Genomic DNA, 72,089 nt, shown 5'->3' with positions numbered 1-72,089 from the left:
CTTTGTAACCTGTTTTAAATAAGGATATTTTGCTCTCTGGAGTCTTATATCCTGGATATTTCCTTTTGTCTGTGATATGGTTGATAAAGATCTTTTCCCAATTTGTTGGTTTTACATATAGTCTCAGTGACAAGGTCCTTTGCTTTATAGTATCTTTCTATTGCATGAGGTGTCATGTGTCAATTCTTGATCTAAAAGAATAAATCTTTGGTGTTCTTTTTAGGAAAATTCCCCCTGTGACCATTAGCTCCAGACTTTTTTCTAGTTTCTTTTCTATTAGTTTAGATATGTCTGGTTTTAAGAGTATGTCCATGATCCACATGAACATGAGTTCAGTAAAAGAAGATAATGGATCTATTCACATTCTTCTGCATACTGACCTCCACTAGAACCAGCAGGGTTTGTTGAAAAGGCTATCTTTTATTCACTGCATGGATTTTGCTTTTGTTAAATATAAAGTTACCATAGGTGTATGGGTTCATTGCTTGGTCATCAGTTCTGTTTCATTGATCTACCTACATGTCACTGTACTATTATGATTCAGCATTCAACACTATCACTTTTTAATATCACCTGAGATCCAGGATACTGATTTCCCTGGAAATACTTTTACTGATGAAAATAGTTTGACCTCTACTGGAATTTTTGCTATTCCAGTAGAATTTAAGAATTGCTTTTCTTACTTTGGCAGAATTTGGATATGATTTAATTGGGATTGCCTTAAATCTGTAGATTGCTTTTGGCAATATGGCCATTTTTAGTATATCAATCCTGCCAATCCAAGAGCATAGGAGATTTTTCCATATTCTGAGTTTTCGTCAATTTCTTTATTCAGCAACCTAAGGTAACTGTCATACAGATCATTCACTGTTTTGTTTAGAATCAAACCAAAATACATTATATTATTTGTGGCTTTCACAAAAGGTGTCATTTCCCTAATTTTTCTTGTAGCCTCTTTTTCCTTTGTGTATAGGAAGACTACTGATTTGCTTGAGTTATTTTTATATCCAGCCACTTTTCTAAAGTTGTTTATCAGTTGTTGGTGTTTTCTGGTGCAGTTTTATGTGTCCATTATGTATACTCTCCAACATCATCTAATAATAATGATAATTTCAATGCATGATTTATTCCATAGTAATCTGATAGGAGGCCTGAAATAATTTCTATCATCTTATATGATTTGAGGTCTGTTATGTGAGCAATTATATGCTCTATTTTTGAAAAGGCATCATGATGCACTGAGGAGAAGGTATATCCTTTTGATTTAGGATAAAATGTTCTATAAATATCTATTAACTCCATTTGGAATAAAAAGTCAGTTAATTTTACTGTGTTTCTGAAAAATTTGTTTCTCTGATCTGTCCATTGAGGAGCGACAGGTGTTTAAGTCATCCACAATTACTGTATGAAGTTCAATGAATGTTTTGAGTTCTAGTAAAGTTTCTGTCGTAGATGTGGGTGCCCTTACTTTAAAAGCATATAAATTCGTAATAGAAAGTACTTCATGGTAGATTTTTCCTTTGATGGGTATAAAGTGTCCTTTTGTATATTTTTTTGATGACTTTTGGATGACAGTCTGTTTTACTGGATATTTGAATGCCTAATCCATCTTGTTTCCAGGAAACACTTGTGTGGAAAATTGTTTTCCAAATTTTTACTCTGTGGTAGAGATTGTTTTTTACGCTGAGATTCATTTCCTCTTTGGAGGAGAATGTTGGGTCCTGTTTATATATCCAGTCTGTTAGTCTATATCTTTTATTGGGACATCGAGTTCATGGATGTTATAAAATGTTAAGGACTAGGGGTTGTTGCTTACTGTTATGTTTCCTGGAATTTTTATATTTGTGAATTTTATATTCTTCTCTTGGGTTTATTATTAGAGGATCAATATCTTGATTTTTCTAGAATGTGGTTTCCATCATTTTGTTGTTGTTTTCCATTGATTATGATTCAAAATCCCAGATTAGTGGAAACATGTTTAGTAATTTCTTATTTTTATAAAATGCTTCCCTGATCTATTCACATCAGTCTACGTCAGCAGAATCAAGAAACAATTAAGAATTAGCAGTTTTACCATACAAAGCCGAAATGTCCAGGATGCAGCCAACATGCAAGTTAGCAGGTGGAATTTGGATGAATAGCAGGACAAGATTTCACATGTGCCTCTCTCTGCAAAGAGAAGAACAGTGAAGATATGATCCAAAGAATCTTTGCAAAGCTACCTCTATAAGGAACTCTAAGCCTGAGTGAGTATGAATTGAAAATATAATCTCTTTCAAGATAACACTGGTTTTGCCTTATCACATGTCTTACCTCACCTTGTGATCCTGATTGAGATGTGATTGTTGAAACCATCCCACTATATGCTAAAGAAGAAAGATCTGGGGCATACACCCAGAGAATATTTTTGTTCATTTCTCATTATTTTATTCTTCCAAATGAATGTAAACCATTCAATGCTAGAGGGACCAATACAAGAATGTCATTAGCAAGAAATCCTCCCCCTGCTTTAATTAACCTATATAATTATTTCTCATTTGTTCCTTCATTTGTTTGCCCCAGCAAAACTCTTTCCATAATAACTTATTTTCTTGAGAAATTTTAAATTTCTACTTTAGAAAATCAAATATAAAAATGCTCAAAAGTACAAATTTTAGCAATCCTTTTTCTTCATTGTCTTTGTCTTCTTCACAGATTTGTAATTTAAAGATTTGTAATGGTAAAAAAAAAATAGATCTGGACACCTTTTCAGGTGTGCAAATCACTTACATTTATTCAAAGCACCAATGATATTATTTTTATTAATTTCTCAAATAACTGCAATTAAAATATTTTAACAAAGTTTTTATATAATTAAGAAAAACTGAAGAGTACACTCCTTTGTTTTTTGGACAAATTAATTATGCTGTACCTGAAATATTCCAAAAGAATTAATATTTTGGCAGACTTCTGAGAACATTTAATTTTTAATTAAAATGAATTATTATTGGTAGTAAAAAATAAATATCATAAAATTAATAATTGCATTCCCTTAGTCCCAAGTAAATGCAATTTATTAAATAGTACAAATATAGTGTAACAATTAATGAATTCTCAATTTGAGTGACCATTAATCATTGGGAGTGTACAATTCTCATCCTGTTTGTTTGTTTCAAGTATCTCCAGAAAATATTAGTCATAAAATATATTTTACTTTCTATTCATTATACGATACCTGTAGTCTATGTTGTAAAGTATGTTAAAATTGGTGACAATATTTACATATATAAAATTATAATAGATCAGCATATTTAGCTTTTCTGTATGTCTTTTATTATGCAATGAAATAAAATGTGTTCGAGCCATTTTCACTGACTCTGTTCTTAATGTGTGCATATATTTATCATTTTGAAATTCAAAATCATCAAAGTACAATTGCTTAATATAAAGATTAATTTCATACAAAATAACCATTGCACCAATTTATTTAATTCACATTATTTAATCGTGATTTGCAACATCTGCCATTCTGAAAACATTCCTAGATTTTGCTCCAAATCATAATTTTTAGCTAGGTTGTTATCACTAATTCACATTTTCTTAAGTGCAGATGGAAAGAATTGTGGTCAGATCCTTGAATTTTATAAATCTCCCTTTGAGCTGTTTTGCTTGCTATAATTCTCTGAAAACACTCTATGAATTAAAAACATTTCATCTAGGCAAGGGAAGTAATGATAGTAAATACCCTGTTTGTACTAAAGCCATTTAATAAATCGAGAGGTGGAATACATAAAAGAAATCGAAACTACTAATTCAATTGAGTTTAATAAAAAAAATTTGTGTGAAATAAATGCTTTATTTACAAAAGTTAATTTTTCAATATTATTTCTCCATACTTGTTTTTATTACAACCACATATTAATGTACTCTTCAACATCTATGGTCTCACTAAATTATCTTCATTTTTTAACATGTCTTCTGAGACAACCCCCCCCCCCAAAAGAAAAAAAAAAGCCGGAGAGATTCAAAGAAGAATGAATATGGCCAACAAGGTAAGAGAGCACACCAATGTTCTTTTCCTGTCGAACATAATAGTTATACCGTGAGATTCTATTTAGAAAACACATTTCATAAAGTGAAAGATACAAAAACGGTTGATAGACCATCTTAAAGAATGTTTTACACAGGAAATTGAGTCTACCTGTGTGACCAAATTTCTACACCGTACTTTTTTTAAGCCCATTATTTTTTGCCATGAAAGGCATACTAATAAAGCAGAACAAAAAGAGCCTGCCCCTTCTGGGGATTCTTCACATATACAGTCCTCCAAACCAGCCACTATTGTGAATGTCAACAAGCACTTGTTAACATGAGTATGATAGAACTGTGTATTGCCACCACAAATACAGAGGTAGGCGCACACTACCACCTATTGAACTGAGTACAAGTTCCCCAATGCTGGAGCTAGAGAAAGGATCCCAGGAGATTAAGTAGCTTATACCCCATAGGATGAACAAGAAGTGAAACTATCAGGTAACCCCAGGTCTTTCAGGGACTAAGCCAATTACCCTTGAGTACACGAGGATGGTTCCTTGGTTCCAGCTGCAAATATAGTAGAGGATGGATTTCTTGGACAACAAAGGAAAGAAGGAACATTGGTCCTATGAAGGCTCAGTGACCACTTACAGGGGAATGTTGGAATAGGAAAAAATAGGATTTGTTCCTTTGGTGACCATTTGGGAAATAGTGAAGGTATCAGGTGTTATCAGATGGATAACCAGGAAATGGGATAATATTTGAAATGTAAATTAAGACTATATCTAATTATAAATAAAAGATTAGCAATAGTCTCAAAATTATATATGCATAAGGAGACCCATATTGTATCTCTTTTATCATTTGCATAAGACATTGACTTGTCTCAAAATCAGATTGAATCCATTCATTTTCTTGTCTAAAAAATATTTTATGTTACCACCAAGAAGAAGAGAAAATATTATTTGCTGCACGGATTGAATTCACAAAGATTGTATGTAAAAAGTGCCTCACATTTTTGATTTAAACTGAGTTTTTTCTGATTTCTAAACTAATGGAAAAATATTAATTATCTATGTGTTCAAAAGGGAAAATTGAAATATAATATTGCAGCAGAAGTATATAAGAATAAGAGAATTTTATAATTGCTGATAATTGACTTTATACACCTGAGGACTGATATAAATTCTCCTCCTGCTCTTCTTTTATTTTAGTTTTGTTTGAATAGCAATGCAATCATAACCTTTCTTCCATTTAACACTATCACACACACTCTCTCATTAAACGAAACAATCAAAATAAGTATGCATAAGTGATCTTGAGATGAAAAAATTGTGAGAAGGGACAGAAGACAGTGTTTCATATCCCTAAATCTATAAAATATTTGCTTGGAGGTCTTTAAATAAAAGGAAGTCATAAAGAATGTCTCTTAATGTGACAGTTTAAAAGCAAGGTAATTAAATTCTAAAATGTATCTTAAATAGGATTGAAATTTGGACAAGGTACACAAAAAATAAAAGACATTACAAACATAAAATTAGTTATTAGATCTGTAAAGTGTTAGGGATTTCATGTATGTATTCATTCACCTTTACATTCAAATTGTTAAAAGAATAGATTTTATTGGAAAAATACATTTTATTTTTGATTAAACTACCCAGCTAAATTTTGATCCTTACTATTTCCCATCAACCAACTCAACCATCATTATTTTTCTAATTAAATGTACACATTTCTTCATCCAACAGGAAATAACTAAGAAAGCCTGAAGAATGTTCTTTGAATCAGAAAATTCAGCTGGGTTTCTTTAATTACACTTAGTTCTTCTGCATGGTGCCTTTAAAATAAGCAAAGTTCCATATGCTAAGCAGTTTAAAAGTCACTTTAAGATTATTTTCAAATTAATAATTAGCATTTTTTAATTTAATGATATTAAAAGTTAAGTAGCTTCATAATTTTATGTTTTCCCTGACTCTGTATTTTCTAATATTCCTCTGTACAACATTCACTATTTATTATTATTTTCCTTTTTTTGTTTATAAAACATAATAATGCATATCATAATTAATTCTGAATTCAAGGAAACAGATTTTTATAATGTATTATTTCCTAACTCTTTATTTTTTCTTGTATCACACAAAACTGGATTTGACCATATTCCATGTTCTCCATTTATGTTGAGAATGATATATAATAAATTTTCCTTATTTTTGTTGTAGACAAGGCTGTAGGAAAAATGTAGCCATGAATATCCATATCACGAATGTTTTTGGGATCAACTATGATGTGAAATAACTTAAAGTATTGAGAGTTGATATTTATTATTAAATTTTTTGAGCCTTCGCTGAAGTGTACAAAAATATTAAATGATGGTGTGAATGTTTATTAAATATATATTTATATCAAAAATGATTTTCTCAATTCCCAGTATTTCTTTTTTTTTCTTTTTTTTTCTTTCTTATTTTTCTTTTTTGTTTTTTTTTTGTTTGTTTGTTTTTTCCCAGTATTTCTTATCACCTCCCTTCTTCATTGTCTTGTGAGAGGCTAATCCCAAGCAAATCTAGCTTGCATCCCTGTTCCCTAAATCATAGAGTTTCTACTAGATTGACTCTACAACTGAAGGAGTCCAAGGCAGTGCACTTCACCCTACTTTCCCTGGGGTGTTAGATCGGCAACAGTTAGAATGTTTCAGGTTTAGACTTTGTGAAATCCCAGGGATCAAGGATACTTGAAGCTTAACCTCTTTCCCTCACTCTTACATAATATTTCATGACCTCAGTTCGATGTCTCGTTATAAATATGTACATTTGTCTCTGTTTTCCACTGGTACAGCCATTCAGAAGAAAGTCCTCTTAGTCTCCAAACTACAAGCACAACATAGTAATAATAATAGTGCCTGGGTTCACTTCCTCCACATGGGATGGAAACCATGTTAGGTCAGATCTTATTTTGCTTTTCCTTAAATCTCAGATTAATTTTTTCTCCTGCAATACTTTAAGAGATGTGGAAACCTGGGTCAAAAATATTGAATCCAGGAATATTATCCCATCCATCTACTGGGGTTTTGAGATTTAAAAATATACTTGAGGAGTAATCTCAGGGTTCCATCTCACCATGGATGATATTTAAATGTAGAATTTTTGTGTGTTGTTTTGAATAAAATATCATAAAATTATTTTCAAAATAAGCATGCTAATAATCATAAACATGTCACATAAATAACCCAGATTCACATATAAGGATAAAAGAAAATTCACACCTATTGGGTCATAGAAATATCTTCCATCTCACAGCTCTATGTATTTCTGAAAGCCTCCCAGCCAATACAACTTCACTGAAGTTTAAATTATTCAAGGGCACATTCCATTCATTTTCCAAAACCCCTGATCTTCTATTTTCTAACATCCCTAATCTAGCACCCGCCATTTCACCTAACTCTACAGCATCCTACAAAGGTTTCCCCATTTCTCTCCCTCATGTGATTGTTGGGTTCCTGCTTTAAAGTGTGAATAAAGCCTCCTCATTTGTACCATACTTCCTGATACACTAATTATGGTCTTTAGGTTGTCACTACTAATCTGTAGATTTTATATCCATTTATTAGTTAACACTTGTCCTGCCAATCTTTTTGGGGTCTGGGTTTGTTCCCTCAGTATGATATTTTCTAGTTTGACAGATATAATGCATGATGTCAGCAACTTGTTTTTTTATAGCTGAATAGAATTCTATATTTTACATGAACCACAATTTCTGTATTCATTTTTCAGCTAATAGAAAACTGGTAGTCTCCAAACTCTGGCTATTACAATAATGACTTGTAAAACATGAGTGGAGCATATGTTATTGTTGCATTGTAAAGCATCTTTTGGGTATAGTTTAAGGTCCAAAATAGTTGTGTCTTCACTTAGCACTTATTCCAGGTATTTGATGTAATATTACATAGAGGTCTGGAAAGGTTGTTCCAGTTTTTTCAATTTAAATAAGATTGTTTCTTTATCTCAATATTCTCTCCAGTATATTTAATATAAGCTATTGTGACAGATGTTAGTTGGAATCTCAGGGTGATTCCTCTTTTAATTTCTCTAAGGAATAATGATGGTGTAAAATTTTGTACATTTTCCTGGCCATTTGATGTTTCATATTTCTTATACATTTTCCTGGACACTCGATATTTTATATTTATGCACATGTTACCTGGCTATTTCATAATCCTCTACGGTGAATTCTCTTTACATTTTTTATCCAAGTTTTTATTTGGATAAATTTGTTTCTGATAGTTTTATTCCTTCCAATTTGTAAAGATTTTTGATATTAGCCCACTATTAGATGTAGGTTTGGTGAACATATTTTCAAAATCTTTATATGGTTTCTGTGTACTATGGACATGATAACTAGCCTTATAAAAGCATTTCAGATTCTTTTAGTCCCATTTATATGATGCTCATCCTACCTGAGACAAAACTGTTCTATTAAACATAGTTTCCCCTTTGGCTATGCGTTTTAGACTTCTCCATTTTATGTTTTATTCAACTTGAGGTATCATGTTTTCATCATATATAATCTCATTTCATTTTGTTGTAGAGAATGTAAAATTTCTCGCCTTAATTCAAGAGTGGTGTATTTGTCAGTTTCTTGTTTTAAAAAGTTTTACAAGAAACTTTACTCATCATACATATCACATTCCAATTTTTCATTTATGATACTTATATATTAACTAATTATAAATCCTTTTAATTTCTTATGTACCAATGGCAAGCGTGCAATAATTATGATGAGTACTCACTGCAAAAGTTTTAAAGGCAGTCCTTAGCCATGTGCTGTGTAAGGATATTCTTTTGTTATTATTATTTATATAACTATCAATAAGCTCTTTCATTTATTTTTCTTTACATTTTTAATCCTCTTAACAATGTTCACAAAAAATAATAAATATTTAGGACAGACTTGCATCAATATTTGTTTTGTTTTATTATATTATAGAAATAAGCACGTTTTATTTTCTGAAAAGAAAAAAATTTCTCTGTTGTCACTTTGATGTTTCAGTTTTGTTTGTTGGTTTGTATGTCATTTTAACTATCTTCCCCTAAAATCATAGAGAAATCTTTAGGACAGACTTCCCTCAATATTTGTTTTGTTTTATTATATCCAATATTGAGCAAGTTCTTTCTGGAAGGACAAAATTATTCTGGTGCAATTTTGGTGTTTGATTTTTTTATGTTTGTGTCTTTGTATGTTATTTCAAGAATCTTCACCTAAAATCATAAAGAAATATTTAGGACAGACTTCCCTAAATATTTGCTTTGTTTTATTATATCCAATATATAAGCAAGTTCCTTCTGGAAAGACAAAATTTGTCGTGGCTTCTATTATCTGTTTTCTCGCTCTTTTTATTTTTGTTTGGTTTTTTTGTTTTCTTGTCAGTTTGTGTGTTTGTTTGTGTTTGGGATACAGGTTTTCTCTGTTGAGCTCTTGTTGTCCTGGAACACATAGTGTAGACCAGACTTGCCTTGAACTCAGAAATCCTCCTTCCTCCACCTCCCAATTGCTGGGAAAAAAAAAGGCATATTCCACAACAACTCAGCCTTTCTTTTGTAATAAATCTAGTATTGTGTATGGTAAAATGGTACTGATTTACCTACTTTTACCATATATAACTAAAATTTAAAAAAATTATTTTTTCTACATGAGTATTATAAATTGCTATTTTATTAAAATTGGAATGTTTATTCTGAACATTTGTTTTCAAAAGCCATGATATATGCTATATGACATGACTTTAATCTCAGAATTGGACTGATATGGTATTAATTTTTATAATCATTTACATTCCTTACTGTGACAATTTATAAATCTTGGAAAATGAGAACAAGACACTCAATTCAAATAATCATTCAGTTTTGATTTATGTATTTTATATCACAGTGTATTAAAAGAGGCCAACCTCTTTTTTATCTGTTGTAATAAAGCTATAATTTAACATTTTTTGAAATTACAATTCAAATTCAACACAGATATATTCATGATTTAGCCAGTAATCCTTTATTATCAGGTTTTACTATAACAGTAGATTCACCATTATGATTTCAATAGATATGTTTATATCATTGAGTAGTTTAAGTGTTATATGCACACATACAAGTGCAGTCGTGACAAACAGGAAATAAATTCCAAATCATACATCTGTGTTCAGGGATATAAGGGGCTTCCAAAAATAGATAAATATTACTGCTCGAGTCTATATAAACAATAAAAGCATATTGCATAGGGACCAAATCCAGAGAAAGGAGAAAAGACTTATGTAATTTTATTCCATTTTAAAATTTAAAATAAGAGTATTTTTTCATACGTATTGCTATAAGGATATTTTACCTTCCAATATCATTCATAAATACTATTCACAACACTTTTTTCTCTTCATAATAGACAACAGGCAATTGAAGTAAAATGCTAAAAGAAAATTAAAAACACACAAAATAAAAACACTTAAACACAGAACTTCCATAAAATATTGGGAACCATTATATTGAAAATACAATAGGAGCAATAACATCAATGGCAAAAATAGAGAAAGGACCTTTTACATGGACAGAATTAAATGACCAACAGAAGTATAATTTTAATGTCATCTTGAAACATTCCCTTTGATTTGTTATACCAAATGAAATTTTTGTTTGTGACAGGTTTGTACACTAAAATATCAGTATTATTTTTTATCTTATATTAAGGAGTTGTTTCCTGAAATTCGAAAGTAAAAGGACACAATCTCTCATCCTCCATATAAATAAAAATACAAGTGTGTATCACATCTATCCCTTACACAGCATGAAATATGCTGTGTGATTCATAAAGAGGCATTTTGAAACACTACAAAAGTTTTTCTTTTTCTATTTTAAAAGTCACAAATCCTTCCTATGCTGACCTACTTTCTAAATTAAAAAAGATACTTGTACATCTAGGAAAAATAGTTAAACTAAGTAAAAGGAAATTTTCATGGTTATATATTCTGTATCATTTCATGTTCCTAATGAAATAGAAAAAAGTAGCATACTTGCGTTCCATTCTCATATCTCTTCTATATATATTTCTGAATTTTGTAATAGAAGATAGCAATCACAAAACATATTAGCATGTTTCTGCTTCTATTAGAAATTGGCAAAAACTGGAAAGAACCCAAATGTCCCTAAGAAGAATGTATAAAGAAAATGTGGTATATTTACTCAATGGAGTACTTCTCAGCAATTAAAAAATGAATTCATGAATTTATTTTAGCACATGTTTGGAACTGGAAATATCATTCTAATTGAGTAACCCAATCACAAAAGAATGCACATGGAATGTTATCACTTATAAGTGGCTATTAATCCAGAAGTTCTAGATACTAAAGATACAATTAACATATCAAATGATTCCCAAAAAGAAGGAAAGAGAAGGTACAGGTCCTGGAAATGTTTGATGCAGCATTGTAGGGGAATGCCAGGAGACAGGACAGAAAAATGGGAGTAGGTGATTGAGGAATGGGTCGAGGGAATGGGAATTATGGGACTTATTAGGAGGAGGGAACTGGTAAAGGGGAAATCATTTGAAATGTAAACTAAGAATAAAGAAAATTTTAAAAAAGGAAAATGGATATAATAATTAGTTTAAAATGCTGTATTATAATATATTTAAATTGGTACATTATGTCATCAGTTTCATCATATTAATCCTCATTTGCTACAGGTATGTTTTATCATAATGTACAAGTTGGCAAACAAATTACATCATTGACTTCGTGAAAGATTAAATGCAAACAATCAAACATTTTGGATGGCAAATCATCACTGTCAATGATTAATGGTTAAATAAACAGAATTCCTAAAAATTGTCCTAATTGCAGAGTCTATACATCCATAAAGTTATCCATGACAAGAATGGAATGGAAAGGAACAAAGCAACTCTCTTACCAGCTATAGCCTATTTAGCTTCTGCTTCTCGAAAGCACTTTGAGACACCACCAATATGCTACCACAGTTTAGGTTGTAGCGCTATGGATATTGGACAGGTTTGTTTATGATTTACTTATAAGTACATGTAAATGTATGAGAACCTTGAATGAATTTTTCAGCAGTTTCACAATGTTCGGTTTTTTACACATTCCTAATATTTATTAAATTACATTTTCATTGCGATATGGGAATCAAATGTTAATTTTATCAAATTAATTTTTACTCACTAGCATTGTTAATTTCATTTAAATAATTTAACATGCAGAAAACAATTCAGTGTTTTGGAAGATTCAGGTGCAATTTTGCTGAGGTACAAAATATCAATGGATTGTACACTTCAATTTTTCTTACTTCTATAAAAAAAATTTGGATAAAATACATTAAATACAAAAAATTTGAAAAAATTAGTTATATAATCTCATTGGATGTTTTCAATATAGGTGATAATTTTGTAGATCTGATCACGTGACCAGTCCTAGTGTGTAGTTTGATGCTAGTCTTATCTTTCAGTTAGAAATCTTTGAAGAAGGAAAATAGGATGATTAATAGGAACACACAAACGGGTACTATAGAGTATCCATATTTTTAAATTTGCAGTTGTATATTAAAGGTTCTTTAGAAAATCAGTTGGACTAGAAGGTGTTTTGCTGGAACAAACACATGAAGATACAGAAAAGTGATGTTAGCACATGATGATAGAGAGGTGAAATGATATTAGGTTAAAGGACGAAGGTAAGGGAGGATTCTTGGCTTATAATTTTTCCACTTTACATTGAACAGTTGACATGCATTTGTAGGGATACCATAACCAGGAATACATTAAGAATATTTCTGGAGAAGTGTCAAATTGTTTCTGTTTCAGCATATGATGGGGGCTTGGCAGCTATGACATATTGGTCATGTTCACATGCTGAGGTAAGGACCTGTGTTGATGAAAACCTGTGGAGTACACTTGATATTTGGAGGGAGAATCAAAACACTTCAAAGTTTACTCACTAAACCTTAGACAGCATTGCTTATAGAGAAAGCTGTGCAAACATTACAAGTCTCATATCTTCACTAATTTTCACTTTGCAGAGAGAAGCTCAGCTGAGATTATCTGTAGGTACTCTTGCTAATTCCTCATGCTAACCTGTACTGAGGCTGAGTTCTGGCAGTGTCTTCTACATTGTCCTAGCACAGATGATTCTTGTTTATTATTCTGACTCTACTAATTTACACTGCTGATATGTGAGTGATGTGTTTGTGAGTGAAGCAGTGAACCATAATACATATATATATATATATATACATATACACAAATATATATATAAACATTTTTAAACAAGTCCACTTTCTTTAACATTATTACTAGATTTTGGGAGAATTGAAAGCTGTGTAACACATTAAAAACCATAATTAATCTAGGTTTCAAAAAGTTTATGTTATAAAATTGAATATTGTTCAACCTAAAATAATTATGTTATTCTACTTTTTTAAATATTTTGAAAATATCTTCTATGATTTTAATGTTTATAGATTAGAAATGGGTTTTCTTTTTTTGTGTGTGTGTGTTGGTCATTATGCAGTCTTTTTTTTTTTATTCGATATAATTTATTTACATTTCAAATGATTTCCCCTTTTCTAGCCCCCCCACTCCCCGAAAGTCCCGTAAGCCCCCTTCTCTTCCCCTGTCCTCCCACCCACCCCTTCCCACTTCCCCGTTCTGGTTTTGCTGAATACTGTTTCACTGAGTCTTTCCAGAACCAGGGACCACTCCTCCTTTCTTCTTGTACCTCATTTGATGTGTGGATTATGCTTTGGGTATTCCAGTTTTCTAGGTTAATATCCACTTATTAGTGAGTGCATACCATGATTCACCTTTTGAGTCTGGGTTACCTCACTTAGTATGATGTTCTCTAGCTCCATCCATTTGCCTAAGAATTTCATGAATTCATTGTTTCTAATGGCTGAATAGTACTCCATTGTGTAGATATACCACAATTTTTGCATCCACTCTTCTGTTGAGGGATACCTGGGTTCTTTCCAGCATCTGGCAATTACAAATAGGGCTGCTATGAACATAGTAGAGCATGTATCCTTATTACATGATGGGGAGTCTTCTGGGTATATGCCCAGGAGTGGTATAGCAGGATCTTCTGGAAGTGAGGTGCCCAGTTTTCAGAGGAACCGCCAGACTGATTTCCAGAGTGGTTGTACCAATTTGCAACCCCACCAGCAGTGGAGGAGTGTTCCTCTTTCTCCACACCCTCTCCAACACCTGCTGTCTCCTGAATTTTTAATCTTAGCCATTCTGACTGATGTAAGATGAAATCTTAGGTTGTTTTGATTTGCATTTCCCTAATGACTAATGAAGTTGAGCATTTTTTAAGATGCTACTCCGCCATCCAAAGTTCTTCAGGTGAGAATTCTTTGATTAACTCTGTACCCCATTCTTTAATAGGGTTGTTTGGTTTTCTGGAGTCTAATGTCTTGAGTTCTTTATATATATTGGATATTAGCCCTCTATCTGATGTAGGATTGGTGAAGATCTTTTCCCAATTTGTTGGTTACCGATTTGTGCTCTTGATGGTATCCTTTGCCTTACAGAAACTTTTCCTTATAACATCATTTAATATTTTATAAATATTTATTTAATTTTTCTTATATTTAAATATATTTAATTTATAGTTATATATTTAAATGTATGTTTACATTTATATATTATATATTTATATACATTAAATGTAAATATAATTTATTTATATACATATATGTATATAATGTATATTATATATTCATATATATAAATTTATGCTCAAATGTGTTAAATAGTTTCAGTGTAGTTTTAGATGACATTTTCTGTGGAATAATGTGTACTGAAAACTGATTTTTGTGGTCAATATGGCATGCTCACTGAAATATTGACACATTCCCATGTCCACAATGTGATTATGGTTGAGAGCTCATCTTTTGAATGATTGTCACTGTTTAGAAATTGTAATATACCAATGATTATAATGGTAACAATGCATCTCACTGTCAGTGGTCAATGGCAATTGACCATTTAATAGACAGTGCATAATAATCAATTATTGATAGTCACCCTGTGAAAGCTGAGGTGTGTCCGACTGTTTTATTTCTATGGAGTGTTTCAACACGGGGTTGTATATGTTTATAGAGGTCACATTGGGATAACTAATGACTCCTAATTCTTGGCCACTGTTGCGATGTCCAAAATATGTTGGTAAATTTGTAATGATCTGAATTAGGTGGTTATGCGAATTAAGAGATCTTTTATGTTGGTTTGCAGTAATTAGATCTCTATTGTGTTATTCCTCTCTTTATAAAAATTAATGTGTGATCACTCAAATTTGGTGACATTTATATATAGCTCATTCTGGGCTCTATAAAATGTATACCACAGAGCCCAGATTCAATACAAGAGAGGCCATATCACAGTGGCTATCAATTGCTGACCATACAATGAAGCTTGTACAGACGTTATCAAGACAAAATATTCTTTGGAGACAGGTACAAGAGGGAGGGCAATGTCTAGAATGTAAATAAATAAAATGATTTTTTAAAAATCTAAAAACTGTCAGAATGCCTAATATCAAAATTGCACCTAATAGCACTTGCTGCCAATTATGTAGAGAAAGAGGAACACTCGCCCATTGGTGATAGGATTGCAACCTGAGATAACCACACCGGAAATCAATCTGGAGATTCCTCATTAAACTGGATAGGGTTCTACCAGAAGACAAATGTATACCATTCTTGGGCATGTGTGACAAAGTTGGCCCACCATAAAACAGGAAAACAAGTAGATTAATGGTCATAATAATCTCATTTGTGATTGTAGAACCTGGAAACAAGCCAGATGTTCCACAATGGAAAAATGGATACAGAAAATGTTCATTACAACATGGAATATCTGTAAGGAATAAAGATTGAGGATATCATGAGTGTTGCAGGCACGTGGAGGTAACTAGGAAAAAAATATCCTCAAGGGAGTTACTCCAACCCAAAAGACATGCATGTAATGTACTCAATAATATGTACTATTACTTGAAAGAGTACTGAAAACCTACACAACCCACAAGATTCAAGAAGTTTAACAAGCCAAATATCCAAATGACAATGACTAAATCAACCTGGGACTGAAAGAAAGACCCATGTGTGTGAAGTGGAATATGTGGTAGGGAAGGTATATAGTGAAAGAGGAGACACAGAGAGGAATGGGAAAACATGATGAGATAATGGAAAGGGAAGTGGACTGATGTCCTGAGCAGCAATAGCAGACAAAATGGACACAGGCAACACTGGAAGTTAAAGTGAGGAGCCTTCAGAATGCCCAAGAGATCTCAGATGTGAGAGATTCTCTGGATTCACACAAAGGGACATTGCTTGAAATGCTCATAATGGGGACAGTGAACATGTAGCGTAAACCACCTGCAGAAATAAAGGAGAACACGTGTCAATTTCCATGAAATTTCAACACATTTTTTGTTGATAATATTGAAGTTTTATTTTCGAAAAACCTCAGATAAATTATTGTGGCACTTAGATTTTACAAAGCTTTTAGCTGATAAGTTGACTGAAAATTCTACGTAAAGTATGCATAAGATTCTCATGTGAGGAATTGATTTTTATCAGTGAGTGTTGTTACATAAAGAACAAAAATTAGTATATCCAAGTTATATGTGCAATTTTAGCACTGAGGAGATCACCATGAACTGTAGGCCAATATTGTCAATGCTGGACTCACCAGTGTAAGCTGCCTCTTTCCAGGTGGCCTCTGGTGCACAGCTGACATCCTGAACTGCCCAGAGACAGGGTGCTGTGGCCCAGCCTGTTCAGATCCCAAAGCAGACACCTGAAGACTCCTGCAGGGGCCTGATGGACTCACCAGAGCACATCGACTCCTCCCAGCTGGCCTTCCAGGTACCATTTGGCTTCTTGCAGGACCTAGAGATGTGGCTTTGCAGCCCAGACTGTTCTTGCTCCAGAAGTGGAGATCTGAGGACTCCTGCCAGAGGCCTCAGGTCATTTAATTCTGTCTATGAAAAAGGTCTTTCTCTATTTTTCTCTTATTAAATTAATGCCATTGATCTTATTTCTCCAATTGTATTTTCAATATAATGGTTCCCTATATTTTATGGAAGTTTTGTGTTTAAGTGTTTTTATTATTTTTTGTTTTTAATTTTCTTTTAGCAATTTATAAGACTCATGTAGAAAAATAATTTTATTTTTTGCTTTTCTGTTACATATGATAAAAGCATGTAAATCAGTACCATTTTACCATGCACAATACTAGATTTAATACAAATGACACGCAGGGTAGTTGTTGCACACGCATTTTTTTCAGCATTTTTGAGGCAGAGGCAGGAGGAGTTCTGAGTTCAAGGTAAGTCTTGTCTACACAGTGTGTTCCAGGAAAACAAGGGCTACCCAAAGAAGGCCTCTCTCCCAAACACAAACAAACACACAAACTGACAAGAACACAAACAAAAAAAATTAGAGAAAACAGAAAATTGACAGCATGTTAAATTTTGTCTTTCCAGAAAAACCTTCTCATACATTGGATATAATAAAACAAAGCAAATATTGAGGGAAGACTGTCCTAAATATTTCTTTATGACTTTAGGTGAAGATTGTTGAAATGACATTCAAAGAAACAAACATACAAAAACACAAAAACCAAAATTGCAGCAGAGAAATTTGGTCTTTCCAGAAAGAACTTGCTTATATATTGGATATAATAAAACAAAACAAATATTGAGGGAAGTCTGTCCTAAATATTTCTCTATGATTTTAGAGGAAGAGAGATAAAATGACATACAAACAAAGAAACAAAAACTCAAACATCAAAGTGACACCAGAGAAATTTTGTCTTTCCAGAAAAAACTTGCTTATTCTTATAATACAATAAAACAAAACAAATATTGATGGAAGTATGTCCGAAATTTTTCTCTATAATTTTTTGTGAAGATTTTAAAATGAATTAAAAATGTAAAGAAAATGAATGGAAGAGCTTATTGATAGTTAAATAAATAATGGTTTGATCTGGAAAATATCATCCTAAGTGAGGTAACCCAACCACAAAAGAATACACATGGAATGCAATCTCTGATAAGTGGATATTAATTAAGCCCTGAATACCCAAGGCACAAATAGCATAACAAATGACTTCCATGAAGAAGTATGGAGAGGGTCCTGATCCTGGAAAGGATCGATCTAGCTTTGGAAGTGAATATAATGACAGAGAAAATGGAGGGAGTTGATTGGAGAAGGGAGGGAGAGAAGAAGGTTTTGGGACATATGGGGACGGGAGTATCTTGGAAAGGGGAAATCATTTGGAATGTAAACAAAGAATATAGAAAATAAAAATATTAAAATAATACATACATACATACATACATACATACATACATACATACATGCATACATAATAACGAGAGAATATCCTTACACAGCACATGGCTAATAAGTGTCTTTAAAACTTTTGCAGTGAGAACCCATCATAATTATTGCATGATTGCCTTTGGTTCAAAAGAAATTAGAAAGATTTTTATTTAGTTAATATTTAAGTATCATAGATGGAAAATTGGAATGTGATATGTATGAGGAGGCAAGTTCATTGTAAAAGTTTTTAAAACAAGAAACTGAGAAATACACCATTGTTCAGTTAAGGCGAGAAATTTTACATTCTCTACAACAAAATGAAATGAGATTATATATGATGAAAACATGATATCTCAAATTGAATAAAAAAGAAAATGGAGAAGTCTTAAACGAATAGGCAAAGGGGAAACTTTCTTTAATGGAACAGTTTTGTCTCAGGTAGGATGAGCATCATATAAATGGGAGTAAAAGAACTTGAAATGCTTTTATAAGGCTACTTATCATGTCCATAGTACACAGACCATATATAGCTTTTGAAAATATGTTCACTAAACCTACATCTAATAGTGGGTTAATATCAAAAATCTTTACAAATTGGAAGGAATTAAACTCTCAGAAACAAATTTATCCAAATAAAAACTTGGATAAAAAATGTAAAGAGAATTCTCAATAGAGGGCTATGAAATGGCCAGGAAACATGTACATAAATTTACAACATCAAATGGCCAGGGAAATATATAAGAAATATATCACATCGAATGGCCAGGAAAATGTACAAAAAATTACATCATCAATATTCCTTAGAGAAATTAAAAGAGGAATCACCCTGAGATTCCACCTAACATCTGTCACAATGGCTTATATTAAATATAGTGGAGAAAATATTGAGATAAAGAAACTATCTTCTTTAAATAAAAAAAAAAAAAACTGGTACAAACTTTCTAGACCTTTATGTAATGTTACATCAAATAATTGTAATTAGTGATAAGTGAAGACACAACTATATTGATCCTCAAACTATACCCAAAAGATGGTTATAATGCATCAATATCATATGCTCCACTCATGTTTTAGAAGTCTTATTTGTAATAGCCAGAATTTGGAGGCAACCAAGTTGTCTATTAGCTGAAAAATGAATTCTGAAATTGTGGTTCATGTAAAATATAGAATTCTATTCAGCTATAAAAAACAAGTTGCTGACATCATGCATTTTATATGCAAATGTGTCAAACAAGAAAATATCATACTGAGGGAACAAACCCAGACCCCAAAATGATTGGCAGGGCATGTGTTAACTAATAAATGGATATAAAAAGTACAGATTAGTAGTAACAACCTAAAGACCATAATTATTGTATCAAGAAGTATGGTACAAAAGAGGAGGCATTAGTCGCACTTTAAAACAGGAACACAACAATCTCATGAGGGAGAGAAAATGGGAAACTTTGTAGGATGCTGTAGAGTTAGGCGAAATGGCAGGTGGTAGATTAGGGATGTTTAAAATTGAAGATCAGGGCTTCTGCAAAATGAATGGAAATGTGCCACTGAATAATTTAAGCTTCAATGAAGTTATAATGGCTGAGAGGCTTCCAGAAATACATAGAGCTGTGAGATGTAAGATATTTCTATGACCCAATAGGTGTGAATTTTCTTTTTTTCTTATATGTAAATTTGGTTTATTTATGTGACATGCTTATGATTATTAGCATGCTTATTTTGAGAAGAATTTCATGATATTTTATGCAAATAACATACAAAAAGGCTACATTTAAATATCATCCATGATGAGATGGAACCTGGAGATTACACTCACGTATATTTTAAATTACCCAGACACAGTAGATGGATGGGATAATATTCCCGGCTTCATTATTTTTGACGCAGATTTCCTCATCTCTTAAAGTATTGCAGGAGAAAAAATTAATCTGAGATTTAGGGAAAAGCAAAATAACATCTGACATAACTTGGGTTCTATCCCATATGGAGGAATTGAACCCTGGCACTATTATTATTACTATGTTGTGCTTGCAGTTTGGAGATTAAGAGGACTTGCTTCTAAATGGCTGTACAAGTAGAAAACAGAAACAAATGTGCTTATTTATTACCAGACATCGGGCTGAGGTCATGAAATAATATGTATGAGTGAGGGAAAGAGGTTAAGCTTCAAATATCCTTTATCCTTGGGATTTCACAAAGTCTAAACCAGAAATATTCTTACAGATGCCTATCTAACACCCCAAGGAAACTAGGGTCAAGTGCACTGCCTTGGTCTCCTTCAGTTGTAGAGTCAATCTAGTTGGAACTCTATGCTTTAGGGAGCAGGGATGCTAGGTGGGTTTGCTTGGGATCAGCCTCTCACAGGACAATGAAGAAGGGAGGTGGTAAGAAATACTGGGAATGGAGGAAAACATTTTTATACAAATATATATTTAATAAACATTCACACCATAATTTAATATTTTTGTATACTTCCTAGAAGGCTCAAATAATTTAATAAAAATGTCAACTCTCAATACTTTAAGTTATTTCACATCATAGTATACCCGAGAAACATTCATGATATGGATATTCATGGCTACATTTATATTACAGCCTAGTCTTCAACAAAAATAAGTAAATTTACTTATATATCATTCTCAACTTAAATGGAGATCATGGAATATGGCCAAATCCACTTTTGTGTGATCCAAGAAAAAAATAAGAGTTAGCAAATAATACATTATAAAAATCTGTTATATTGAATTCTGAATTAATTATAATATCCATTATTGTGTTATAAACAAAAAAGGAAAATAATGTTAATATAGTGAATGTTGTACAGAAGGAATATCAGAAAATACAGAGTCGGGGAAGAGGTAAAATTATGAAGCTATATAACTTTTAATATTATTGAAATTAAAAAAATGCTAATTATTAATTTGAAAATAATCTTAAAGTGACTTTTACATTGCTAAGCACATGGATCTTTGTTAATTTTGAAGGCACAACACAGAAGAACTAAGGGTAATTAAAGAAACCCAGCTGAATTTTTCTGATTCATGGAACATTCTTTAGGTTTCTTGGTTACTTCCGGGTTTATAAGGAAATAATTAGAAAAAATTAATTAGAAAAATTAATTAGAAAAATTAATTAGAAAAAGAATGACTGTTAAGTTGGTTGATGGGAAATGGTAAGGATCAAAGTTTAGCTGGGTAGTTTAAGCAAAAATAAAATGTATTTTTTCCAATAAATCTATTCTCTTAACAATTTGAATATAAAAATGAATAAATACATACATGAAATCCCTAAAATTTTACAGATCATTAGATTTTGCATTTGCAATACTAATTTTATGTTTGTAATGTCTATTATTAGTTGTATACGCTGTCCAAATTTCAATCCTATTTAAGATACATTTTAGAATGTATTTACCTTGCTTTTAAACTGTGAGATTAATAGACTTTCTTTATGAATTACTTTTGTTTAAAGACCTCCAAGCAAATATTTTACAGATTTAGGGATATGAAACAATGTCTTGTGTTCCTTCTCACAAATTTTTTATCTCAAAATCATATATGAAAACTTACATTTTGATTATTTTGTTTAGTGAGAGAGTGTGTGTGATAGGGATAAATGGAAGAAAGGGTAATGATTGCAATGCAATTCAAACAAAACTAAAGTAAAGAACAATGGTAGGAGAATTTATATCAGTCCTCAGGTGTATAAAGTCAATTATAAGCCATTATAAAATTCTCTTATTCTTATATACTTCTGCTGCAATATTCTATTTCAATTTTCCCTTTTGAATAAATTGATAATTAATATTTTACCACTAGTTTAGAAATCAGAATAAAAATCAGTTTAAAACAAAAATGTGAGGCACTTTTTATATACAATATTTGTGAATTCAATCCATGCAACAAATAACATTTTTCGCATCTTCTTGGTGGTAACATAAAAAATTTTTCTAGACAACAAGATGAATAGATTCAATCTGATTTTGAGACAAGTCAATATCTTATGCAAATGAGAAAATAGAAACAATATGGGTTTCGTTATGCATATGTAATTTTGAGATTATTGCTAACCTTATATTTATAATTAGATATAGTCTTTATTTACATTTCAAATATTATCCCATTTCCAGGTTATCCATCTGATGACAGCTGATCTCTTCACTGCCTCCCAAATGGTAACCAAAGGAACAAAGCCTACTTACCTATCCCAACATTCCCCTATAAGTGGTATTGTGCCTTCACAGGACCAATGTTCTTTTTTTTCTCTTGTTGTCCAAGAAATCCATCCTCTACTATATATGCAGCTGGAACCAATGAAACATCCTTGTGTACTCAAAATTAATTTGCTTAGTATTTGAAAGACCTGGGTTTACCTGATAGTTTCACTTCTTGTTCATCCTATGTGGTACAAACTACTTAATCTCCTTGGGTCCTTTCTCTAACTCCACTATTGGGGAACTTGTACTCAGTTCAATAGGTGGTAGAGAGAGCCCACTTCTGTATTTATGGTGGCAATACACATTTCTTTCATACAAATGTTAACAAGTGCTTGTTGACATTCGCAATAGTGGCTGGTTTGGGGGATTGTATATGTGAAGGATCCCCAGAAGAGGCAGGCTCTTTTTGTTCTGTCTTTATTAGTATGCCTTTTATGGCAAAAAATGATGGGCTTAAAAAAAGTAAGGTGTAGAAATTTGGTCAAACACCTATCCCCAATTTCCTGTGAAAAACATTCTTTAAGATGGTCTATCAAAATTTTTGTATCTTTGACCTTATGAAATTTGATTTCTAAATGGAATATCAGGGTGTAACTATTATGTTCGACAGGAAAAGAACATTGGTGTGCTCTCTTACCTTGTTGGTCATATTCATTCTTCTTTGAATCTTTCCGGCTTTTTTTTTTTTCTTTTGGTGGGGGTTGTCTCAGAAAGACATGTTAAAAAATGAAGATAATTTAGTGAGACCATAGATGTTGAAGAGTACGTTAATATGTGGATGTAATAAGACAAGTATGGAGAAATAATATTGAAAAATTAGCCTTTTGAAAATAAAGCATTTATTTCAGACAAATGTTTTTTAATAAACTCAATTGAATTAGTAATTTCTATTTCTCTTCATGTATTCCACCTCTCGATTTATTACATGGCTTTAGTACAAACAGGGTATTTACTATCATCACTTACCTTGCCTACATGAAATGTTTTTATTCATAGAGTGTTTTCAGAGTATTTTAGCAAGCAAAACTGCACAAAGGGAGATTTATAAAATTCAAGGATCTGACCACAATTCTTTCCATCTGCACTTAAGAAAATGTGAATTAGTGATAACAACTTAGCTTAAAATTCTGATTTGAAGCAAAATCTAAGAATGTTTTCAGGATGGCAGTTGTTGTAAATCACGATTAAATAATGCGAATTTAATAGATTGGTGCAATGACTATGTTGTGTGAAAATAATCTTTATATTAAGCAATTTTCTTTGATGATTTTGAATTTCAAATTGATAAATATACGCACAAGAACAGAGTCAGTGAAAATGGCTCGAACGCATTTTCTTCCATTGCATAACAAAGGACATATAGATAAGCCAAATATGCTGAGCTAATATATTTTTATGTTTGTAAATAATGTCACCAATTTTAACATACTTTTCAACATAGACTACAGGTATCTTATAATGAATAGGAAGTAAAATATATTTTATGACTAATATTTTTTGGAGGTACTTGAAACAAACAAACATGATGAAAATTGTAAACTCTTAATCATTGATGATACTCAAAATGAGAATTCTTTAATTGTATTTTCATTTTTGAATCGATACAACTACAAAGTAATCCTTGCGTAGAATGGGGATTTAAATGTTGAAAGCTACTCAAAAAGCAGACAGAGCCTATTTACATTTTTCAATTAAAAGTCAGTTTCTGATTGATTTATTAGTAAATGTGAATATGTGAGAACCTTAACAGTTTTTTTCCCAGTAATTTAACAAAATCCTGGTTTGTATATTTATTTTATAAAACAAATACTATATTTGTACTATTTAATAAATTGCATTTATTTGCGAGTAAGGAAATGCAATTTTTATGATATTTATTTTTTACTATCAAGAATAATTCAATTAAAAATTAAATGTTCTCATATGTCTGCAAAAATATTAATTCTTTTGGAATATTTCAGGTACAGCATAATTAAATTGTCCAAAAAGAACAAGAAGTGTACTCTTCAGTTTTTCTTAATTATATAAAAAGTTTGATAAAATATTTTAATACAGTTCTTTGACAAATTAATAAAAATAATATCATTGGTGATTTTAATAAATATAAGTGATTTGCACACCTGAAGAGGTGTCCAGTCCTATGCTGTTTTTTTTTTTACAATTACAAATCTTTCAATTATAAAGCTATGAAGAAGACAAAGATAATGAAGAAAAAGGATTACTAAAATTTGTACTATTGAGAATTTTTATTTTTGATAATCTAAAGTGGAAATTTAAAATTTCTCAAGAAAATGAGTTATTATGGAAAGAGTTTTCCTGGGGGAAACAAATGAAGGAACAAATGAGAAATAATTGTATAGGCTAAATAAAGAAAGATTCCTTGCTAATGACATTCTTTTATTGGTCTGTCCTGACCACCCTCGCTGGCAAGGAATGATGCAACACAGGAAGATCTTCTTCAAGCAGTTTACTCAGGATTGCTATACAAGCTTCTTCTGAGCCCGGAGAGAATAAGCCAAGCCCTTAAATACTAATAGCTAGCCAATCAGGCTTAGCCACGTGGGCATTGCTGTCAGGCTGTATCCATGGGGAAGGCACAAGAGTCAACTGGGTCCACCCAATTAAGGAGTTGTTTAGAACTGGGAGCCCGCCGGCAGGAAGGCAGAAAGTGGAAACCTGCACCATTTTAAGGGTGCGGTAGCAAGCAGCTCCCTACAGCTCCTACTTTTTCTTTATAAACACGTATTCAGGCGAGAGTAGAAGTTTGACCTCTGATATATCATTTGCCCATCGGGTGGACTCATGGACCTTGTTTCAACGACCTTCTGAGCCATCAGCCCAGTGGATTTTGTCAAACCCGTCTGGTACCTTTGGCTCAGAGATGGGTTCTGGGGTACCAATCCCTGTGTAGTCAGACAAGCTCCCCTCAAGGTCTCTCCAATTATGGGCCCCTGAGTGCAGTGCTTAGCCTCAGATCCTGAGCGTGGAAAGCATCTTATTAAGGCTTTCATGGCTGCCAGCCAGGCCTGGGAGGACTGTCCAGCTTCAATGGCTGTTAATGCCTGTACCTTCATTGCAACCTGTCTTTGTTGGATAAACCTCATTCTGCAGATGCACCACAGACAAACAATTGAAAGTACTATCAAAAGGTTGGCAAGGGCATCCTTTTCATTTACACTTCCCTCCTCTTTATCTAAAGGTGAATAAGGTATATCAAGAGACTTGTTAGAACTAAAAGAATAAGGAAACAGCTTAGCATCATGGCGTATCGGCATGGGTCTCAGGAACACCGACAAGACTGCCAATCTTGGCTCCATCTACACAAGCATCAATATCTCACCGAGAATCAGTAACAGCAGGAGGATCTTCATTTTTTTTGCAGCGTCTGGTCAGCCACTCAGGCACCCACAGTGGATCTTGTTGAGTCTGAGGAAACACACAAAAAGAACCTCTCGCCCACGCCAACACTGGATGAGGGCCATGCCATAATCCAGTAAGCATATCATTCCATTTAACATAACCCTTGAAGGTATTATTAGTGCATTGCTGCCGATCAGCTTCAGCCAAACCATCATTATCCAGATTCAAAAAATGTAAGTAAATAATGCCAACGAGAGTCGTTCTTTGGGTGTTCTACCATACCCAATTCCCTCTTTTTGTTTTGTTAAACATCTCTTAAGGGTACAATGAGCATGTTCAACAATGCCTTGGCCCTGAGGATTATAGGGTTGACCATGATTCAAGATTATATTCATTTGCTTACAAAAGGATTGAAAAGACTGAGCTTTATAGGCAGGGCCATTGTATGTATTAAGCTGTTGAGGTTGCCCCCAAGCCATCCATGCTTCAACGCAATGTGTAATAATGTTACGTGTCTTCTCTCCACTGAAGGCTGTAGCATGAATGATTCCAGAACAAGGATCCACAGAAACATGTACATATTTAAAGTTATAAATTCAGAAATATGAGTAACATCCATCTGCCAAATTTTTAAAAGTATAAACCTCTTGAATTAATTCCTAAACTAGAGGGATGATTATAAACAGCACATTGTTGACATTCGAGCACAATTTGTTTGGCATCTTCTCAGGATAATCCAAACCTTCGTTGCAAGGTCTTTGAAGGAACATGAAATTGCTTAAGAAAAATTCAGGCATTTTCCAAAACAGAACTCAGAAAGGCATATTGCATTCTAGTGCAACGATCAACCAGATAATTTCCTTCACTTAATGGGCCAGGCAAGCCTGTATGATCTCGAATATGTTGTATAAAATGTTTTGGCTCTCTCAGCCAAATGAACTTTTGTAACTCTCTCAGTAATTGATAAACAGTACTGCTTTGTTATATAGGTCCGGCCACCTCTAGCATTTTTACAGCATTTACCACATATGCCGAAACGGAAAGCAAATTGAAGGGAAAAAGGCATTTTTTAAAAACTTCCAAGACAATTTGCAGCTCAACCTCTTGTGGAGAATTGGGCTGGAATTGATACAGGACTGGTTTCTGATGTTCTGCCATATACCGCGCACATCCACGTTTTGATGCATCTGTAAATATATTGAGAGCATCTGCCATTGAACCTTATCAGGGGCAACAAACAATTGCTTTCTTCTCAATAATCTTATTAGCTCTTCATAAGCCTGATACAAAACCTTCTCATCTTTATTACTCAGAAGCATATCATCCATGTAGTATATTCATCTTACTCTGGAATATTGCTCTCTTAGAGGAGCGATACAGCACTCACAAACACTTTACACATAATGGGACTATTAGCCATGCCCTGGGGTAACATTTTCCATTCATACCTCTTATCAGGTTCCTCTTGATTACAGGAAGGGATGGTAAATGCAAACCGCTCCCTGTCTTTAATGCAGAGAGGAATTGAAAAGAAACAGTCTTTTATATCTATTACTATGACTGGCCAATGTCTAGGTAAGGCAGACAACAAGGGAAGGCCTTGCTGCACTGGGCCCATCACTTGCATTTGTTGATTAATAGTGTGGAGGTCATAAAGCAGCCTCCATTTTCCTGTTTTCTTTTTTATAACGAAAATGTGAGTTCAAAGGAGATACTGAGGTTTGAGTGTGCCCAAGGGAGAGCGGTTCACTTAATAAAGAATGAGCTGCTGCAAGCTTTTCAGAGGAAAGGGGCCATTGAGGAACCCACACAGGTTCCTCTGTCTATCATATGATGGGAATACCCTCCTCAATGGCCCCTAAGAAAAACCCAGACCTTGCCAATCGGGTCTTTGTTGAGCAACAACTGGGCTAGTCTTTACTTATATAAATTTCTTAATTCCCCTTCCGGGTTAATGCCCCATCTGCTTCATGAGTTGTTGCGAGACTTCCGAATATTCATTGGTTAATTTGTAGCTCATATTCTTCAGCAAATCCCTCCCCCATATGGTGATTGGCAAATCTAGGACATAGGGCTGTATTACACCAGTGTCCTTCCTGACCTTGCCACTTGAGCTGTTTTACACTGATACCCGGGGCCTTTGCATAACCCAAGCCCTGTAACGTTTGAGAGGAGATCTGGATTGGCCAGCTTGTTGGCTAATCCTTTTTAGCTATTATGCTTTTGTCAGCTCCAGTGTCCAGTAGTCCCTGAATCTGTCTATTTTCAATTTGCAACTCTACAATGGGGCACTGGTCTAAATCCAGTGCCAAAAATGTAAGGTGATTTCCAAGGATCTGAACACTTTTTTTCCCCTATTTATTTTCTGAGCTGGAAACTTTGCATGCAAACCAGGGAGCACAATGAGCTGAGCTATTCTATCTCCTGAGGAAAGAACTATAATTCCTTTTGGGGACTCTACTATTATCTTGACTATTCCTTTAAAATCTGGATCATTAATGCCCAGGTGCACTATAAAGCCTCTCAAAGCAGTGGATGACCTACCAATGAGTAGGCCCACGGTATCAGGGTCAAGGGTTTTTTTAAAATCAGTATCAATTATTTGGACTCCCATTTGAGGAGTTAATAAGAGCCTGGAGGTAGAGCAGAGGTCCAATCCTGCAGAACGTGCAGTGGCTCTCCGCGGTCCCTTGGATGGCGAAGGGACGCCCATCTCTCCAATGTGGGACTCATGGTTTGTTCCTCTATGGCCCCCTATATTTGTGGGCCCTGGGGACGAGGGCCCTGATGGCCGATTTTTGGCCGAGCGCCTCCATAGCCAGACAGAAGTGGATGTCCATGTATGTCCTTAATGGACCTACACTCATTACCCAATGATTTCCCTATTTGCACTTGGGACAAAACCCAGGTTGTCTAGGGCGTGGAATTCCACCCGTGCCTGTGCTTGCTGTTTCGGACATTGTTTTTTAAGATGGCTGAGCTTTCCACACCTGAAGCAAGCTCATGACTGTGACTTCCTGTTCTGTGTTAATTGTACCACAGCCGTAGCAAGACCTTCATTAGTCAGTGGCCCTCCTAACTCTCTGCACACTTTCATCCATTCCTCTATCCCCTTGTTTTTGAACAGGGTTATAGCCGCACAGCACTCCTTTGTGCATTGGTCAAAAGCAAGCTGCTTTATTAGGGGCCCTGCCAAATCCACATTGCCAAAAATTCTGGTGGCAGTCTTGAGGAGTCGAGCAACAAAATCAGAGAAAGGCTCCATAGGCCCTTGAATAACCTTAGTAAGATTTCCTGTTACCTCCCCATTATTGGGGAGGGACTTCCAAGCTTTTATGGAAATATCATTGTCTTGATTGTATACTTGCACCGGATAACCAGTCTGTTGATTGTCGTACATTCCTTGACCCAGGATCATATCCCTATCCCATCGTGGATTGCCCACTGCTATGTTAGCGGCTTCCTGCTCAGTTGCAAATTCTATAAGGAATGCTCTCCAATCAAGGTATTGTCCTGGGCTTAGGCAGGCACGGACCAATGAATTCCAATTCCCAGGAGTCATACAGTGCCTAGCGAGAGCCTCAACTTGAGCCACCTTGAAGGCAGCAGATGTTCCATAATTTCAAACTGATTCGGCCAGAGATTTGATAACTTTAAAGTCTAAAGGCTCATGACTCCTTTGCCCTTGTGGATCCTGAAACACTGGATAAGCTAAAGAGAGCTCGGTGCGAACCTGTGACCAAACTTGTGGACAAAAGGAACTCCCTGTATACTGGGTAGTCTCTAGATAAGGTGGAGGAGTGGAAGGTGTTGGCAGGGTGCGGACGGCCACACCATTAATGGCGCCACCACCCCTGACTTATCTCTAAGGTTCTTTCTCTGTTTTAGGCTCGCTCCCTCCAACTGTTCAACCAGAGCATGTATCTCCTCCTCTTCGAGATCAGAATCTTCGGAACTGAAATCTCCTAGTCCTTCTGAGGCAGGGTAGAGAGACTTTGCCCCTTTTTCTTTAACACTCTCTGCCTTTTTTGATCTTTCCTCTTGTAAGATTTCTAAAGTAGTTTGTCCATCCTCTACGGCCCTACAGCATTTTTCATCTTCTAAACAGCCCCTAACAAGTTTCCAAATAGGTCTTATTCCTCCTTTGAGTGTGCCCTGATACCAGGCAAAGTCCAGATCCTTCCCTAACCTATCCCAGCAGGCAACCATTAGGCTGCCATAAACAGCGAAACAGGGTGCCACGGTATCACATTCATTAAGAAATCTCTCTAAGGTTAATTTCTTGATCTTTAAATTCTTTGATAAAAGCAGCTCCTGAAGAGAGAAAAATTGGATGAGACTGTTAGGTCCCCATTTTAAAAATTAAGGCTCAGCAGCAGCAGCAGCAGCAGCAGCAGCAGCAGCAGCAGCAGCAGCAGCGGCTGGTCCAGAGGAAGGGCCATCAGCAGTAGAACCAAGCGGACAAAGTCCAGGCAGACCCGGCGCCCACGACCACTGGCCATCGCTGGCCAGCCAGGCTGCAAGCAGCGGCGGAATTACGGTGCCTTTCACCACACAGAAGCCACATCAGAACTCTGCCTCCCGCCAGTCAGGTACCAGGGCTCCATATTGGTTCTCGGTCGCCAGAGAAATCAGACTGAGGTACGCAAATATAACCCAAGACCAACATCGCGGGGGTCTAAGCCCGACGGGCATTGGCCTGCACCCAGGCCCTGGGCTGATCGGAGGTCCACCGGGGTGCAAACCCGGCCAGGAGGTTTTTTTCCTCCTGGGCCAGTGCGCGCACCACCGCCATTTTGCCTAAGGGAAGCCAGGGAGACCTAGCAGGCAAAACCAAACCAGCTAACAGGCATAGCCCAAGGCGGACATAGCAGGGGTCTCAGACGGTCAGGCCCCGGACTGCCCCCAGGCCCAGGACTGCTCGGTGAGCCATCTGTGTGCCGACCCAGCCAGGAGGTTGTTTATCGGGGCCGTTTGCGTACCACTGCCATTTTGCCTACGGGAAGCCAGAGATACCTAGCAGGCAAAACCAAACCAGCTAACAGGCATAGCCCGAGGCTGACATAGCAGGGGTCTCAGACGGTCAGGCCCCGGACTGCCCCCAGGTCCTGGGCTGCTCGGCGGGCCATCTGTGTGCCGACCCAGCCAGGAGCTTGTTTGCCTGGGCCAGCGCGCACCGCTGCCATTTTGCCTACGGGAAGCCAGAGAGACCTAGCAGGCAAAACCAAACCAGCTAACAGGCATAGCCCAAGGCGGACATAGCAGGGGTCTCAGACGGTCAGGCCCTGGACTGCCCCCAGGCCCAGGACTGCTCGGTGGGCCATCTGTGTGCCGACCCAGCCAGGAGGTTGTTTATCAGGGCCGTTTGCGTACCACCGCCATTTTGCCTACGTGAAGCCAGAGAGACCTAGCAGGCAAAACCAAACCAGCTAACAGGCATAGCCCGAGGCGGATATAGCAGGGTTCTCAGACGGTCAGGCCCTGGACTGCCCCCAGGTCCTGGGCTGCTCGGTGGGCCATCTGTGTGCCGACCCAGCCAGGAGCTTGTTTGCCCGGGCCGGCACGCACCGCAGCCATTTTGCCTACGGGAAGCCAGAGAGACTAGCAGACAAAACCAAACCAGCTAACAGGCATAGCCCAAGGAGGACATAACAGGGGTCTCAGACGGTCAGGCCCTGGACTACCCCCAGGCCCTGGGCTGCTCGTTGGGCCATCTGTGTGCTGACCCAGCCAGGAGGTTGTTAGCCCAGCAGACTCTCCCAGCACTCTCAGGGAACTCGCGCATGCCACCTTCCTAGCCACCTGACACACCCAATTAACACCCACAGCTGAGGGGAGCTTTGCACCAACGTTGGCCTGCCAGGCTTTTGCCTAGACTCAGGGCCTGAGCAGCTAGGCTAGCCTTGTGTGCACCAACCCGGTTGGGAGTTCTGCTGCCCAGATCTGCCTGGGCAGCAGCACCACATCTCTAAGTCCTGCAAGTAGCTAGCGGGGTTTCCGGGCGGCCAGCTGGGAGAAGTCAGTGTGCTCCAGTGAATCCATCGGGCCCCAGCGGGAGCCTTCGGGTGCCTGCTTTGGGATCTGAACAGCCTGGGCAGCAGCACCCTGCCTACAAGCAGCGCAGGAGGAAAGCTGTGCACCAGAGGCCAACTGGGAAGGGGCAGCTTGCACTGGTGAGTCCAGCACTGACAAGAAAAACTAACACCAGTGAGAACTAGATGGCAAAAGGCAAACGCAGGAACGTCACTAACAGAAATCAAGGCAATATGGCAACATCTGAACCCAATTCTCCTCTACCAACATGTCCTGGATACCCCATCACACCAATAAAACAAGATTTGGATTTAAAATCACTGGTCATGATGCTGGTACAAGAACACATGAAGGACACACTTAAAGAAATTCAGGAGAAAATGGATCAAAAGTTAGAAGCCCTTGCAAGGGAAACACAAAAATCATTGAAAGAAATCCAGGAGAATACAAAAGCCAACAAGGAGGAAATGCAAAAAACACTTAAAGAAATACAGGAGAACTTTGCTCAACAGGCTGAGGTCATGAAAGACGAAACACAAAAATCTCTTAAAGAAATACAGGAGAACTTTGGTCAACAGGCTGAGCTCATGAAAGAGGAAACACAAAAATCTCTTAAAGAATTACAGGAAAACACAAACATGCAAGTGAAGGAGCTAAACAAAACCATCCAGGATCTAAAATCAGAAGTAGAAACAACTAAGAAAACTCAAAGGGAGACAACTTTGGAGATAGAAAGCCTTGGGAAGAAATCAGGGGACAGAGATAGAAATATCAACAACAGAATACAAGAGATAGAAGAAAGAATCTCAGATGCTGAAGATTCCATAGAAACCATGGACTCAACAGTTAAAGAAAATGCAAAATGCAAAAAGCTTGTAACCCAAAATATCCAAGAAATCCAGGACACAATGAGAAGACCAAACCTAAGGATTATAGGCATAGATGAGAGTGAAGATTTACAACTTAAAGGGCCAGCAAATATCTTCAATAAAATTATGGAAGATAATTTCCCTAACCTAAAGAGAGAGATGCCCATGAATATACAAGAAGCCGACAGAACTCCAAACAGACTGGACCAGAACAGAAATACTTCCCGTCACATAATAATCAAAACACCAAATGTTCTAAACAAAGAAAGAATACTAAAGGCAGTAAGAGAAAAAGGCCAAGTAACATATAAAGGAAGACCTATCAGAATCACAGCAGACTTTTCACCTGAGACTATGAAGGCTAGAAGGTCCTGGGCAGATCTCCTGCAGACTCTAAGAGAACACAAATGCCAACCAAAACTACTATATCCAGCAAAACTCTCAATCACCATAGATGGAGAAACTAAGATATTTCATGACAAAACCAAGTTTACCCAATATCTATCCACCAACCCGGCCCTAAAAAGGATAATAGGAGGACAACACCAATACAAGGAGGGAAACTTCACCCTGGAAAAAGCAAGATAGTAACCTTTCATCAAACCCAAAAGAAGTTAAGCATTCAAATTTAAAAAATAACGTCAAAAATGATAGGAAGTAACAATCACTATTCCTTAATATCTCTTAACATCAATGGACTTAATGCCCCAATAAAAAGACACAGACTAACTGAATGGATACGTAAACAGGACCCTACATTTTGCTGCTTACAGGAAACACACCCCAGGGTCAAAGACAAACACTACCTTAGAGTAAAAGGCTGGAAGACAATTTTACAAGCAAATGGTCTCAGGAAACAAGCTGGGGTAGCCATTTTAATATCAGAGAAAATTGACTTTCAACCCAAAGTCATCAAAAGAGACCCTGAGGGACACTTCTTGCTGGTCAAAGGAAAAATACAAAAAGAAGAACTGTCAATCCTGAACATCTATGCCCCAAATGCAAGGGCACCCTCTTTCGTAAAAGAAACTTTATTAAAACTAAAAGCACACATTGCACCTAACACATTAATTGTGGGTGACTTCAACACTGCACTTTCCTCAATGGACCGATCAGGAAAACAGAAACTAAACAGGGACACAATGAAACTTATTGAAGCTTTGGACCAATTAGATTTAACAGATATATACAGAACATTCTATCCTAAAACAAAAGAATATACCTTTTTCTCAGCACCTCATGGTACCGTCTCCAAAATCGACCATATAATTGGTCACAAGACAGACCTCAACAAATATAAGAAGATAGAACTAATCCCATGCCTCCTATCTGATCACTATGGAGTAAAAGTGGTCTTCAATAACAACAGAAACAACAGAAAACCCACATACACGTGGAAACTTAACAATACTCTACTCATTGATACCTTGGTCAAGGAAGAAATAAAGAAAGAAATTAAAGACTTTTTAGAACACAATGAAAATGAAAACACAACATACCCAAATCTATGGGACACAATGAAAGCAGTGCTAAGAGGAAAACTCATAGCCCTGAGTGCCTCCAAAAAGAAAATGGAGAGAGCATACATTACCAGGTTAATGACACACCTGAAAGCCCTAGAACAAAAAGAATCTACTTCGCTCAGGAGGAGTAGAAGGCAGGAAATCATCAAACTCAGGGCCGAAAGCAATCAAGTAGAAACAAAGAGAACCATACAAAAAATCAACAAAACCAGGAGCTGGTTCTTTGAGAAAATCAACAAGATAGATAAACCCTTAGCCAGACTGACCAAAGGGCACAGAGAAAGTATCCAAATTAACAAACTTAGAAATGAAAAGGGAGATATAACAACGGAAACTGAGGAAATCCAAAAAATCATCAGATCCTACTACAAGAGCCTGTACTCAACACAACTGGAGAATCTGGAGGAAATGGACAATTTCATTGACAGATACCAGATACCAAAATTAAATCAGGACCAACTAGACCATCTAAACAGTCCCATAATGCCTAAAGAAATAGAAGGAGTCATAGAAAGTCTTCCAACCAAAAAAAAGCACAGGACCAGATGGCTTCAGTGCAGAATTCTAGCAGACCTTCAAAGAAGAGTTAACACCAATACTCTTCTAACTATTCCACAAAATAGAAACAGAAGGAACACTACCCAATTCCTTCTATGAAGCCACAATTACGCTGATACCAAAGCCACAAAAAGATACAACAAAGAAAGAGAACTTCAGACCAATTTCCCTTATGAACATCGATGCAAAAATACTCAATAAAATTCTTGCCCACCGAATCCAAGAACACATCAAAACGATCATCCACCATGATCAAGTAGGCTTTATCCCGGGAATGCAGGGTTGGTTCAATATACGGAAATCCATCAATACAATCCACTACATAAACAAACTCAAAGAACAAAACCACATGGTCATTTCATTGGATGCTGAAAAAGCATTTGACAAAATTCAGCATCCCTTCATGCTTAAAGTCTTGGAGAGAACAGGATTTCAAGGCCCATACCTAAACTTAGTAAAAGCAATATACAGCAAACCGGTAGCCAGCATCAAACTAAATGGAGAGAAACTTGAAGCAATCCCACTGAAATCAGGGACCAGACAAGGCTGCCCCCTTTCTCCTTATCTTTTCAATATTGTACTTCAGGTACTAGCTCGGGCAATTCGACAACATAAGGAGGTCAAAGGGATACAAATTGGAAAGGAAGAAGTCAAACTATCATTATTTGCAGACGACATGATCGACTACCTAAGTGACCCAAAGAACTCCACTAGAGAGCTCCTACAGCTGATAAACAACTTCAGAAAAGAGGCAGGTTATAAAATAAACTCAAGCAAATCAGTGGCCTTCCTATACTCAAAGGATAAGCAGGCTGAGAAAGAAATTAGGGAAATGACCCCCTTCACAATAGCCTCAAACAGTATAAAGTATCTTGGAGTGACTCTTACCAAACATGTGAAAGATCTGTATGACAAGAACTTCAAGACTCTGAAGAAGGAAATGGAAGAAGACCTCAAAAAATGGGAAAACCCCCCATGCTCATGGATCGGTAGAATCAATATAGTTAAAATGGCCATTTTGCCTAAAGCACTATACAGATTCAATGCAATACCCATCAAAATCCCAACTCAATTCTTCACAGAGTTAGAAAGAGCAATTATCAAATTCATCTGGAACAACAAAAAACCCAGGATAGCTAAAACTATTCTCAGCAACAAAAGAAAATCTGGGGGAATCAGTATCCCTGACCTCAAGCAATACTACAGAGCAATAGTGTTAAAAACTGCATGGTATTGGTACAGTGACAGACAGGAGGATCAATGGAACAGGATTGAAGATCCAGAAATGAACCCACACACCTATGGCCACTTGATCCTCGACAAAGAGGCTGAAAACATCCAATGGAAAAAAGATTGCCTTTTCAACAAATGGTGCTGGTTCAACTGGAGGTCAGCATGCAGAAGAATGCGAATTGATCCATCCTTGTCTCCTTGTACTAAGCTCAAATCCAAATGGATCAAGGACCTCCACATAAAGCCAGACACTCTGAAGCTAATAGAAAAGAAACTGGGGAAGACCCTTGAGGACATCGGTACAGGGAGAAAGTTTCTGAACAGAACACCAATAGCGTATGCGCTAAGAGCAAGAATTGACAAATGGGACCTCATAAAATTACAAAGTTTCTGTAAGGTAAAGGATACCATCAAGAGCACAAATCGGCAACCAACAAATTGGGAAAAGATCTTCACCAATCCTACTTCAGATAGAGGGCTAATATCCAATATATATAAAGAACTCAAGAAGTTAGACTCCAGAAAACCAAACAACCCTATTAAAAAATGGGGTACAGAGTTAAACAAAGAATTCTCACCTGAAGAACTTCGGATGGCGGAGAAGCATCTTAAAAAATGCTCAACTTCATTAGTCATTAGGGAAATGCAAATCAAAACAACCCTAAGATTTCATCTTACACCAGTCAGAATGGCTAAGATTAAAAATTCAGGAGACAGCAGGTGTTGGAGAGGGTGTGGAGAAAGAGGAACACTCCTCCACTGCTGGTGGGGTTGCAAATTGGTACAACCACTCTGGAAAGCAGTCTGGCGGTTCCTCCTAAAACTGGGCACCTCACTTCCAGAAGATCCTGCTATACCACTCCTGGGCATATACCCAGAAGACTCCCCACCATGTAATAAGGATACATGTTCTACTATGTTCATAGCAGCCCTATTTATAATTGCCAGATGCTGGAAAGAACCCAGGTATCCCTCAACAGAAGAGTGGATGCAAAAAATTTGGTATATCTACACAATGGAGTACTATTCAGCCATTAGAAACAACGAATTCATGAAATTCTTAGGCAAATGGATGGAGCTAGAGAATATCATACTCAGTGAGGTAACCCAGACTCAAAAGGTGAATCATGGTATGCAGTCACTAATAAGTGAATATTAACCTAGAAAACTGGAATACACAAAACATAATCCACACATCAAATGAGGTACAAGAAGAAAGGAGGAGTGGCCCCTGGTTCTGGAAAGACTCAGTGAAACAGTATTCAGCAAAGCCAGAACGGGGAAGTGGGAAGGGGTGGGTGGGAGGACAGGGGAAGAGAAGGGGGATTACGGGACTTTCAGGGAGTGGGGGGCTAGAAAAGGGGAAATCATTTGAAATGTAAATAAATTATATCGAATAAAAAAATTAAAAAAAAAATAATGCTCTAAGTCCTTTTACTTGCGATCACTGGGGGTGCAATTTGGTGAGCAAAACTAGAACACGACTCCCCCAAAAAGAACACAGGCAAAAATGTAGGACACTGCTATCAGAGCAGGGTCCAAAAATGTTACCCTTTAATTTTCACTAGATCTCTAATCTGCGAACTTAAACCTCTGTCCGCAAGACCGCGGACTTTACTTTCGGTTTGCTTTCCACCAACTTTTCACTCCCTCTTTGTCTACAGAGAGGAGCAGGCTACCCGCGTTTCGTGGTCCCTTATGTCCCAACTTACCATGGGAACTTACCAGTGCACTACCCTGACTGCAAGAAATTCTGATCTTCGAACCCCCCGAACAGGGAGATTTCCCGGGTTTCAGCACCAGTTGTTTTGACCACCCTCACCAGCAAGGAATGACGGGACAAAGGAAGATCTTCTCCAAGCAGTTTTCTCAGGATCCCTGTACAAGCTTCTTCTGACCCTGGAGAGAACAAGCCAAGCCCTAAAATACTAATAGCTAGGCAATTAGGCTTAGCCAAGTGGGCATTGCTGATAGGCTGTATCCACCGGGGAAGGCACAAGACTAAACAGGCTCCACCCAAATAAGGAGTTGTTTATGACGGGTGCCCATCAGTGGGAAGGCTGAAAGCGGAAACCCACACCATTTTAATAACAAAGTAGCAAGCAGCTCCTTACATTGGTCCATCTAACATTGAATAGTTTACCTACATTTGGAGGAATAAAATAATGAGAAATGAACTAAAACATTATCTGGGTCCCAGTTCTTTCTGCTGTAGCATAAAGTGGAGGAGTTTCAACAATCTCACCTAAATCAGGATCACAAGGTGAGGTAAGATATGTGATAAGGCAAAACCAGTGTTATTTTGAAAGAGATTATATTTTCAATTCATACTCACTAAGGCTTAGATAGAGTTCCTTATACAGCTAGCTTTGAAATGATTCTTTGGATCATATCTTCACTGATCCTTCTTTACAGAGAGAGGCAAAGGTGAAATCTTGTCCTGCTATTCATCCAAATTGCTACTGCTAACTTGTATGTTGGCTGCATCCTGGACATCTATGCTTGGTAGAGTAAAAACTGTTAATTCTTAATTGTTTCCTGATTCTACTGATTTAGACTGATGTGAATAGATCAGGGAAGCATTCAATAAAAATAAGAAATTACTAAACATGTTTCCAATAATCCAGCAATTCAAAGCATAATCATTAGAAAACAACAACAACAACAAAAAAAGATGGAAACCGCATCCAATAAAAAGCAAGGTAGTGATCCTCTAATAATAAACCACAACGAAGATTATAAAATTCACAAATATAAAAATTACAGGATGGTGTCCTTTGCCTTACAGAAACTTTGTAATTTTATGAGGTCCTATTTGTCAATTCTTGATCTTAGAGCATAAGCTATTGGTGTTCTGTTCAGAAACTTTCTCCCTGTACGGATGTCCTCAAGGGTCTTCCCCAGTTTCTTTTCTATTAGCTTCAGAGTATCTGGCTTTATGTGGAGGTCCTTGATCCATTTGGATTTGAGCTTAGTACAAGGAGACAAGGATGGGTCAATTCGCATTCTCCTGCATGCTAACCTCCAGTTGAACCAGCACCATTTGTTGAAAAGGCTATCTTTTTTCCATTGGATGTTTTCAGCCTTTCTGTCGAGGAGCAAGTGGCCATAGGTGTGTGGGTTCATTTCTGGATGTTCAATCCTGTTCTATTGATCTGCCTGCCGGTCACTGTACCAATACAATGCAGTTTTTAACACTATTGCTCTGTAGTATTGCTTAAGGTCAGGGATACTGATTTCCCCAGAATTTCTTTTGTTGCTGAGAATAGTTTTAGCTCTCCTGGGTTTTTTTGTTATTCCAGATGAATTTGATAATTGCCCTTTCTAACTCTGTGAAGTATTGAGTTGGGATTTTGATGGGTATTGCATTGAATCTGTATATTGCTTTTTGCAAAATGGCCATTTTAGCTACATTGATCCTGCCAATCCATGAGCATGGGAGGTCTTCCCATTTTTGGAGGTCTTCTTCCATTTCCTTCTTCAGAGTTTTGAAGTTCTTGTCATACAGATCTTTCACATGTTTGGTAAAAGTCACCCCAAGATACTTTATACTGTTTGTGAAGGGGGTCATTTCCCTAATTTCTTTCTCAGCCTGCTTATCCTTTGAGTATAGGAAGGCCACTGAATTGCTTGAGTTAATTTTATAACCTGCCACTTTGCTGTAGTTGTTTATCAGCTGTAGGAGCTCTCTAGTGGAGTTTTTTGGGTCACTTAGGTAGACTATCAAGTCATCTGCAAATAATGATAGTGTGACTTCTTCCTTTCCAATTTGTATCCCTTTGATCTCCGTATGTTGTCGAATTGCCCGAGCTAGTACCTCAAGTACAATATTGAAAAGATAAGAAGAAAGGGGGCAGCCTTGTCTAGTACCGGATTTTAGAGGGATTGCTTCAAGTTTCTCTCCATTTAGTTTGATGCTGGCTACTGGTTTGCTGTATATTGCTTTAACGATGTTTAGGTATGGGCCTTGAATTCCTGTTATTTCCAAGACTTTAAGCATGGAAGGATGCTGAATTTTGTCAAATGCTTTTTCAGCATCCAATGAAATGGCCATGCGGTTTTTTTTCTTTCAGTTTGTTTATGTAGTGGATTGCATTGATGGATTTCTGTATATTGAACCAACACTGCATCCCTGGGATAAAGCCTACTTGATCATGGTGGATAATCATTTTGATGTGTTCTTGGATTCGGTTGGCAAGAATTTTATTGAGTATTTTTGCATCGATGTTCATAAGGGAGATTGGTCTGAAGTTTTCTTTCTTTGTTGGATCTCTGTGTGGTTTTGGTATCAGTGTAATTGTGGCTTCGTAGAAGTAATTGGGTAGGGTTCCTTCTGTTTCTATTTTGTGGAATAGTTTGAAGAGTATTGGTGTTAGGCCTTCTTTGAAGGTCTGATAGAATTCTGGACTGAAACCATCTGGTCCTCTGCTTTTTTTGGTCGGAAGACTTTCTATGACCCCTTCTATTTCTTTAAGGGTTATGGGACTGTTTAGATGATCTATTTGGTCCTGATTTAATTTTGGTATTTGGTATCTGTCTAGGAAATTTTCCATTTCCTCCAGATTCTCCAGTTGTGTTGAGTATAGGCTTTTGTAGTAGGGTCTGATGATTTTTTGGATTTCCTCAGTTTCGCTTGTAATATCTCCCTTTTAATTTATAATTTTGTTGATTTGGAATCTTTCTCTGTGCCCTTTGGTCAGTCTGGGTAAGGGTTTATCTATCTTGTTGATTTTCTCAAAGAACCAGCTCGTGGACTCGTTTATTCTTTGTATGGTTCTCTTTGTTTTCACTTAATTGATTTCAGCCCCGAGTTTTATTATTTCCTGTCTTCTATTCCTCCTGGGTGAAATAGCTTCTTTTTGTTCCAGGGCTTTCAGGTGTGTCACTAAGCTGCTAGTATATGCTCTCTCCATTTTCTTTTTGGAGGCACTCATGGCTATGAGTTTTCCTCTTAGCACTGCTTTCATTGTGTCCCAAAGATTTGGGTATGTTGTGCCTTCATTTTCATTAAATTCTAAAAAGTCTCTGATTTCTTTCTTTATTTCTTCTTTGGCCAAGGTGTCATTGAGTAGAGTATTATTCAGCCTCCATGTGTATGTGGGCTTTCTGTTGTTTTTGTTGCTATTGAAAACCACCATCAAAAGGACAGTTCGGCAACCAACAAACTGGGAAAAGTTCTTCACCAATCCTACATCAGATAGACGGCTAATATCCAATATATATAAAGAACTCAAGAAGTTAGACTCCAGAAAACCGAACAACCCTATTAAGAAATGGGGTACAGAGTTAAACAAAGAATTCTCACCTGAAGAACTTCGGATGGCAGAGAAGCATCTTAAAAAATGCTCAACTTCATTAGTCATTAGGGAAATGCAAATCAAAACAACCCTGAGATTTCACCTTACACCAGTCAGAATGGCTAAGATTAAAAATTCAGGAGATAGCAGGTGTTGGAGAGGGTGTGGAGAAAGAGGAACACTCCTCCACTGCTGGCGGGGTTGCAAATTGGTACAACCACTCTGGAAATCAGTCTAGTGGTTCCGCCAAAAACTGGGCACTTCACTTCCAGAAGATCCTGCTATACCAATCCTGGGCATATACCCAAATGATTCGCCAGAATGTAATAAGGATGCATGTTCTACAATGTTCATAGCAGCCCTATTTATAATTGCCAGAAGTTGGAAAGAACCCAGGTATCCCTCAACAGAAGAATGGATGCAAAAAATGTGGTATATATACACAATGGAGTACTATTCAGCCATTTGAAACAATGAATTCATGAAATTCTTAGGCGAATGCATGGAGCTGGAGAACATACTAAGTGAGGTAACCCAGACTCAAAAGATGAATCATGGTATGCACTCAATAATAAGTGGATATTAACCTAGAAAACTGGAATACCCAAAACATAATCCACACATCAAATGAGGTACAAGAAGAACGGAGGAGTGGCCCCTTGTTCTGGAAAGACTCAGTGAAGCAGTACAGGACAAAACCAGAACAGGGAAGTGGGAAGGGTTGGGTGGGAAAACAGGGGGAGGGAAGGGGACTGATGGGACTTTCGGGGAGTGTGGCTACAGAAAAGGGGAAATCATTTGAAATGTAAATAAATATATCAATAAATTCAAAAAAAATCCAGGAAAAATAACAGGAAGCAACAATCCCTAGTCTTAAACATTTTATAACATCAATGCACTCGATGTCCAAATAAAAGATATAGACTAACAGACGGGATATATAAACAGGACCCAACATTTTCCTCCATAGTGGAAATGGATCTCAGTGTCAAAGACAACCTCTACCACAGAGTAAAAATTTAGAAAACAATTTTCCAAACAAGTGTTTCCTGGAAACAATATGGATTAGACATTCCTATATCCATAAAAATAGACTGTCATCCAAAAGTCATCAAAAAAGATACGAAATAATACTTTATACGCATCAAATGGAAAATCTACAATGAAGTACTTTCAATTATGTACTTATATGCTTTTAAAGCAAGGGCATCCACATCTATGAAAGAAACTTTACTAGAACTCAAAGCACGCATTGAACCTCACACAGTAATTGTGGATGGCTTCAACACCTGTCGCTCCTCAATTGACAGATCAGAAAAACAAATTTTTCAGAAACACAGTAAAATTAGCTGACGTTTTGTTCCAAACGGAGTTAATAGATATTTATAGAACATTTTATCCCAAATCAAAACAATATACCTTCTCCTCAGCCCATCATGATACCTTCTAAAAATAGAGCACATAACTGCTCACAAAACAGACCTCAAATTATATAAGATGATAGAAATTATTCGAGACCTCCTATCAGATTACTATGGAATGAAGCATGAATTGAAATTATCATTATTTGCAGATGATGAGAGAGTATATGTAATGGACCCATAAAATTTCAGCAAAAAACACCTACAACTGATAAACAACTTTAGCAAAGTAACTGGATATAAAAACAACACAAGCAAATTAGTAGTCCTCCTATACTCGTACGAAAAATAGCCTGCAAAAGAATTGGGGAAATTATACCCTTTGTGAAATCCACAAATAATATAAAGTATCTTGGTTTGATTCTACCCAAAACAGTGAATGTTCTGTATGACAGTTACTTCAGGTTGTTGAATAAAGAAATCACCAAAACATCAGAATATAGAAAAATCTCCAATGCTCTTGGATTGACAGGATTGATATACTAAAAATGGCCATATTGCCAAAAGCAGTCTCCAGATTCAAAGCAATCCCAATTAAAATCATATCTAAATTCTTCCAAAGATAGAAAAACAATTCTTTAATTCTACTGGAATAACAAAAATTCCAGTACAGGTCAAACTATTTTCAACAGTAAAAGTACCTCCAGGGGAATCAGTATCCTGGACCTCTGGTGATACTAAAAAGTGATAGTGTTGAATACTGAATTGTAATACTACAGTGACATGTAGGTACATCAATGGAACAGAATTGATGACCAAGCAATGAACCCAAACACTTATGGTGACTTTATATTTGACAAGGCACAAAATCCATGCAGTAAATAAAAGATAGACATTTCAACAAATGGTGCTGGTTCAAGTGGAGGTCAGTATACAGAAGAATGTGAATAGAACCATTATCTAATTTTACTGAACTCAAGCCCATGTGGATTATGGACCACCAAATAAAACCAGACATATTTAAACTAATAGAAAAGAAACTAGGAAAGAGCCTGGGGCTCATGGTCACAGGGGGAATTTTCCTAAACAGAACACCAAGGAATTATTGTTTTAGATAAAGAATTGACAAATGACACCTCATACAAGTAGAAAGATACTGTAAAGGAAAGGACCTTGTCAATGTGACTAAATGCAAACCAGCAAATTGGGAAAAGATTTTTATCAACCACATTAGAGACAAAAGGAAATATTCAGGATATAAGGATATAGAATGGGTGAGAAGCAGCCAAAGAAATGTTCAACAGTCTTAGTCATCAGGGAAATGCAAATCAAAACGACATTGGAATTTCACCTCCCATAATTCAGAATGGCTAACATCAAAAATCCAGTAGATAAGAGTTGCTGGCTAAGATGTATAAAAGGAGGAATACGTCTCAACTGCTTGTGGGTCATAAATTGGGACACTATCTCTGAAAAATCAGTCTGAAAGATCATCAAAAAACCTGGACATGATTCTACCAGAGGATCCTGCTATACCAGTTCTGGACATAACCGGAAGATTCCTCAGCATCTAATAAGGACAAATGCTCCATTATGTTCATAGCAGTCAATTTTATAATTTCTAGAACCCGGAATGAACACATATGTCCTCCAACAGAGGAATGGATACAGAAAATATGAGAAATATATCTATACACAATGGAGCACCATTCAGCTATTTAAAAGAATGAATTATTGAAATTTTTGGACAGAAATGCAAAATACTATTCTGAGTGTGGTAACCCAATAACAACAGAACCCACTCACTGACAAATGGATATTAACTCAGGAGCTTGGAATTCGCAAGACACAATTCACATCTAAAATTAACCTCAATTTTAAAAATAAGCAAAGTATGTAAAGGACATGTATTCATGACATTATAAAGGAATATACATACGTCAAAAATGCTGAGCAAAAGTATTTTTACTTTTGTATATATTATGAGCAATTGCAACATACTTTCCATTTTTTTGGAGGCACTCAGGGCTATGAGTTTTCCTCTTAGCACTGCTTTCATTGTGTCCCATAGACTTGGGTATGTTGTGTCTTCATTTTCATTGTGTTCTAAAAAGTCTTTAATTTCTTTCTTTATTTCTTCCTTGACCAAGGTATCATTGAGTAGAATATTGTTCAGTTTCCACTAGTTTGTGGGTTTTCTGTTGTTTTTGTTTCTATTGAAGACCACTTTTACTCCATAGTGATCTGATAGAGGCATGGGATTAGTTCTATCTTGTTGAGGTCTGTCTTATGACCAATTATATGAATTATATGATCGAATTTGGAGAAGGTACCATGAGGTGCTGAGAAAAAGGTATATTCTTTTGCTTTAGGATAGAATGTTTTATATATATATATAAATATTAATATAAATATATTTTATAATTATAATATAAATATATAAATATATATATATAAATATATAAATATAAATATATATAAATAGGACAGAATGTTTTATATATATATATATTTATTTGGTCCAAAGCTTCAATTAGTTTCATTGTGTCCCTGTTTAGTTTCTCTTTTCCTGATCGGTCCATTGAGGAAAGTGCAGTGTTGAAGTCACCCACAATTATTGTGTTAGGTGCTATGTGTGCTTTGAGCTTTAATAAAGTTTCTTTTACGAAAGAGGGTGCCCTTGCATTTGGAGCATAGATGTTCAGGATTGAGAGTTCTTCTTGTTGTATTTTTCCTTTGACCAGCAAAAAGTGTCCCTCAGAGTCTCTTTTGATGACTTTGGGTTGAAAGTCAATTTTATCTGATATTAAAATGGCTACTCCAGCTAGTTTCCTGAGACCATTTGCATGTAAAATTGTCTTCCAGCCTTTTACTCTAAGGTAGTGTTTGTCTTTGACCCTGAGGTGTGTTTCCTGTATGCAGCAAAATGTAGGGTCCTGGTTATGTATCCAGTCAGTTATTCTATGTCTTTTTATTGGGGCATTGAGTCTATTGATCTTAATAGATATTAAGGAATAGTAGTTGTTACTTCCTGTCATTTTTGACATTTTTTTTTTAAATTTGTTTGGTTAACTTCTTTTGGGTTTGATGAAATGTTACTATCTTCCTTTTTCCAGGGTGAAGTTTCCCTCCTTGTATTGGTGTTTTCCTCCTATTATCCTTTGTAGGGCTGGGTTTGTGGATAGATATTGGGTAAACTTGGTTTTGTCATGGAATATTTTAGTTTCTCCATTTACAGTGATTGAGAGTTTTGCTGGATATAGTAGTTTTGGCTGGCATTTGTGTTCTCTTAGAGTCTGCATGAGATCTACCCAGGATCTACTAGCCTTCATAGTCTCAGGTAAAAAGTCTGCGGTGATTCTGATAGGTCTTTCTTTATATGTTACTTGGCCTTTTTCTCTTACTGCCTTTAATATTCTTTCTTTGTTTAGTACATTTAGTGTGTTGATTATTATGGGACGGGAAGTATTTCTGTTCTGGCCCATTCTGTTTGGAGTTCTGTAGGCTTCTTGTATATTCATGGGCATCTCTCTCTTTAGGTTAGGGGAGTTTTCTTCCATAATTTTATTGAAGATATTTGCTGGTCCTTTAAGTTTTAAATCTTAACTCTCATCTATGCCTATCATCCTTAGGTTTGGTCTTTTCATTGTGTCCTGGATTTCCTGGATATTTTGGGTTACAAGCTTTTTGCATTTTGCATTTTCTTTAACTGTTGAGTCCATGGTTTCTATGTTATCTTCAGCATCTGAGATTCTTTTTTCTTTCTCTTGTATTCTGTTGTTGATATTTGCATCTATGTCCCCTGATTTCTTCCCAAGGTCTTCTCTCTACTAAGTTGTCTCTCTTTGAGTTTTCTTAGTTGTTTCTACTTCTGATTTTAGATCCTGGATGGTTTTGCTTATCTCCCTCACTTGCTTGTTTGTGATTTCGTGTAATTCTTTAAGAGAAGTTTGTGTTTCCTCTTTCATGCCCTCAGCCTGTTGACCAAAGTTCCCCTGTATTTCTTTAAGCGTTTTTTTGCATCCCCTCATTATTGGCTTTTGTATTCTCCAAGATTTCTTTCAATGATTTTTGTGTTTCCCTTGCAAGGGCTTCTAACTTTTGATCCATTTTCTCCTGAATGTCTTTAAGTATGTCCTTCATGTGTTCCTGTACCAGCATCATGACCAGTGATTTTAAATCCAAATCTTGTTTTACTGGTGTTATGGGGTATCTAGGACATGCTGGTAAAGGAGAATTGGGTTCAGATGTTGCCATATTGCCTTTCTGTTAGTGACGTTCCTGCATTTGCCTTTTGCCATCTAGTTATCACTGGTGTTAGTTGGTCTTGTCAATGTTGTACTCACCAGTGCAAGCTGCCCCTTCCCAGGGGCCTCTGATGCACAGCTTACCTCCTGCACTTCCTGGAGTCAGGGTGCTGTTGCCCAGGCTGTTCAGATCCTAAAGCAGACACCTGAAGGCTAATGCTGGAGCCCGCTGGATTCACTGGAGCACACTGACTTCTCCCCGCTGGCCGCCGGAAGCCCTTCTTGCCTCTTGCCAGACCTGGAGATGTGGTGTTGCCACCCAGGCTGATCTGGATCCAGAAGTAGAGAGATCTGAGTGCTCCCACCAGAAGCCTCAGGACTGGAACCTATGCTCCTTGCTACAGGAGCGAGCTGTGCTGTGAGCTCCCAGACTGCCTCTGGGTGCACACCAGGTCTCCCACACTTCCTGGAGACCGAGTGCTGTGGCTCAGGCTGTTCAGATCCCAAAGCAGGCACCTGAATGGTCCTGCTGGGGCCCGCTGGATTCACCGGAGCACACCGACTTCTCCCCACTGGACGCCCGGAAGCCCCTCTTGCCTCTTGCAGGACCTGGAAATGTGGTGTTGCTGCCCACGGTAATGACATTCTTGAATTTACTACCTAACATTGACTAGTTTAAATCTATTTGGAGTAATAAAATAAGGAAAAATATAGCAAAATATTCTTCAGGTATTTGTCCCAATTATTTCTGCTATTGCATATGTTGGATTATTTATAACAATCTCATTTCAGTCAGGATCACAATTTGAGGATAGACATATAATAAGTCAAAACCTGTTCTGACCAGTGATATTTTGAAGCAGAATATATTTTCAATGGATACTCACTAAATCTTAGATAGGGTTCCTTATATTGCTAGTTTTGCAAAGAATCTTTGGAACATATCTTCACTGATCTTCAGTGTACAGAAAGGGACACAGCTGAAAACTTGTATTGGAGTGCCTCCAAATTCCTCCTGCTACTTTGTATGTTCCTGTTTCTTAGACATCTATGATAGGTAAGGTTACCACAACTGATTATTTGCTAAGCTGACACTACTGACCTGGATTGATGGTATATGTGTGAAGTGTTTGTCAGTGGCTCAGTGAAGCATCTTATAAAAATAAATATAAAAATAAATAATAAATTTTTATCCACAAATCCAACACATCAGAGCATAATCATTGGAAAACATCAACCAAAATAGAGATACCACACCCTAGAAAAACAATAAATTACTCTTCCATTAACCAAACCAAAAGAAGATTATAATTACACAAACATAAATATTTTATCAAAAATAACAGGAAACAACAATTACTATTCCTTCATATCTCACAGCCGAAAAGCACTGTATTCTCCAATAAAAGATATAGACTAACAGACTAAATATGTAAGCAGGACACAACATTTTTCGTCATTTAACAATTGCATCTCCGTGTCAAAGACAAACTCTATCACAGGGTTAAAATTGGTAAACAATTTTCCAAACATGTAGTTCACAGAATCATGACAGATTATGCATTCCAATTAACAGTAAAATATACTGGCAAACAAAATTCATAAAATAAGGCCACTTTGTAAACATCCAAGAAACATTACAGCATGAAGAACTTTCAATTCTGAAAATCTGTGCTGCAATTGCAAAGGAACATCACTAATGAAAGAAACTTTACTGGAGCTCAAACCATGCATTGCACCTCAGACTGTAATTGTACGTGCCTTCAACAACTGACTCTCCTTAATGGACAGGTCACAGAAACATAAACTCTACAGAAGCACAATGAAAATAACAGCAGTTTTTTAACAAAGGCATTTAATAGATATCTATAGAACTTGTCATCCTAAATCAAAAGAATATAACATCTCAGCACACCATGATACCTTCTCAAAAATAGACAAAATAACTGGTCAAAAATCAGACCGCAACAGATATAAGTTGATTGAAATAATTCCATGCATCCTATTAGATCACTATGGAATAAGGGTAATCTTCAATAGCAATAAAAAAACAATGGAAAACAAACATATTCCTGTAAGCTAAACAATGCTCTACTTAATGAGACTTTGTTCAAAAAGGAAATAAGGAGAGGAATCAAAGACTTTCGGTGAATTTAATTAAAATAAAGGCTCAACATAGCAAAATTATGTGACACAAAGAAAGTAGCACTAAGACCAAAATTCATAGCTCAGTGGGCCTCCAAGAAGACGCTGAAGAGAGCACATACTACCAGCTTAGCCATATAACAGAAGGATTTAAAACAGAAACTAATGCACACAAGAAGAGTAGAAAGAAGGAAATCATTCAACTCAGAGCTGAAGCTAACCAAATAAAAAGAGAAATAACTAGACAAGGAACCAACAAAACCATGAGCAGATTCTTTGATTAAATCATCAAGATAGAAAACACTTGCATACATAAACCCGAGGACACAAAATAAGTATCCAAATTAACACAACAAGAAATGAAAAGGGAGAAAGAACAAAAGAAAATGAGGAAATCTAAATAAATGAATAAATAAAAAATCATCAGATCCTACTACAAATGCATATAGCAACAAAGGTGGAAAATCTGGATGAAATGAACAATTTCCTAGCCAGATACCAAATAGCACATTTAAATCATGATCAGACAGACCCTCTGAACAGTCTCAAACCCTCTAAAGGAATAGCTCATTGAAAGCACCTGTACCAAATAAAAAGACAATACCAGATGGTTTCTTTGCAGAATTTTATCAGAACTTCAACATAGACCTAATACCAATACTACGCAAACTATTTTACTGAATAGAAGGAGATGGAACCCTACCCAACTTGCTGTATGAAGCCAAAATTACATTGATAGCAAAACCAAATGTTCAACCAAATACTCAACAAATAAAAGAGAACTTAAGACCAATATCCCTTAAGAATATCTATGCAAAAATACTCAATAAAATATTAGCCACCTGAATCAAGAACATATCAAACATGTGGGATGATCATTCATCCCAATCATGTAGACTTCACCCTTAATCCTTCAAATGTAGAGCTGTCTCAATATATGGAAATCCATCAATGTTATTTAATATATAAACATACTCAAGGAAAAAAAATTCACATGGTCTTTTCATTAGATGCTGCAGAAACCTTAGAAAAATTCAGCATCCCTTCATATTAAAAGGCTTGGATATAACAGGAATTCAAGGCCTATAAATAAACATAGTAAATACAATATAGAGCAAACCAATAGACAACATCAAGCTACATGGAGAGAAACTTGAAGCAATTCATCTAAAATAAGTGAATAGACAATGCTGCCCTCTTGCTTTCTCTGTGTACTTACTCATTATAGTACTAGAAGTTCTAGTAAGAGCAAAAAAAATGGATTTCACAGGGATATGAATTCAAAAGAATGAAGTACAATTGTCATTATTAATATATGATATGATAGTATACTTAAGGGAACCATAAAACTCCACCAGAAAATACCTACAACTGATAAACAAATTAAGCAAAGTGGCTGGTTACTGAATTAACTCAAGCAAATCAGTATCCTTCCAATACTCAAAGGATAAACAGGCTGAGAATGTAATTAGGGAAATGACACCTTGTGTGATAGCCACAAACATTATAAAGTATCTTGGTTTGGCTCTAACCAAGCAAGTGAATAATTTGTATAGCAGGTACTTCAAGTCTCTGAATAAAGAAATCGAAGATGACCTTAGAATTTGGAAAAACCTCCCATTTTTGTTTTGGAGAGCATAAGGTCCATTTTTCCAAAGGCCATCTACAGATTTAATGCAATCCCCATTAAACATACTGTCAAAATTATTCAAAACTTAGTAAATAATTTCTTAAATTCTCCTTGAATAATAATAATCCCAATATAGGTAAAACTAATTTCATAAGTAAAAGTAGTTCTAGGGGAATCAGTACCCTGGACCTCAGGCTGAACTACAAAGCAATAGTGTTAAATACTGCATGGTAATAGTACAGTAACAGATAGGTAGATCAATATAATAGAATTGATGAGCAAGCAACAAACCCACACAACTATGGTTGCTTAATCTTTAACAAAGAGTGAAATCCATGAAGTGGGAAAAGATAGCCTTTCCTACTAACTGCGCTGTTCAAGTGAAGGTCAGCATGGAGAAGATTGTGAATACGTCGATTCTTATCTCCTTTTAATAACCTTAATATGGTCATAGCAGTCCTATTTATAATAGCCAGAAGCTGGAAAGAACCCAGCTATCCCTCAACCGAAAAATGGATGAAAATATAAATAATTATAGTAAATGAAATATACATCAAAGTAGTAGTCAACATCAAGCTACATGAGAGTAACTTGAAGCAATTCCTCTAAGATAAGTGACTAGACAATGCTGCCCTCACACTTTCTCTGTGTACTTACTCAATATAGTACTATAAGTTATAGTGAGAGCAACAAAAATACAAATAGAGGTCACAGGGATATGAATTCAAAAGAATGAAGTAAAATTGTCATTATTAACAGATAATATGATAATTTACTTAAAGGAAATATAAAACTCCACCAGAAAACACCCACAGCTGATAAACAACTTCAGCAAGGTGGCTTTTTATCAAATTAGTTCAATCAAATCAGTATCCTTTCAATACTCAAAGGATAAACATGCTGAGAAAGTAATTAGTTAAATGACACACTTTGTAATAGCCACAAACAAAATAAAGTCCCTTGGTTTGACTCTAAGCAAACAAGTGAATGATCTGTATGACAGGTACTTCAAGTCTTTTAATATAGAAACCAAAGATGACCTTAGAATTTGGAAAAAATCTTCCACCCTCTTGGTTTGAAGAGAATAAGGTCCATTTTGACAAAAGCAATCTAAAGATTTAGTGCAATCCTCATCAAAATCCTGTCTATATTTTTCAAAAGATGGTAAAACATTTCTTAAATTCTTCTGGAATAACAAAAATCCCAATATAGGTAAAACTAATTTCATCAGTAAAAGTAGTTCGAGGGTAATCAGTACCCTGTACCTCAGGCTGTACTACAGAGCAATAGTGATAAATACTGCATGGTAATAGCACAGTAACAGATAGGAAGATCAATAGACTAGAATTGATTCTCAAGCAATGAACCCACACAACTATGGTGACTTGATCTTTGAAAAAGAGTAAAATTCATGCAGTGAGAACAGGATAGCCTTTCCAAAAAACTGTGATGTTCAAGTGAAGGTTAGCATGCAGAAGCATGTGAATACATCGATTCTTATCTCCTTTTAATAAGTCCCAATAGATCAGGGGCCTCCACATAAAACAAGACACTTTGATACTAATAGGAACGAAACTGGGGAAGAGCCTTGGGCTCATAGGCTCAGGGAAATTTTTCCTAAACAGAACACCAATAGTTTATTCACTTGGATCAAGAATTGACAAACGAAACCAAATAAAATTCAAAGTTACTATAAAGCAAAGGACTCTGTCAATGTGACAAAATGGCAACCAACTAATTGGGAAAAGATCTTTATCAACCATATAACTGACAGGGGGAAATATCCAGTATATATGACTCAAGAGAATCAAAGAAACCTATTAAAAAGTGGGGAGCTGAACATAGAATTCCACAGGAGCAATATTGAATGGCTGAGACGCAGCTAAAAATTGTTGAACAATTATAATCATCAGGGAAATGCGAATCAAAATGAATCTGAGATTTCACCCCCACAATTCAAAATGGGTAAGATTGAAACAGTAGGAGATAAGAGGTTCTGGATAAGATGTGGAGAAAGAGGAACACTTCTTCACTGCTAGTAGGACGCAAACTGGTACAACCACACTGAAAAATCAGTCTGGAGTTTTGTCAAGAGCCTGGGTATGATGCTACTGGAGAACCCTGATATACCACTTCTGAGCATATACCCAGAAGATTCCACAGAATGTAATAAGGACACATGCTCTGGTATGTTCTTAGCAGCCCAGATTATAATAGCTAGAAGCTGTAAAGATCTCAGATGACACGAAACTGACAAATGGATACAGATAATGTGAAATATGTAAACAATGGAGTATTACTCAGCCATTAAAAGAGGTGAATTCATTAAATGTTACAGCAAATGGATAGAGCTGGAATATATGATCCCGAGAGAGGGAACCCAATCTCAAAAGAACACACATGGTATGCCCTCACTAATAAACGGATATTAACCCAGAAGCTTGGAATTCCCAAGACACAATTCACAAATAAATTAATCTCAAATTGAAGGAAGGTCAAAATATGGATACTCTGGCCCTTCTTAGAGTGGGAACAAAATACCCAGAGAAGGATATTCAGGGATAAATTTTGCAGCACTGGCTGAAGGTAAAAAAGAAATAAAACATCCAGAGCCAACCCAACTTAGTTATCCATCCTGTATACTGTTACAAAACACAAATAAAATTAATAATGCCCACAAGGACTTGCTGACTGGAGATGGATAGAGCTGTCACTTGGAGTTATTTGCTAGTGCATGACAAATATTGTGTGGGATCATCTCAGCCAGCCATTGAACTGAGCACAGGGACCCTTGTTGGGTTTCTAGAGAAATGACCCAAAAAGATGAAGGGGTTTGCCTCACCATAGGAAGAACAATGTGAGCCTCCCCATACTCCCAGACACACAATGTAAAAAAACATCAACCAATGAGTAGACATGGCTCCAGAGAAAAAGGCAGTAGAGGATGGACTTGTTGGACATCAAAGGAAGGAGACACAATTTGTCCTGGAAAGGTTTGATGGAGCAGTGCAAGGGAATACCAGGACAGGGAAGCTGGAGGAATTTGATTGCACAAGTGGGGCGGGGAGAGGGTTATACTACTTTCAGAGGTTCAGAAAAAATAGGCGAAATCCTTTGAAATTTAAATAAATAATGTATCTAATAGAGGAAAAAAGAGAGAAAAATAAAAATGAACATAAACTTCTATTACAGGCTAAAATTTAATCATCATATTGTCAAACACCCTTTATTTATAGAAATTACAAATTTGAAAATATAAAATAGTTCTTGCGCATATACACATATTCAGTACATTCCAATCAAACTAATATGCCATCATCCATAACCAACTCTTCTATTTTATTACATCTTCTTTTCATCATTATTTGTTCCTTTTAAACTTTTTTTAAATTTTCTGTATTTGAAGGTTTAATTAATTCATTATTACTGTTGTTAAAATATCTGTTAACATGTACATGTTTGATAACATGTGTAAAGAAGTTACAGTGAAGTTTTGAATATTCTGAACACCACTGATCTAAATTCATTCACCCAGTGTATCTAAGTGCATGTTTATAGGTTGAGTAAGAACGTATATTGAGAAAGGATACCTAAGCCTATGTAGGCATTGGTTTAATTTTTTTTTTTATTTTTGTAAAAACCATATTGGCCTACAGTTCATGGTGATCTCCTCAGTGCTAAAATTTCAGATTTACGCGGACATACTAATTTTTGTCCTTTCTGTAACAACACTCACTGATAAAATCATTTCCTTACATGAGAATCTTATGCATACTTTACTTAGATTTTTCAAAGAACTTATCAGCTTTGTAAAATCTAAATGCCACTTTATTGGAACTAAGCTTCTATCATAAAAATTTTCAGAGGCATGTAGTTCTGTATTTCACTTCTCTTCTGGGGAGGTTAAAGGCGAGGGCCTTCATTATCTTCCTTATACCCTATCTTTATGGTACAGTAGTTGTGAGATGCTACAGATAAGTCAGTCAGGGAAAGTTAAAGAAAGTTTAAATTATTAGTTCATGACCATGTTTCTTCTAGTGACAACCATGGTGCCTTGGAGTCTTCTGGTGAGCAAACAGGATTTCCATGGTCTAGGTTAACTCAGGACATATAACAAGAGTGCAGTGTGGCATAGCATGGTATGATGAATACCTCGGCATAACATGGTATGAAGAAGACTCACTTTTGCCCTGACCCTGTGTTCTGGTCCTTAGTGAGAGGCATAGTACTTGCTTGTCAGACAATGTATTTATCATTGGAATGGATGCACTGGCTTATTCATTGTGAACATGACATTAAACACATTTTGGAGAAAGAAATTCCCAGAAATGTAAGTTTATAGATTTAAATCCATGTAGTGGGTATTCCTGGTTGTCAACTTGACTATATATGGAAAGAACTACAGTCTAGAATTGGAAAGCTCACCTATGATCCTTATTTGAACGCTCAGAGATATATGTTTCTGACTGGGATTGTGGTATGGAGATCTTGAAGCATAGTGGCTAAGACAAGGAAATCTCCAAGTTCAAGATCATTTGGGATTAAAGGCATGGATGCACACACCTTTATTCTGGGCCACACCCTCTGCTGGAGAACTACAGCCTTTAATCTGGGCCATACCCTCTGTTGGAGACCTACAGCCTTTAATCTGGGCTACATCCTCTGCTGTAGATATATAAGGACATTGGAAGAAGGAAGATTTACTCTCTCTCACTCTTACTTGCCTGCTTACTTTGTCGGACTGAGAAACTGCTAGATCCTTGTACTTCCATCCACAGCAGCTGCTGACCATTGTTGGAGAGTTGGACTATAGACTGTAAGTCATTGACAAATCCCCTAACTATATAGAGACTGCCCATATGTTCTGTGACTCTAGAGACCCCAAACTAACACAGAAATTGGTACCAGGAGTGGTTCTAGAGGAGCAGAAGTATAAGGATGAATGTTTCAAAATTTTGGAGTTGGTTGGTTAGTCCAATAGCAACTTCCACTAATGAAACTTCTCCAGATTATCTCCCTCCTGTGAGCTCAGAGAATATTGAAGACCCGTTGATGAAACTATATCTCAAGCTTAAAGAAGCTAATGTCTTTAATTATCTTGATGAATTGGGTGATTCGGTGGTATATAATACTTTCTCCAAGTTGGGGAAAAAATCAAAAAATTATTTTGCTGGCTGGTTGCTCTTAGCATCTAAGTGTGCCCTAGAAGTGCCCTAGAAGAGAATCTACTCTCTAACAGCCATAGAGCTCAAGTAGCAGAAAATCAAACTGAGCCCTCATTATAAGGTTGGCTGAATACAGTGAAAATTTACATCTCAATCTCAGAGGGTGACAGCAGTTAAAGTAAGGGCATTAATTGGCAAAGAATGGGATCCTATAACTTAGGATGGGGATGTGTGAGAAGATCCTGTTGAAATTGTGAATTTTGAATCTTCAGATTTTCAAGGATTTAGTCCACCTGAAGAAATAGCACCCTCAGCACCACCCATTGAAATAATGCCTTCTTCACTTGAGGAAATTAATCCCTCTGAGCCTGATAAACCAGCAGTAACCTTTGCCAACAATACTGATGTTTCACAAGGCCCACCAATAGTTTTTTCTACACCTATAACCAGACTCAAGGCAAAGAAGGCCCCTAGAGGGGAGATAGAAAGTGTAATACATGAGGAAATACACTATACTAATAAGGAGCTTAATGAGTTTGCTAATTCATTCAAGCAGAAGTCTAGAGAATACGCATGGGAACGGATTTTAAGGTAGTCGAATAATGGTGGAAGGGACATAAAACTAGAGCAGGCTGAATTCATTGGCATGGGCCCTCTAAGTAGAGATTCTAGGTTTAATATTTAAGCAGGCACAGTTACAAAAGGTGTCAAAAGTTTGTTTGATTGGTTGACTGAAGTGTTTATCAAAAGATGACCTTCTGAAAAGGAGTTGGAGATGCCTGATATCCATTGGCTTAGTGTTGATGAAGGGATTTTTAAGGCTTAGGGAAATTGCAATCCGAGAGTGGATACGCTGTGTAAAACCTAATCCTCCTCAGTAGGAAGGTCCAAAAGATATGCCCTTCACCAGTCCTATAAGACACAAACTGGTGAGAGGGGCACCAGCACATTTAAAGAGTTTTGTTCTTGGCCTTTTCCTTGTGCCAGACCTTAGAGTTGGGGATGCTGATGAATTAAATGCAATGGCATTAATTGGACCCCCAAGTTAACAAGGGCCAGTTAGCAGCATTGAATCGCCAGAGACAAGGTGATCTTAGTTATTATAATGGACAACATAAACAAACCAATGTTTATAATGGCATACCCCTTAATGGGAAGAGAGGTGGAATTTATAATGGTATGGCTCACTTGGACCTTTGGTGCTGGATACTCAATCATGCTGTTTCCAGGGATGAAAAACATAGGAAACCTACTGCTTATCTGTATGATCTGTATAAGCCGAAAAATCCTCAACAAATGATAGGAAGGCTGCATTGGATCATGGAAAATGGCAGTCGCAGCCAGTGAATCAATTTCCAGACTTGAGCCAATTTACAGATCCAGAACCCCTTGAATGAAGGGGTGGCCGGGTTCCCCTGAGGAAGGATCTTGATAAGACACCTAAAACTTTTGTCCTTAGTCTTTCTCCAATTCTTCCCCAGAGGGACCTACGGTCTTTTACAAGAGTAACTGTACACTGGGGGAAAGGAAATAATCAGACATTCCGGGGGCTATTAGATACTGGTTCTGAATTGACAGTGATTCGAGGAGATGTCAAGAAACATTGTGGTTCTCTAGTTAGAATAGCGGCTGATGGAGGACAGGTGATTGAAGGAGTTTTGACTGCTGTGTGAGTCACAGGAGGTCCAGTTGGTTCCCGAACACATCCTGTGGTCATTTCCCCAGTTCCAGAATGTATAATTGGGATAGATATACTCAGAAATTGTCATAATTCTCATATTGGTTCTCTGACCTGTGGAGTGAGGGCTATTATGGTTGGAAACGCAAAATGGAAGCTTTTAGGGTTGTCTCTGCGAGAGAAAATAGTGAATCAAAAACAATATCGTATTCTTGTAGGTATTGCAGAAATTATTGCAACAATCTAGGACTTGAAAGATGCAGGGGTGGTGGTTCCCACCACATCTCCCTTTAACTCTCCCATCTGGCCAGTGCAGAAGACAGATGGATCAAGAAGGATGACAGCTGACTATCCAAAATTATATCAGGTGGTAACTCCAATTGCAGCTGTTGTACCAGATGTAGTTTTCTTACTTGAGCAAATTAACACATCTCCTGGAAACTGGTATGCAGCTATTGACCTGGCAAATGCCTTCTTCTCAATACCTGTACATAAGGACCACCAGAAGCAATTTGCTTTCAGTTGGCAGGGCCAGCAATATACCTTTACAGTTTTGCCTCATGGATATATTAACTCTCAGCCCTGTGTCATATCTTAGTTAGAAGGGACCTTGATTGTTTGTCTCTTCCACAAAATATCACATTGGTGCACTATATTGATGATATTATGCTGATTGGAACAAGTGAGCAGGAATTAGCAACTACTTTGGATTCATTGGTAATGCATATGTGTATCAGAGGATGGGAAATAAATCCAACCAAGATACAAGGACCATCTACTTCAGTGAAATTCTTAGGAGTACAGTGGTGTGGGGCATGCAAAGATATTCCTTCTAAGGTGAAAGATAAGTTATTGTACCTGGCTCCTCCCACAACCAAGAAAGAAGCACAACATTTAGTGGGTCTACTTGGGTTCTGGAGACAGCACATTCCTCACTTAGGTGTGCTACGCAGGCCTATTAACTAAGTGACTCGGAAAGCTCCTAGTTTTGTGTGCACCCCCAGAACACGAGAAGGCTCTCCAACAGGTACAGGCTGCTGTCGAGCCGCACGGCCACATGGACCAATATGATCCAGCAGACCCAATGGTACTTGAGGGGTCAGTGGCAGATAGAGATGCTGTTTGGAGCCTCTGGCAGGCCCCTGTAGGTGAATCACAGAAGAGACATTAGGATTTTGGAGCAAAGCTTTACCATCATCTGCAGACAACTACTCTCCCTTTGAAAAAGAGCTCTTGGCCTGCTATTGGGCCTTAGTGGAAATGAACGTTTGACAATAGGATACCAAGCTACTATGCGAAATGAACTGCCCATCATGAGCTGATTGTTATCCGATCCTCCAAGTCATAAAGTAGGGCATGCACAACAGCAGTCCTTTATCAAATGGAAGTGGTATATAAGTGATTGGGCCAATGCAGGCCTTAAGGAACAAGCAAGATACATGAAGAAGTAGCTCAGATGCCTATGGTGTCTCCCGATGTTACAATGCCATCTGCTGCCAAGCATGTGCTTATAGCATCATGGGATGTTCCCTATGACCAGTTGACTGAAGGAGGAGAAGACTAGGACCTGGTTTACTGATGGCTCTGCACGTTATGCAGGCAACATCCAGAAATGGACACCTGCAGCATTACAACCCCTTTCTGGGTCAAACCTGAAAGATACAGGTGAAGGAAAATCTTCACTGTGGGCAGAACTTCGGGCAGTACATATGGTATTACAGTTTGTTTGGAAGAAGAAATGGCCACATGTATGATTGTTCAATGATTCATGGGCTGTAGCCAATGGATTGGATGGATGGTCCGGGATGGGGTAGGAGCACAATTGGAAAATTGGTGACAAAGACATCTGGGGAGAAGTATGTGGATAGATCTCTCCAACTGGGCAAACAATGTGAAGATATTTGTGTCCAATGTAAATACTCACCAAAAGGTGACTACAGCTGAGGAGTTCAATAATCAAGTGGATAAGATGACCCGTTCTGTGGATAGTCACCCTCTTTCCCCTGCCATCCCAGTTATTGCCCAGTGGGCACATGAACAAAGTGGCCATGGTGGCTGAAACCGAGGTTATACTTCAGCTCAGGAACTCAGACTTCCACTCACCAAGACTGACCTGGCTACAGCTGCTGCTGAATGCCAGATTGGCCAAAAGCAGAAACCAACACTGAACCCCAGATATGGCACCATTCTTTGAGGTGACCAGCCAGCAACATGGTGGCAGGTTGACTATATGGGAAAAATTCCCGCGCAGAAAGGAAAGCGTTTTCTTCTTACTGGTGTAGATACTTATTCTGGTTATTGATTTGCCTTTCCTGCATGTAATGTTTCTGCCAAAACCACCATCCGTGGACTCAGAGAATGCCTTATCTATCGTCATGGTATTCTACACTGTATTGCTTCTGACTAAGGAACTCATTTCACAGCCAGAGAAGTGCTACAGTGGGCCGACGATTATGGAATTCACTGGTCCTACCATGTTCCCCATCATCCTGAAGCAGCTAGTCTAATAGAAAGATGGAATGGTCTTTTGAAGACACAGTTATGGCACCAATTAGGTGGCAACAGCATGGAGGGCTGCGGCAGATTTCTTCAGAAGGCAGTATATGCTCTGAATCAGCGTTCAATATATGGTACAGTTTTTCTATAGCCAGGATCCATGGGTCCAGGAATCAAGGGGTGGAAATGGGAATGGTTCTACTCACTATCACTCCTAGTGACCCTCTAGAAAAAATTTTGCTTCCTGTCCCCACAACTTTAGGTTCTGCTGACCTAGAAGTTTTTGTTCCAGAGGGGGGATTGTTCCTACCAGCAGCCACAACAAACATTCCATTGAACTGGAAGTGCAGACTTCCCCCCTCGCCATTTTGGGCTTCTAATGCCCTTAAACCAACAGGATAAGTAAGGAATAGCACTGTTAGGAGGGGTGATAGATCCAGATTACCATCGGGAAGTTGGATTGCCTCTCCACAATGGAGGTAAGCAGGATTATGTCTGGAGTACAGGAGATCCCCTAGGGCATCTCTTAGTACTACCATGTTCTGTGATTAAAGTCAATGGGAAACTATAACAGCATAACACAAGCAGGATGACAAAGGACACAGACCCATCAGGAATGAAGGTATGTGTCAATCCTCCAGGAAAAGAGCCAAGACTTGCTGAGGTGTTTGCCAAAGGTGAAGGAAATACAGAATGAGTATCAGGGGAAGGTAGTTATAAATACCAGCTAAGGCCACATAACCAGTTGCAGAAACGAGGATTATAAGTAATATGAACGCTTCTATCTCATTTTGTTAAAAATACATTTGTCTTTCTTCCAATCACTTTAACATCAATTGGTACTGAAATACTAAAAGAATGTTACTAAGGGACATTACCCCATTGTAAATTTACAAATGTGTTTGCGATTGTACTAAGAATAGTTATATCATGTTAGGCGTATTCACAATCTTTCTATTGTTTCATGTGGACATGAGATATTATTTGTGTCAAATTGACAAGAGGTAGATTGTAGTGGCTATTTCTGGTTGTCAACTTGACTATATCTGGAATGAACTACAGTCTAGAATTGGAAGGCTCACCTGTGACCCTAATTTGGAGGCTTAATGATATAAGTTTCTGACCTGGATCTTGGTATAGAGATTTTGAAGCATAGCGGCTAAGACAAGGAGATCTCTGAGTTCAAGATCGTTTGGGATTAAAGGCATGGATGCACACACCTATAATCTGGGCCACACCCTCTACTGGAGAACTACAGCCTTTAATCTGGGCCACACCCTCTGTTGGAGACCTACAACCTTTAATCTGGGCTACACCCTCTCCTGTAGATATATAAGGACATTGGAAGAAGGAAGATTTACTCTCTCACTCTACCTTGCCTGCTTGCCTCATGGGACTGAGAAACTGCTAGATCCCTGTACTTCCATCCACAGCGGCTGCTGATCATTGTTGTGGAGTTGGACTACAGACTGTAAGTCATCAACAAATTCCCTAACTATATGGAAACAGACCATATGTTCTTTGAATCTAGAGAACCCAAACTAATACAATACAGGTCTATATAAATATATTATTAACATGGAGAACTCTAGGTTCTATGCATCCTCTCCTGTAAATAACGTATTCTTAGTGGTTTTCAAGATCTCCAGAACCAGGATTTCGAACTGGTCAAAAGTAATATAACTCCTGTCATTCTGACTTAAAAATTTGGATGTTAAATTTTGCAACTATTAATTTTTTTCTTTCTAGTTTACCATCATGCTCACAAATCATCGAACAGATTATTAAAAACAAAGACCCACTGTCTGCAAAAAAAAAGGCATGGCAATATTTAGGTATGTCTATAGTGCAGATAATTGAAGAATTTTTCATCTCTTCAAGGAAGCCAATTTTTGCACTTTTATTTCCTATTGTAGAACCCCTCAATAACACAGAAGACAGAAAAAACTTTTATTGAAGAATGGTTTGGTAGTAGAAGGAAATATCACCTTATTGGAAGGAGAGTATATGCTAAGGGGCAATGTTGTTGTACAATCCACAGATTTAAGTGTCAAAATGTTTGATATTGAGTTTCTTTAACAAATGACCTAGGATGAGGTAGCAGAACACCTATGACTTGCCATTGAATAGAAAGAGATGGCTCAATTTCTCATGGAATATTTCCATACCTAATTGTTCTAGTATATGTCTTTGACTTAGATGTAATTGCAAACAAACTGATAGTACCTTGTATTAAGAAGAAATGAATTATTCTTGTATTTTCTGTGACGTTTTGCTGCTCTTTTTACTTAAACTTTGCCAGATAAGATCCTGTTATATTTACCTGACAGGAATTTAAATATCAAAAGAATGAACAAGTCCATGGAAGATTGAAAAAGTGCTCAAGCAAGACTCTTGATGCCTTGAAAGCTTTTGAGTATGATAAGCTGCACGACAACACCTGAAGTCTGCTATATACAGAGAAATCATACAGCTAGATTGACTTTTTATAGAGTTTCAAGATCTTTTTTCTCAGTGTCCCAAATTTCATTTATATCTTATCTTTGACTTTGTTTAGTGAGAACTTTTATTTGAAACCATCAATTGAATTTTAAACTACAAGTAATAAACTCAGATATTTTAGTCTGTAAGACATCATATTGTTTACTGGATTAATCAAGGTGAGTGAATGGATGAGGGATATTTTATCCTATTTAGATGGTTGGTGACTACAGAATTACCAAAATTTAATAAAAATAGAAAATAATCTGTGTTGGCAGAACCTGTATTTTTCATATGTGGATCAGATGTGTTTATCCTTGCTGGATATCTCTACAATTCAGAGGATAGTGAAACTTGAACACTTCTCATACAAACTCTTGTGGCTAAATCAGAGGTAGAAAGAAAATATCACTAGATTTCTGCTACCAAATTGATGGGTTAACTTATATTTCCATCCATTCACAGCTTTTGCAAGTTAACATATTTGTATCGAGAACTCACACACACACACACACCCGAATACCTAGACACTAAGCCCCCAAAGTAGGAGTACACAGGGAGGATACCATGGTTCCACATATTTAGACGAGGATAATATTGTGTGTTATCAATGTGAAATGGTACCCTTGGCTCTAAGAAGGGTAGAAGCCCCAAGTAGTAAAAGTGAGGTAGGGAGGAAGTAGTCGGTGACTAGGTAGATGAAAACGCTCATAGAAATAAGAGAGGGGACATTTGGATAGAGATAACTTTTATGGTTATTGGTGGATATATGCTCTCTTTTGAAATGTAATTAAAGAAAGGAGATATTCAATGGAACAATGTGGTAGGGGAGAAAATAAACACATCACATTTTCATTGTATGAAAATTGAACAAACCCTGTTGCCAAGAGCTCTAGCTTTGAGTGAAAGAGGATTTCTATAAATGTGTGTCTGAAGGGTCCTGAAAAAATAGCACTCCAGAACAAAACAGTATAGGTCTAGCATTAGCAGGAAAGTAAAGACACTCTATGTGAGATAAGCATTCCCCTATCTCAACATTCTACTGTATCTTGGAGAACTCTTGCTATCTCCTGTGAAGTCACCAGTGTGTAACAATGTCAAGTGTTCCTATGCCTCACTGAGTCTCAACAGGCTTCAACCTTATCAATGTTTCAAGGCAGATGTCTCTACAAGAAGACAGAAACAGGAACACAAGAAATATCAAGAAAATGTAAGACAACATGCAGGAGTCTACTGGTTTTACAACTTGTCCAATGAAGAAAGCTCCCACAGCAATCCTATCAAACCAAGGGATGTCTATTCCTCTACTACCCTATGTCCTCCAAGTGCCTCCAGCTCTAGTATTGTCCCTTGTCCCCAAATGCCCTATACCCTTGTATTACCTGAATGTCTTCAAATGCCAACAGATCCACAAATGCCTCAATATCACCAAAGACCACAATTGGTTCCATTACTCGATGGCCTACAATTCTCTCCCGGATAGACAGTGAATCAAGGCTTTCAGATTTTAGCCTCTCCATTCGTTCAACTTGTGGGTCCTGAAGTCTGTCCAAGAGCATATGTTCCCTGAAAGACTTCTGTAAGACCTTGAAGAAGGCGGACCAGGTATAGCACAAAACATAAGAATAAGCTGGAGAAATTCTTCTTGGAAATTTCCAAGTATGCTTCCATTGAACAAAGTAAGGAACTGGCAGAAAGCATTTTTGTGACAGAATACCAGATCCGGATATGGTTTACGAACCGGAGGTATAGAATCTTTAGAGAACATCCCAATGAGCATAGGTCAACACCTGGGAACCTAAGTGGAAGAGCTCAAACTCACTTCCTCAGAAATGAAGATCATGCCCCCGTGAATGCTGTGACCACTCATTATCCTATGTTCCCAAGTTTAGCTGACATAAGCTCCCTTCTCCAACATGGTGCCTCCAATATCTTCATTTCCATTTGCCAATCAAAAGGCAGTGGAACATTTGATTGTGGTGATGGCTGCCATAACCAGATAAGAGCAACCACAGCCCATTTCCATTAACCAAATACAGAAACTCAGTTCAGAGTGATGCTGTTGAAGACACACCTGAATCACATTAAGAGATAAGATATAGCAATAGCATAATTTTCCAACTCTACCACTTTCAAAGATCGATGTACAAATCAAGATCACTCAAAAGAATTAGATTTTTTAAAGCCATAGAGACAGATATACTTTTATACCGGAATAGTTCTGTGTTCAAGACCTATAAATATTTGACATTACTCTAGAAACTGTGCAGTTATCAAATCTGTTTTGCCTGAATTTGCCCAAAACTACTTATCGTGAAGATATTTGTGGAAATCCTTCTATCTGCCTTGTTTCTTTTATATTTTACTTTAGTTAATTTTGTGTTTTTAAATATATGAGCAATTATGACTCTGGAATGAGGGCACTGAAATTCAACAATTGAAAATCTGAACTATAATGCATAGCCTTTGATATGTACACCAATCCGGCATTGTGCCTTATAATCCTTGACAATATTCCTCCATTCATCTGTTCTTTATCCCATTGTAAGTAGTTTCATTCTCTCTGTCTGTCTTTCAATGTCTCACTCTCTTTCTGTCAGTCTCTCTATGCCTCTGTCTTCCTGTCTCTCTCCCTCTCTCTCTGTCACCTGTCTCTTTCTCATTCTCTCTCACAGTCTCTCTCTCCCTTTCGCTCTACCTCTCTCTCTCTGCTCTCAATCACTTTTAATATTATTTTCCATTATGCTTTGTGATATAAATTTTCATGTATGTACATCCTCCCATAATCTGACAGTGAATGTTCCATGTTAGGAAAAATAACTTACTCTTTTGCACACTTTTAAGGTTCCTAGAGTGTTGAATTGTCTGAGCCACATTTTAATAATCACCACATATAGTGTCCGTGGTCATAAGGATTGAGCTTTGGAATGTCTTGGCAATTTTTAAAGCTTTCCTTCATCAGAGCCTCCTTCCTAGAAATTGTGCAATATATGCTTCTTCAGGAATAGTTACCCAGGTTTATAGAAAACAGAAAAAAGAAATATTGTTCACTGTGGGCCAAGATCTGACTTATATGCTACTGATAACATAATAGAAAAGACTTCATCTCCCATCCCTCTGAGAGAGCACAGGCAAACAGAATCACATCCACCTGATATTCTTCAGTGGAATTCTTTCTGGAAAAAGAGTTTTAGAACCGCCATAAATTTCAAGGACATAGAAACTGTAATAATAAAAGGCTTGTTGAAAGATCTTTTAGTATAGCTCCAATGGGTGGAGAAGACATAGTAAAATACATCTACTGGAACGCCTTTTTGGATATGTTTGGAACATATGAGCGGGAGACGAAAGTGCTTTTTAAGATGGCAACTCAGGAATTTTTAAAACATTACAACCCATAAAATATGGTAGATACTTTATTTACTCCATACAGTAAATTACCTGGTCTTTGTGAATTAACAGAGACACAGAAAGTACTACTAATAAAGACATTAGAAACTATATTAATATAGTACTAGGTCCTAAAACACATCTTGCCTCTTAGTACCTGTTAATAGCCTTATACTGCCCAAGTGTTACTTACTTGGAATCATCTGTATAGTGGTTATTTGCTTTGGTAAATCTTAGCAGATGGATAGATTGAACTACTTTCCTCTACTAGAGCCATCTTCTGTATAAAATATTTTAAAATCAGTATTTCACAGACTAAACTGTCTTTAGTAGACCATGGGGACAAAAGCATATTTATTCTCTGCAACATAGCTAAATATTCAAAGTCTTTAAAATATTTTATCAGCCATATAAAAGGACCAATTTCAGGATTGCCAAACCAGTAACTTCACATAATACAGACTGTCCAATAATTGTAGAAGATGAATGGGGTTAAAGTCATTGTAGTGTAACTCAGTGGTAGAGTATTTCCCTAGTATGAGCAATTCCTCAGAAACAAATTGGGATCTAGGGCCATTCAGGGAAGTAAAATAAGCTCAATTACATATGACTAATAGACTACAACAAAAGCAATATCCCTATAAATATATTTAAGACACTCTATGTTCAGCCACCTCATCACGTCCTCCATGCTTTCCAACTTTCCTTTTGTATTATTAGGAGAAGCCATAAATCATGGGTAGAATGATCAGTAAAGTATCAATAAAGGATATATATATGTATATATGTAGCTGTCAGCGGCCACATGTTAACTGGAAACCTGAAAGAGAATTCTGGGGATAAACTGGAAGGCAATGAAAGAGAAATGAGTCAGGACGACATTTTGCTGATCGAGACTGACTTTACTATTATTTTGCCAATATATATAGTCTTTAGAAAACAACCCTGCCCCCGAATGGCTGATAATTCCTTGGTTCCACTTCTCAGTGGGTCTCGTCTTTCCATTCATGCAGGTCTCTGCTAGTCTCCAGGTGTGACTGCCCTGAGGCAGCCTTGGTTGTCAAGGTGAAAGCGGCTGTATTATTCTCAACAGAACAATGGATGGAGATAACACCAGCAGAAGGGTGGAGGTTGCTAGCCAGGAATGTCACAGCTTGAATGTGTTGAGAAGTCCAGCTCAATTCTGTGGGGGAAGGGATAATTCCCCCTTAATTATTTATTTTTAAAAACTCCAATGGACGATGGGCTTTTAACCAGTGAGGGACAAACAGAGGTCTTGTCCCCCTTATACATTAAACGACATCTTTTTCAGGGGAGGGGAAATAGACTGCCTTAATAATTTAAGGACAATCTCTCAATGTCAACCCCTATGCAGCCGGACGTGCTTTACAGGGGAATTCAGAAGCAGGATTAAATGTGCTGCAGGTCTCTAATTGTGGTACAGAAAATGCAACGTAAGCACTCTCAGTAAAGAGATTAAAAGTACTATTTACAGATTGAAAGACACACAACACTGCTGTCAGTTCTGATAACTGAGCAGAAAGCCCAGGGGTATCTATAACCACCTGTTGATTATTAATAAGATAGCAAGGAAGAGCTGTCTGTGAAAATTAAAAGAGCATTATGCAATGGCTGTAAAGATGTCATTTTAGGAAATACAACCTCATGCATATATAAAAATTTTCTCAATTTTTCTTGAAGATAATGGTTATCTATAGTCTCTTCAAAGCCTATTTGAGCAAGCAAACAATCTGTGCTATGCTGTTTTAACCAAGCATCTTGATCTACGTTATAAAGCTGAATAATAACATCTGGTTCTTTGCCAAAAAAAAGTTAGCACCTGCTTTTTTCCAAGCACAATTACTTGGGCTACTGCCTCATAATATTGCAAGTTATTACACCTTGAAGACACCCTCAAATGAATCCACATCAGAGGAGCCTTTTGCCATAATAAACCTGTAGGCGTATGAGTCGTTTTAAAAATTATCAGATGCAAAGTTAAAGAATAATCTATAAAGGTAACAAATTGATTTTCAATAGCTTTCTCCACGAGCTGTAAAGCCAAAATCCTTCTAAAGTTAATAATCTAGAGGATGTAGGATCAGCATTCCCCTTTAGAATATCAAACAAAGGTCATAATTCTCCTGCAGTAAGCTTTAAATATGGCCGAAGCCAGTAAATGTCACCCAATAATTTCTGAAAATCATTTAAAGTTTAAAATTGTACCTGTGAATAATTATCTTAAGGGGAAAAACAGCTTGATCTGTAATTTTGAAACCCCGATAATTATACAGATCCTGGGTTTGTACTTTCTTTGGAGGTATTTGCAATCCTTTAGCCGCTAAAGCTTGATGTAAATCTTTAAAGCATAAAAGCAAAGTATGAGGATTTTTTCCTGCAGCCAGATTCATTTGTGATAAAATGTGTCTCCCCCACACTGAGGACAGATTTCTGGGGAGCAAACTGATTGCCCGCTTATAGAACCCCTGTTATTATGGCAATCACTTTTAAAATGACCCAGACTACCACATTTAAAACACCTTTTATTTCCTCATCTCTGCGAAAGTATTCCCTGCATGGTGGTCCCATGCAATGCTGCGGCCATTGCTAGACCCTGATTATACGAGGGGCCAATTTCAGAACATAGATGAAGATAATCAGCAAAGTCTGTCTTCCCCCTGTTAGGTCTGATAGCCTTGCGGCCGGCTGCATTAGCATTTTTGTAAGCTAGCAGAGTAACCAACGGATTTTCTGCCTGAGAATTTCCAAAAATTCTATTAGCTGTTTTTAACAATCTATCCACAAAATCTTGCAAAAGCTCATCAGGAGCCTGTTTGACACCTGTTAAGTTTCCACTACGATCTCCCTTCGATGGTAAAAGATTCCATGCACAGCATGCAGCCATTGCAATCTGCGCATACACTGTGATGGGAAACCCAATCTGATTAGTATTTCCTTCATATACACCTTCTCCCAGTACCATATCAGCATTCCATTCAGGATGGCCTGCCTGAGTATTTGCGGTGGCAGTTCCTTTGCTAGCCTCACGCCATTCAGAACTCCAAAACAGGAAATCTCCTCCTCGCAATGTAGCCTTACACAAAGTTCTCCCATCCTGTGGAGTTAAATTTGACTCTATCACAGGATCCAATAAAGCTTGTGTAAAAGGGGCTGTAGGGTCATACTGAGCTACAGCTGCCTTTAATTCTTTTATCATTTTGAATTCCAATGTCTGATATTGTCTAATCCTATTCATCTGGTCTTCGATCTCAAGGACAGGAAAGCTAAGGGTGCTGACGTATCCTGCCCTTCTCCACGAGCCTGGCTTATTGCTCTTTCTCATGACGATTGGCTCATCTCAAGATCATTGTTCTCTCTAGTATTTGATACCCTTGTTAGCTCCTGTAATTCATTATTCAATTTCTGCCACTTAATCTCAAATTTCAATTTTTGTAACTGCATATCTCTCTGGATCTCGTCTCCTGCCATCAAAGTCATAGGCATAGCAGAGGGCACGATAGGGGTCCATTCTTCCCCATGAGATTCAGCTGTTCTCTTTTTGGGATGAGCTACCTTTTCTATAATTAGTTCATCAGAATTATCTCTGCATTTTTGTAACTTAGAGTGGGGAGGGTCCTTCTTTGTGAAGGTCCTCTCTGGCAGGCTTTCTTCTTGAGATTCCTCAAGTTCTTGAATAATATCTAATACCTCCAGGGCTCCTTCATCTATAATATCCTTTATAAGTGTCCACAGGCAGAGGGTAATATTATCTGCCTTGGCTGCCTTTAGCGAATTACCAATTATTTCCCAGGTTCTCTCATTTAACATTCATTTTTTTTTTTTTGGAACCAAGGAAAGCAAGAATATATTTAATCCCAAAAATCCTCTAACCTTCCTTCCTTAAACCCTATCCCTTTTGCCTGAAGCAGCCCTAGGATACTGTGAGGCACAAGTTTCTTCACGAACTTTACTGTTCCATTTTCCCTATCTATCTATCTATGCCAGGTCAACACAATTCTGCTTGCCTAGCCGTATCCATCTGCACCCACAACAATAGTTTCAAAGGAAAAAATTTTACACTAGCGCTAGCATTTAACCCCTATAGTTGTTTACCATACGGATACCATCTTCTTTCCATTTTTTCTGCGAAGCTTCGCCAGATAGGGTCACCTCAGGAAATTCTCCTGTATCAGGTCGGTCCATGTTCAAGGCGCAATTATGTAGCCGCCAGCGGGCACATGTGAACTGGAGAACTGAAAGATAATTCTGGGGATAAACTGGAAGGCGATGAAAGAGAAATGAGTCAGGAAGACATTTTGCTGATCAAGACTGACTTTAATGTTATTTAGCCAATATATATAGTCTTTAGAAAACAGCCCTGCCCCTGAATGGCAGTGAATTCCTTGGTTCCTCTTCTCAGCGGGTCGCCTGATTCCAGTCTCGCAGGTCTCGGCTGGTCTCCAGGTGAGACTGCCCTGAGGCAGCCTTGGTTGTCAAGGTGAAAGTGGCTATATTGTTCTCAACAGAACAAGGGACGGAGATAACACCAGCGGAAGAGTGGAGGCTGCCAGCCAGGAATGTCGCAGCTTGAATGGGCTGGGTAACACTAGCAGAAGGGTGGGGGCTGCCACCCAGGAATGTCGCAGTGTGAATGGGCTGAGAAGTCCAGCTCAATGCTGTGGTGGAAGGGATATATATATATATATATATATATATATATATATATATATATATATTACTTTTAGAAATCTAAAATTTATTATCAATAATATTATCAATGCGTGTATATTTAGAGAGTTACATATGAAGAAATATACAGTCAGAGAAAGATAAAGAAGTAAGAAAAGACAAAATACAGAGAGAATAATGCAAATATAAATATAGATTTTTTTAAATCATAAAAACATATAACTTATGAAACTCCATGACAAAATAATTCAAATAATGTGATATACTTGCTGCCAGGACTAAAATCAGAGCTACTTCTTGGACCCACAAGTAGAAGTGAAGAAAATTCCTATAGACAAAGGACTTTATGTGTGTTTATGTGTGTGTGTATCTGTGTGAGTTTGTGTATCTTTGTGTGTGTTTATGTGCAAGTTCCTTCATGAAAAAACCATATGTATTTAAAAAAGAAGCATCCCTGCATCCCTGAGATTAAGACAACTTGATCACTTTGAATGATCATTTTGATGTGTTCTTGGATTCAGTTGGTAAGAATTAAATTGAGTATTTTTGCATCAACATTAAAAGGGAAATTGGTGTGAAACTGCATCTCTTAATAGGTGGGATGATATACCCAGAGCTTTGAGTGAATTCTTATTTTGTGATTCATGTGTATAGCATGGATTCTATGACATTACAAGTGGGTAGAAGATGGTTATAAATAGCACCAAATTTGGAATATTTGATTACTCTATGATCTTAAGTCACCTAATATTTATTAGTATATCTAACTCTGAAACAGAAAGGGACATCTAAATTTACCTTACACAGTAGATGAGGTATGATTATACAACACACCCAGGGTAATATTATATAAAGTTAGTCCCCATTTCCATTATTGTACTGGTAAAACTCTAATTCTGGATGTGACTTAATCAACTGTGTTTCATCAATATAGTGTCTGGTGAATTAGTACATACCACCAGATTGTTAGCCTTTATCTACTGGCATATGTTCAGTGTGTCAAAAGTATCATATATTGCCTTGCAAAACATATAATAGTACTGAGTGTGACATAAATGTGTCTCCATTTTTACTTTTAGAAATCTAAAAATTTTCCATCTTGTAAGAACTCTCTTCTTCACCCTAAAGAATAATTCTTTGGGTTGCCAAATCTCTGTGCCTCCTCTCCATTCTCTGGCATAATTCCCAGAAGAAGTACATAAAGAGTTAGGTATGGAACAAGGGAGAGAGAGAAAGAGAGAGAGAAAAAAATGAGTGAGATAGAGAGAGAGGGAGAGTGGGAGGAAGAAAGAGAGAGAGGAGAGAGAGAGAGAGAGAGAGAGAGAGAGAGAGAGA

The sequence above is a fragment of the Apodemus sylvaticus genome (genome assembly GCF_947179515.1).
Source record: "Apodemus sylvaticus chromosome Y unlocalized genomic scaffold, mApoSyl1.1 SUPER_Y_unloc_1, whole genome shotgun sequence".
In the NCBI taxonomy this organism is placed as follows: Eukaryota; Metazoa; Chordata; class Mammalia; order Rodentia; family Muridae; genus Apodemus; species Apodemus sylvaticus.
The sequence above is the reverse complement of the archived record's forward strand: the minus strand, read 5'-3'. Positions refer to the sequence as shown.